We start from the raw sequence: 72,089 nt of genomic DNA, 5'->3' as shown, positions 1-72,089 counted from the left end.
ACAGACACGTTTGTCTGAACACACATGAATACACCACAAACACACACACACACACACACACACACACACACACACACACACACGCACACACACAGGCTAACCCTACAGAAACTTTCACATTACAGATTCATTGGCTCATTTGAGCAAATCTATGTTTAGTCCACCTACTGCTCTTGAAGGGTCAGTCTTATGAAACTATTGCGTATTTAATGAGGCTCTGCATACAACCAGCTCTGCGCACACACACACATAACACACACACACACACCAAATGCACACTGGGAGGCACTGCTCCCACTCAGCACGGTGTAAAAGATGCTGATGTATGAGTAACTGTTGATAAATACAGAAGATACATCCATCTCCCAGAAAAACAGAGCCAAAACTACCAATCATGATCAATTCTTTGAACTTCGGACCAATAGACACAAAGCCACACACACGCATTGCATGCATCAAATAATCTTTACTGCAACAGGGAAAAAAGGTCAGCCATTTGATATGTAATTATCATATTTCCAACATGCGCAGCTATCAGGGCAACGCTTCGTTTGCTTTCCTGAATCTAAATCAGGATGGGGGGTTCGGGGGCCATTACACTGCAGTGATCAGTGCTAATACATGGACATAATGTCCTGCAGGTTTACATGCCCGCAAAGGCACTCTGTCAATGCCTCTTTCTGCCACAACATCATCGCTCTGACACATTATGGGTTGAAGTGATCAATATTTTTTATTACCACCACTTTGTTCTACCTCTCTCACATAAGCTCCAGAATAATTGACATTTATGCAATTTTAGGGGCCACTGCCTTTCTTTTCTTCTCTAGTGAGTGTCTGTGTGTCTGTGCGTGTGTGTGTGTGTGTGTGTGTGTGCGTTCCTTCTTACAAGTTAGCGATAAAACAAACACAAAGCAATGAACATCTAGCAGCATCTGGCTCTTTGGCTAGGTATTAGACAGTAGTGTCCGACTGTACATCAGAGTTTGTGTAATGGTGTGCATGTGCCTGTGTGTGTGCGTGTGTGTGTGTGAGAGAGAGTGTGTGCGTGTGCACTTGTGTGTGGCTGCACGTTCGCCTGTGCTCGACATTGTGTGTATGTGCGTGCGTGCGCCTTTGTGCATGTAGGAACTTAGAGCAACAGAGTTCCACATAATGAGAAGCCCTTGGAGGTGAGGCTGGATCACAGGTAAAGGGCACCAGAACAAGAAGTGATGATGGTCGCCATGGAGCCGGCTTCCATGGTAGCCAATCACGGCCGAGAGCAGTGGAGCGCATGTAGCGACACAGAGATATACTGTACCCGTTTTATTTCGGTACCTCCGCAAGAACAGACCTGCCTACAGCGGAGACGGTGGAAAGAGCAAAATCACACTCAATATCAGTGTTGCCTACAACTGCCATTAATGGCTAATCAATAGAGCAGTGCCCCTATGGGAGACATGTTCCATTAAGTCTGCGAGTCAATGTGTTTGCCAGCAGATAGCACTGGTTTATTTTCCCTGACACCTTGTCCCCAGCCCTATACCCCACATGCTTGATTAGCTGCCCTGCTTGGCTCCATTGATGTGTATCACCCCCAGAGTCCTATCAGTCAGTGGCTCTCTGAAGACAGAGGGCGATCACATGCGACCCATGACCTCTGCCCCCCCGACCCCGGCTGACCCGCGGTTGATTAGGTGTGTATGTTTACCAAACAGCTGCTCCGCTTGCTTGCGCTGTTACTCAAAAACAGAAACACACACCCGGCATACATACACACACATGGTATTAGGGGGCTGTGCTGCAGAGGTGGAGGCTAAAATGATTGAGGATAACAGACAAAAACTACAGCAGCATATTTCAACTATCCGATGCCTTATAGGTTGGTATCAAAAAGCGGTGAAAAGGGATATATTGTCCTGCCCTTTAAATTTGTACATCTTGTCACTTAATTGACATTTCTTTTTTTGTCAGTAGCCATTCCATTTGTCATCACATCACTGTGCAGCAGGCAGAATGAGGGACAGACACACACACGCGACACATAAGAGTTGCTAATTAATGAAATGACCTCCTCTGCATGCTGCACCTGTAGTAGCCCCTCCCCTTGACAACCACACGCACGTGCACACACACACACACACACACACACACACACACGCTAGAACAGAACGCCCGCCTGTAGCTGCTGGAACCTGCCAATTACTCTGTACTTTACTGGACTCTCGCTGCATCGGAGGTGTGATTGGAATAACAACCATCCTCCGAACCACACGATTCTCCATTCTCTGTAGGTCTGCACAGAACCAGCGGGGGAAGGAGGAAGGGAGGGTGAGGGGAGGGTGGGGTGGGGTGGGGACGATGAGGAAGAGGATGGCGACGAGGAAGAGGAAGAGAGCAGGGAGCAAAAGCGAAAAGCCAAGGATTACACGATGAAGGAGAGGAAGGGCAAGGAAAAGACGAGGATCAGGAAAATGTGGCAGACACGGGGAAGGAGAGAAAGGGGAGGAGAGGGGAAAAGTGGAAGCAGGGGCTCCCTGGCAACATGTAGAGGCAGAGGCAGTGTGAGAGTGAGTGCTGTCTGAGTGACACTCACTCTCATATCCCCCCCTCTGGGGAAATAACCCCCTTAATCCAGCGTGCTCTTTCAGATAGACAAGATCCCCCTTCTTCTCCCAGCAAGGATATGAAACGCTCCCCCTTGTGATTCAAATACCAGGGAGGAGGGGTGGAAATCGAATAGACAACAATGTGACGCGGCATAGCTAGAGAGAGACATTAATGTCCCTGTCTCCTCCTCTCAGGCAGCTGACTGGCTGCCATGGAGGGAGGCAGAAAGTCATTGGTTAGCACTGAAGTGAGTGGCCTGCCATTGGCTAGTTTGGTGGGAGGTGGCATACCATTGGCTGGACTGAGGCTGCAAAATTGTGTCTAAGGTGCAATATCAGATCGGATCAGGTGCTCAACATCCACAGTTTCTCTCTGGTCATAAATTCAACAAATTAAACTTTTTTCCTGTAAAAACTTGCTTTTTACAAAAACATAAATATATTACATCAGAACAGCAGTGTTTTTCTGCGACCGTGGCATGTGTGGGTTTTTTGTGTCTAAAATCACTGGCCTTGATAGCTCCTTTGCCTTGGTTTTTCAAAATCACCTGCTATATCCTTCCTGCTGTTTTTAATGCCAAGTCGCTCTTGGTAATGTCCTTTTTCATAAGCACACACAATGTGACAAACACTCTGAGACAGAGTTAATTAACAGCACACAGCGTTGGACGGACCGTGGAATCAATGAAGTCAAGGCGGGCCCGGTCGCAGCAGGCCGAGCGGCAGGACCCGCCAACCACGCAGCCTTTTCAGTGTGAACCGAGGGAGGTCTTTTTCTCTCCATACTGGTAAATCACTCCACAGCCAGGCTGCTTGGTACACAGAGCGAACTGCAGAGCTAGGCCGACACAGTGTGATATTATATTAGCATTACAAAGGCTTTCCCACCATCTGTGACACACAGTGGAAAAAAAAAATTCACTTTTCTGTTTCCAAGCCCCGAGTGCTGACGTTTCCATAGGTTCTGTGAGGAGGACTGATGGGAGTGTGGCTGGGGATGACAAACATAACATAGCCCTGCATTCATAAGAGCCTTTCTGACATGTGCGATTCACCTACAGTGCAGCACATGCACTTAGAGGGTTCAAAGCCAGCCAGTTATTATAAGCATTTTAACTTCGGCTGAGGGCTAACAAATAGTTATTCACAACCATTATAAATAGATCATAAATCTGTTAAGGTTACAATACTGCACTCAGTGGCATTTTCAGTCTGATTCAAAAAGATCGGCTGTGTTTATGATCATTTCTAGCACAGCGTATGATAAAAAAATGTCATAAAGAGCTATGTTTGCCTCAGCGAGAGCAGAGAGTTCTGTGCTTCACTCGGCGGCCTAGGGGAATGAATAGACTTGGCTCGTCCACACAGCTCTCCTTGCTTCCCACTGTAGCCTGTTGTCACTAGCCCCTGGTCGTATGCCAGTCGCCTACTTGGCAGGGAGAGGTGCTGTACAAAGCAACTGGCAGGTCTGGTAAATAATGCTGATGGAGTGTGATAGAGAGAGAAGCATCTCCTTTATTCTACACAGCTACTCTATCTGTTTCAGTGAGGAGAGGGGAGAGACAAAGGCTGCCTTCCCTTTCCTATCTATTCAACTGGAGAAGGAGAAAAACCCAACCTACCTAGCTCTTCCTTGTGTTATCTTCCATGATGTTTGCCAGCTAAAGAAAAACCAACAGCCCTCAGCCAATGGCTTTCCACAACAACCAGGACTGCAGGAGCAGACAACCTGCCAACAGCCGGGATTTACAGTTGAAACTTCATGCATACAATTACACAGATGAAGGAGGGACAAGTGGACAATAGCAATGCAGCGCTGAGGAGAAACACTCATCCAGGCAATCACGAAAAGCCCTCTACTTAGTGAGTGAAACAGGAAAACAGAAAGACAGAGAGAGAGAGAGAGAGAGAGAGAGGCATGATTATCATACGCTGTATGACTGACTTCATAGTTACAGCTTCAGCATCAACGGAGCAACATGAGCACCCAGTCTCCTGCAACACAATGCCTGACGCATGAATGCTGTGTCTTCCTCAAGAATGCTGTCTGAATGAGGGGAGCACAAACGCGAAAGCAACCTCAAGTTCAGTCGGTTGAAAGCACACTATGAAAAGAGCACCGTGGTACATTTCCATGTGCCGCGTGATATCACACATGCAAATAGAGTTTGTCTATTATGTGGCCTTATGCACACTGAGGCTTTGGCTTGTGTTCCCACTAATGAGAGCTGAACGAAGACCAGGGATATCCCATTAACTTTGCTCATTCTCTCCCTGCGCTAAATACGCATCTTAGCATCACTGCCTACTGTTTGAAGACATGAAGGAGCTGCGCGGCTTACTGGGGGTTATATTTAATGGGAGAGAGCACGGCATAGAGTATGTGCACACATCCAGTGGCTTTAGGCAAGGGAAGTGTGAGCACTTATCAGTGGAAGGGAGAATCCTGCAAATGACAGCATCCCATATAGAGGCTCGGTGCCAACCTGTAATCCATATTTGAACGAATACATTATGTGTGCGGACTCCTGTCATCTGCTGTGGATATTAATGCTGGGATGTTATATATAGATAAAAAGCATATTTGCTTCAGCGGAGGTATATAATGTCACTCTCATCCCCGCGGGAGCAGAAAGGGTCAGCGAGGCTCCCCGCCCTCTGTAATATTCCTGTCACTGAGGCTCATTCTAAAAACACCTGTAGATGCAGTCTGTATATCGCTCTCCCTTTCACTAAGTGTAATTCACATTAGCATATGGCTCAGAATCTCCGGCTAGGTGAAGTAGTCGGAAAGACAGCCTGGCGAGAGCAGAGGTAGCGGGGTTAGCTCTCTTGTCACAACCAATATCCACCTCTTGAAGACTAGACTAGGGAGAAGGCAGCCAAAATCATCTGCATAAAGGAGAGGCACTAAAATCACCTCTCATAAAATACGACAGGAGAGCCAGCTCACACTGGTTAAAGCATGATGAAAGGAATGGAATCCAGCACAGCTCCCTGTCTGTGGATAATCAAACAACCCTGGCGCTAAAAGCATGGCATTCAAATTCAATTGTGAAAGCTGTTGCTGTCTGAGGAAAAAAAAAAAACCAGAGAAAAATACATTCCTGTTGTTTTGAACTCTGTGGGAGCTTAAAAGATATGTTTTATAATGCCTACCATTAGAGATAAATGCACAAATTCTAAAACTAGGAAGAATATTTAACAATACAATTTGGTCTAAATTGAAATGAAGATGTAACAAATGCAACGGTAATTGTGGCAAATTATGAGTGATCAGTAATGCAATGAAAACAATAAAGATTTATTAAAGTGCAGGCAGGCAGAGGTGTGATCTCATGACAGCATCTGCAACCCAGAGCCATGTCTAATCCCTAAGGAATCAGCACGTCATATTAACCAGCAGATGATGACAATACATCACCGGTGATAGGCATTATCACAACATGCCAAAGCACAAGACATCCTTTCATTTTACAAGCCGCCCACCTTATACAACAGTATCACAGAAAAGACAAAGGACAATTCAAAAGTAGACATGCACTTTAACTGCATGTGTTGTTGTTGTTTTTTTACTCTTAAAACCCCACAGGTTAATATGGGAGATGAAATAACATCACTGCACATCAAAAGCCTGCACAGACTCACTGACACAACAGCAGGTTTTTACACTTGGACTGCAACGTAGTGGTGCGGCAAAACAGCCAAGGCTACAGAGAGAGAGTCTGAATGCCTTATTACAGTGTGTGAAGTGGAGCTGGGAGCAGGGAGAGAGAGAGAGGAGAGAGGGGAGAGAGAGAGAGAGAGAGAGAGAGAGAGAGAGAGAGAGAGGGGAGCGAGGAGAGAGGGGAACGTCTCAGTGACAGAGGCAGAGGCTGATGAAAGCCCTGCGCAGAGCAGCCGAAAGCTCCGACACATGACACAGCTCATAACTGCTCACCATCCAGGACAGGATCGCATTCATGTAGCCCTCGCCTTCATGTATATTTAAACACTCCCAGCTCCACTTCAATTTCATCTAAAAACGTTAGCTTTTTCAACATATATATCACGGCGTGCCTCACACGGCCGCCAGCGGAAAAGAAGTAGCCAAGGATGACCCCAAAATGGAAAACTATGGGAGCAATGATTTTTTTTTTTTTTTCCTTTCTTTTTTTTTTTTTTTTTCTTGAAGCTCATTATTTTATTTTAATTAATAGAACGGGCTGTAGTGGCTCCGACACATTAAGACTGTGTGATCTTCACACATGGATGTATCTTCGAGGCCCTCGGTGTGTTTGTGTATGGGTGTCAATGTGAGAAAGTGTGTGGGTGTATTTGCTTGAATGTATCTTTGTGTAAGAGAAAAGGAGGAATGACGCGATGATGAGAGCGAGCGAGAGGAGGGAGAGAGGAGTGCGGGAGGGACGAGACAGAGAGAGGGCTGAGAGGAGAGAGAGAGAGAGAGAGAGAGAGAACACGGTGGTGGTAGTGGAGGGAGGGAGGGGGGTTACTCTGTGAGCCCAGGGGGTAGGTAAGATTACAGATGTACACACAATGTTCTGGAGCACAGGCCAAGGGCTGAATAACAGAGTGTTGCTGTTTCTCCACTATTGCTTGCTGCAGCTCACTCTGTGCCTTGTTCTGCTCAAAGCCCAGGGCAGCCATTCAGAGCCTCTCCCCTAGCAGCAACACACAGATGCACTCTCATACCCCCCAAATAACAGAGTCCCGTCGTCTGAGCAGCACTGATCCCTGACAACAAGATAGGGAAATTCAAAGAAAAAGGCTCGTTTTTCATCATCGCGTCTCTATTTTACATTAGCGATGCGCCTTTGCCGTTGCGTTTCCCGCTGGCTCCGCTGTTACAGTTTGGGATGGGTCCCCTTTAACTGAAAGACCACTTCTATCCTGCAGACCAGCCCGCTGCTGAGCGGTGGAGGGGGGGACCGTCATGCATTTTTCCCCAGCGAAAACTGACCTTTTGTGTGTAAGGTGCTAACTTAACCCCTCGTAATGTAGTCTAACCCAATTTTCTTATCTCAAACTTGATATAGTCTCAAATGAAAAAGCGCAGGTTAAATTTATTGTCCTCCTCCTGCAAATAATTAAAAAGCTCATTGTATTCAAATATGAATTGAACTGTTCTTAGTATTCAGAGTATTATTTAGTATTTGAGAGGATTCCCCAGGAATATTTTCACAAATTAAGACTGTCCAAAGTCTTTTTAATTTTCAAATGTAGGCCAATCGGTGCATCGCAGCATATGGTGTAATCACCCTTCCTTAGCCTTGTTCCCTTTGCATTTTCTTATTTTATTCTTTTTCTGCAGTTTGAATCTATTCCATAATAATAAGCATCACAGTACTGGTGGTGGTGGTAGTTATAGCAGTAGTAGTGGTATTAAAATATATCTTTTAGCAGTTTGCATATTGTATTGCACTTGTCATAACACTGGGTTCAGCTCTAGCTGTCCTGTCCTCAGGGAGCCTCCTGGCACTTCCTCATCAATAACTTGGCCTTCTGGCAGACTCAAAACAACAGCAACAGATGAAATTCTGACAGAGCTTGCATTTTAAAAAAGGCTATAATTTATACATAGGCTAACAAATGTTTTAACAGCACAGCACTAATGCATATCATATCATGTGCCTCAGCTCTGGCCAACTCCCTCTCTGCAGCTACCTGACTCAACATCATCATCATCAGCAGCAGCAGCAGCAGCCTCATCATCATCATCATCATCATCATCATCATCTTCTCGGACTGCTGGCTGTGAGTTTTTGTTTGCACAGAAAACATCTGCACACTTCAGATCCCACCTTTCTCTTTCCATTCTGTTCACAATCTGACCTATAAGGCTAATTATTCTATAACTTGTCATTAGGACATTAGTTGACCAATCACATTCTAAATCAAACGTGGGTTTGGGGCCGCTCCAGCCCCCCTACCGGCCACTAGGTGTATTAACTGTGTGGAGGTGGATCAATTGTGTTTTAGGAGGGGTGTGTCAGTAGCAGTGTGTGAGTGTGTGTGTGTGTGTGTGTGTGTGTGTGTGTGTGTGTGTGTGTGTGTGTGTGTGTGAGTGTATGCCATTGCCATGCCATATTACACAGAGAAAAGGAGCCTACCACACAAACTGTCACCAGTTGCTTCATGCAGCAAGTCATGCAGCATGATAAAAAAAACAAAAAAAAACAACACAAAATTACATCCTGACGCATCCAACCGGCCCACTGGGATTCTTCCCAGTTATCCTGATCAGCCACTGTGTGTCCTTACTGATAACATCACAGGTCAGTGCCAACTACAAAACAGCAAGCCGTTTGCTCCAAAGAGCTTTAAGGAAAGAGCTTTGACCAGCTAGCTTTTGCTGTAATGCCATTTCGATGCGTAGCAGTAAATCCTATTCTTTGTCCACGTATCACACTCTGAATCATCGAGAGTCAAGGTGTTCAGCCAAGTCACACCTCAAGAAAATGAACTGGCTCCAATTAATTCACTCTTGCTTGAGAACGCTCTTTAGACCTCAAAAACATAAATTCCAAACCTTTAATGAATCCATAAATAACAAACTTCTTCACTGCAATATTCAACAGTTTCAGTAAATGTTGTGCAGCAGTTTCTGAGAAAGACTGACAGACAACGATTGCAATTCTGTTTGTAGTTCAGACGTGTGTGACTGCACGTCAGGGTCCATGATATGTAAAGTCAGCAATGAATATTTATCATTTTCTCCATCCACTTGATGCTTAATCATGACTAGCACATTTTTCTCTGATGAGTGACTTGACAGAAGGACCTATCGCAACCCGCAGTGACCCATAGGCCCTCCCACTAGTCATGAATATTTATGAGAATACCAATGGAGAAAAGAGACTCATTAAAACATGGCGCAGACCTATAATGTGTCTCAATTTAGCATTCCGAAGTCAGAAATCTTGTCCCTCATCATTTCGGGTCAAAATGTTAATGTGTGTTCTGAAACGCTACCATGTCAATCTAACTTCCTCGGGTTGGTCTAAATAAACATAAGTGTAGCCTTCAATAATGAGCTCTACAAAACAGCAGTGAAATGATTCATGAGTATATTTCTTACAGTAGTTCGTCTTTTTTAACCTTTATTTATCATGGGTAAGTCAAATGAGCACGCATGCTCTTCTCCTACAACCTACACATTCACAGTTACACAGTTACAGTGGGAGCAGCCTAGTAAAACCACAGTCTACTACTGTTGGCCACTGAGCAGCTCCACTGGAGCCGCTGGGGATTAAGTGCCTTGCTCAAGGGCATCTCTATGGCTATAGAGAGCGAGGAGAGAGCAACACTCAATCACTTTCCCTAACCATATTTTCCCAGCTGGTCCGGAGGACTGAACCGGTAACTTTCCGGTTACAAGCCTTCTTCTTTAACCTCTAGGCTACCGCTGCCTCCCGTTTCTAAGTTCAGATGGTGCATTTTGAATTTTATTTGGCCAAATAATGAGTGACCAGGTAGGTATAGACTCACATTCTCACATAATTGAACATTTCTGAAACATGAACACCTCTTTGCTTCCTTGTTGACCATCCAGTTAGACGATGAGGATTACTTCACTGAAAATCCACTGTATAATCTTCAAGTCAGATTGAGTTGGCCCTTCAATACAATGGGTTCATGACCACCACCAGTCGAAAAAAAAAAAAAGTGTTAATCTGGGACAGTTACTTGATCATGTGACACAACTTTCAGACCTCAGAAGCTGCAGCTGAGAACTGGAACACAACCAAAAACGTGGGAGTCAAGCTTGCTAATGTAAACAATAGATGTAGAATAAAGTTTTGCAGCTTTCAACCGCAACACAAACTGTATTCTTCCTGCTGAGTACATCGATTGAAACGCGAACTCACTGCCACATATTAATGAAAAGAACAAAGATCCTCCTCAGTTTGCATTGATGCACAATGGCTGGAAATGAAAACGGATGTCTGTCAATGGGATATTTGATCCTGAATGTGAACCTATGTGAAGCAGTAGAGGGTTTAGTCACTTTGAATTATATCACTAAGGATTCACCAATACCATGCTGTATCAGCCAATACAGAGCAGCAATCTGATCGATTACTTTTACAGAATAGTACATACTGTACTTAGACCATTAGTTTGTGGTCTCCAGAAAAAAAATTATGATATATAATTCATTTTTAACAGTGGGGAGATTTATCATAATCATATGTGCGAACGATTGCAGTGATTTTTTTTTAGATTTCTTTATATTTTACACCTGACATTTGGTATCATTATTGAAGAAATATCAATACCCTATTTTAGTCAGGTATGAGGTTGAAAAATGATATAATTTGTCACCTGTGCATTCCCACATCTTATGATACACTGTATGCATGAAACACTTGAGGTAGATCCAGACAAATGACAGATATGAGAGAATAACACCAGAATTTTCTTTAAGCTGTACTAAAACATACAGAAATCTCATAATTGACATCTTGCCATGCTTTCCCTGATTCAAATCAAGGCTACAGTACAGTTTTGTCATTGGAACAGTACATCGACTTCGCCGCAGCGCCTCTCTGACCTTGTTACATGCCTTTTTTCTCCTCACAATTACAGCCCAGCATTAGGCTTTTGTCCTGTGCCATGCCGTGGTGGCCTTGCTGCCTGTATCCAGCTGCTCCTGGGTGAATGACAGCTGATAAAAGCCTTGGGCTTTTGCTGGCGTCACCGCCACTATGTAATTCCACTGCAGGGGAGTGTGCTTTTAGCTATGAAGCCCACTGCCTGAGAGCACTGAAGAAATAGGCACACACCCTTGCCAAATTGCCCCTAAGCTCCAGAGACATTTTATCTGACATTTTATTGACAGAAAGAGACAACTGTCACTATTCCAACCATGTGTTATTCATAGTATTGCATCAATAGTCCTGCGCACACCGTCACTGACACTGTAGCACAACAGCAAGAGATAAGGGTGGTAGCTGCTGCATCAAGAACAGCCACCCTAATTATGAGGGGCTGCATTAAAATTTCATAACAAAAAACAAGATGACAATAAAGCCGCTCAAGTCAATAAAGCACCAAGGCAACACAATAGAAAATTATTTTCAACAATCAATCCAGAAACCTTAAGTAAAACACTGAGTCCGGCTTATTTATGCTTGTGAATGTGTGTGTGTGTGTGTGTGTGTGTGTGTGTGTGTGCGCGTGAGAGAGAGGGAGAGAGAGAGGGAGACCCTGAGTGCAGTGGGAGGAGTAGATGCTGCAGCATTCAGGGAGGGAAAGCAAGGCTAACTGTGAGTCAGACTCTCTCTCTCTCTCTCTCTCTCTCTTTCTCTCTCTCTCTCAGCCCTTACCTCCCTCCTTCCACTTCCACTCTCTCTCTCTCTCTCTCTCCTCCCTCTCTCAGCACTTAAGCAGCTGCCTCCACTTATGCAGGGCACATTTTCAGATGACAGGAGGGGAGGGAGGGAGGAAAAGGGGAGGGAGGAGGGGACGGAGGGAGGGAGGGAGCGATGGAGGTGGGGGGTGCAGGAGGATTGGGGGGAGGGAAACAAAAGGTTGCACCCTGATTGCACAACGATTCAAAAGCTGCTGAAGGGGGACATTCCAACCTAGGTGAGGACCCTGCTGCCCCCCCCCCACGAACCCGCCCCACCTCCCCTCCTCCCACATACACACACACACACACACACCCGGCCCTCTAAAACCCCCCACCCCCCACACCGCTATACATCAAAGAGGAGAAGGTTAACCGCTAGACACAGTAACCTCTGTAATAGAACCGTTTTCTAATGACCATCAAAGAGTGTTTACTACCTCTGGGCCTGTGATTAATGGCTGTATGCACGGGCAACCCCCTATTTCACATCCTCTCTCCTCTCGCTCAACGCGCAGATGGTGAGAGAGATGTGGAAGAGATGACAGCTGGGGATGGAAGACTTTCGAGCATTTCGACTGTTACTGCAGGATCTGGTGCGCTGATAGGTGACAGGCGCATGATCTGCTCGCTCTCCCGGCCACCTCCGTGACCAATGAGCTAATAGCAAAAGACAGAGGGAAAGGGCGAGTTGAATATGTTACCATAACACCATCGGCATGCATTGGCAGCTTTAATGAATGGATGATGAGGGAAAGGGGCGGCAGCAATGGGACGGATCCAAAACACTACAGGTTGGTTTTGCATACATGAACTAAAAGTCACAATGATATGAAAAATAACTTTTCGCCTTGCTAGCAAATTTTCATAATATACACCTATTTAACAACACATCATTTTTATTTTCTTGTATTTTTATATCAAGATCCCATTGCATTTACTTTCAGGAAAACAGTGTATCTTTAATGATGACCTCATAATGTACCAGGAGGTGTAAATACAAATTCCTACCAATAAAACCATCACAGATTCTTGAACTGTCCCGCCCCTCTGCCCCTCCCATCAAATAAAACTGCCTTTCTCTCCCTGACTGATCCCCCATTGGTTTACACTTTTGACTGATCCCTCCTGACGTTATGCCCCGCCCCAATAATCAGTTTCAACAAGAGATTCATCAAAGTAAGGAAGTAAAACAGTCTCAAAATGCCAAGTAATAATCCCCAAATAATCCATATAAATAAAGGTCCGTCTTGATATTCTCTATCACAGACTGATAGCATATAACAGTGATTCAACCTATTGCCAGTTCATGAAAGAATGAACATTTCACATTTCATTTATGCATACTCCAGTTGCCCTTGTTAAAACACTGTTGTCTCAGTATTAGTATATTACTATTACACATATTTCATGGACTGAAGACATTTTCTCATGCTGAATTCATTGTGTGAGCTTATGATAGAAGGACTGACAGTTAAGTGATCGCTAAATATGAGCGTAACGTGTATTTTGAGGCTGGAAAAGGTTTGTTTACCTTTGTAACATTTGTAAACAATGTAGAACATACTAGAATGTTGTGTAATGATGGGTTTAAAAAGGACCAAAAACAAGGATGTGCATACGTTATAACCAAAGTTCAGATGGTCGAATAAATTCCAAATTGCATTGAATTTGCGAAACTGGTATTAGTTATTATACTGTAAGTCCTGTTTCCCTTGACTATAGTGTTGATGGGTGAGAATTAGACAGGTGTAAGAGAGATGGCAAACAGTGTGGTTCTAGCGTCTAGCGGAGAGCAAGCTGAGGTCATTACCCCCTCTGCCTCCACCTATCAACTCTGTGAAAGCCAGTGTCAGGGGGGAAGGAGGCTGGAGGAGTGATCCTGGACAGACTATTGGCCGGGCTTTCTGCCTGCTGCTGCAGCGATTACAGTCTCTCTCCGGTCCCCAGGCCTGTGGTACGTTGCACCATACATCCTAACTTTTTCTGATACGGATTTATGTGCAGTAAGTAAGATTTTGACTGTCCCATAGAACAAAACAACCATAATATCTGCGGGGGTTGATGGAATTGTTGATCAATACCAATGACTCAATGATTACTTCACCAGGTGCTGAGATTTCTGGCTTTCAAAACTCACTTTCCGACCCGTACGCTCTGTTTTGGAGAGTATTTTCATTTTCAACTGCTCACATTTTGTTCTCAAGCCAAAAGAGAAAATGTCACAGCAGTGTTATTATTACAGCATTTTGCATAGAGATGTATCACCTCTCCACTAGACGTTTCTGTTGGATCTCTGCTGTAATTAGCTAGCGTACTAATCTCTATTGTATAAATGTGACTTTAATATTTATGTCAATTACAGGCCACCGTACGCCGTGCCAGAGACCTGTAGATGTTATTGCAATTCCTTCTCGTCGCTGATAGAAGTGGATAAAAGTCATAGATTATTTAATGGCCCTTAAGGTTTTATTTTTCCTGTTCATTAAATAGGATTTGAGTTGCAACAAATGTTTCAGACTTAATCCAAAAAACTAAACCAAGCTGTAAATACCAAGGTATGAACATTCCACAATTGCAAAGGTAAAACAGCTAGCTGACCAAGTTAAGTCACAACAGCAAAAATGTCCAAAAAACATTAAGCTATTGCTCCAAGTCCTGTGCAAGTTTGTGAACCAAAGGACAGTTTGACTGTATAGTCTCAGCCACCGCTCGTCAGTTAGTGTCCATGAGGTTGTTCCTGAGTCATGAAACACTCTTCTTGGCACAACTTCATTCTCTTCAGTGGAAAACAACTCAGCCATTAACGTTAAGTAGGCTATCTCTTTATGGTTCCTTAAGTTTCTTCTACGTTTTTTTTGTTGCAAAGGATGACTGTGCAATGCTTGACCAATTTTAAGGAATTACTTAGGATTAAAAAACACAACACAAGGATGAAAACCTAAGTGTTTAAGGATAAATCCTAATTACAGGATGTGGTGAATATATGCAGCTCATTTTTTGTTTTTTTTCTAAGGAAATCTTCAGTGAATTTTTAAGGGAAATCTTAAAATGAGATGCTTCATGCAACCGGGCACCAGTCTGTATCTCGGCCAGTCTGGGCCTGACAGACTTCAGCTAGATACACAGTCACACTGGCCTGACCATGAGGCTGACGCAGCAGGCCAGAATAACAAGTCGCCACCATGCATGTAGCCTTTGGTGGAAAATAAAAGAAGTTTCAGCAGTACGGAGCCATTAGGAACCTGCCCAGCTCCAGACATCAAGGAATAAAAAATGTCTGCTGAGGAGACGGCCGGACAAGCAGCCCATTCAGCGGACAGGTCCACTACATCTTAGGCTTCCCAATTCCTCCTTTTCTCGCACAATAAATGTCCTGCTAATACGTCCACAGCCTCTTGAGCCGAGACAAAAGCGGCTCATTGATAACGGCTCGATAAATGAGCATGGAGGTCTGTCGAGGGCTTTTAGGAATTTTCAGTCAATAAGTGACCGTAATGGTTTGCACATGGTGCTTTTCAAAAGTGCCCAATGTCTGTTTTGTCATTGAAATTGCAGGAGCTGGAATTGGATGTCAACTTCCACAAACACACTAATCCCATCAAGATAAAATAAAGACGACGAAGATACAATAGAGTTATAAATAATAAGCAGTTGCTAAATTGTTAATGCAAGCTAGTGATTGTTTCATGTGATACAGTTCTCTCTTATTTTTTGTCTTTAAATGTAATAATCATGATACAGAGCAATGGATATATTTTATCCATCAAATATCACCAGCTTATTATATTTCTCTTTAAATCAAGGTTTTTTTTTCAGCCTTTTTTTTTTTTTTTTAAATGAGACTCTAAAATGAGGAGAGACTCATCCACATCACAAAATCCATTCCATTACTCTCACAATAAAGATTTCCCTTTGTTCTCAGAGCCACAAATTATTTCCCCGTTGCTTCAGAAGGCGACTCTTTTACTTGGCTTCAAAACCAAAGGACGGGGGGTGGGGGGTGGGGGGGGGGGGTTCGTCTAGAGGAGACAGAAGGAGAGGAGAGGAAGGAGATACAGAGAGAGAGAGAGAGAGAGAGAGAGAGAGAGAGATGGGCGAGGGAGGGACAGAGGAGAGAGGGAGAAAAGCCAGAGAGCTGGAGAGACAGACAGAAAAATAGAGAGAAGGGTGTAAGAGCAAAGGAGAGAGGGGCGGGGGTGAGGGGGGGCAGGAAATGGGGGTGTGCGGAGTGTGTGTGTGCGCGTGTGTGTGTGTGTGTGTGTGTGACTTCAGAGCGACAGTCCCTACTCTCTGCCCTTCAGACCATATACAAACTCAAATCTCAACACGCACCCACCGCCTCTCTTTTGCTAATATGCTGCCTTGCCTTTGATATTTGTTTTCCCCTTTTAAAGTCATTGATGTTATTAGTTTTTGAAACCCGGCTTAGAGGCTTATTGATAGGCTGTGCGGATGGAAATATAAATGGCCTTAGAATGCCTGATGAGAACCAGAAAGAACAACAATGCTCGTCTGTTGCTCCCTGACGGACGGCCCGTTGTGTAAAGCTATAACCGTGTCTGCAATTCTCAAACCGAGCCAGGAGGATTTTTCTGTTTCTGTATCAAGACAACAAGCATGTTGAATGTATTTGCATGTAGCAGTTAAGTCACAGTGCTTTCAGTGGCCTTTATGAAGCAAAAAAAATCCAAATAATAATAGTAATAATAATAAAAAATTCAGATTTCCTGTGAAACACTTAATCAGGCGGCGGAGAATCAGTGAGAGCGGTAAAAGGAGCACACTGTCACGGCTTTAATGTGTGTCTCTCTGTGTTCTGGGGGTGTTGGCCTCTCTGATGTGCCACAGCTGAAATTGGCAAGCTATCAGTCACAACCCTGTAACACAATGTACAGCATTTCTAAACAGTAAAAAGAGATATGACAGCCAGGAAGGCAGAGAGACAGATTGAGGGAGGGAGAGAGAAAGACGGAGACAGAGAGAGAGTGCAGGGGAGAGCAGGAGAGCGAGAGCGAGAGAATTACCATTTTTAGACGGCTGATGTGTAAGTCTAAATGTTTCCTTCACAACTGGGTCAGAACAGCACATTATTCTATACCGAGAAGAGCGGCGTTCGTCTTCTGACACGATGCCATTCTGTGTGATCCAAGTCTAGATGCAGCGGGTCATGTAAATAGAGGAGAAGCCAAGTTGCCATCATATCTTCGGGGGGGGGGGGGGGGGGGGGGGGGGGGGGGGGGGGGTAAGCTTCTCCGCGAACAAATGAGAACAAAGCCTGGTCTGCCTCCCCGTTGGTAATCAGACCTATTGATTAGTGGCTGTGTGGGTCTGTGAGGGGCTGCAGGAGCCTGGGAGCCGGTGGCTGTGTGCATATGCACTGGGGTATTAGCAGCGCTTATTCTCCCGGCCTGTGGGACAATGCAGCCTCTGAGCGAGGTGATTAAAAGGCCTCAGCTATTGAGCTCCTCCAATCAATGCCCTCCTGTGCTACTGGACAGAGCCGGAGGCCACTTCCTAAACAACAGCCCACTACACACACACACACACACACACACACACATACACACACATGCTCACATACTATCACTTGCCCCCCTTCCACTTTCCCCCAAATCTTCAACCGAAGCCAGCTTCGTTAAGTGTCAGGGCCAAAGGGGGCCAAATCCCACACTGCATTGCTGCCTCCCTCGCCCTGACCGCACCGCGCTGTAAAGGGACTTGCCATTTTCGGCACGGGCGACGGCCAATTAAACAAATCTAATACTGCGGAAGGGGGTGGGGGATAAAAGGAGGAGCTTTTCATTTAAATGGATAAGGTTAATGAGTTATTTGTATGGTTGACGTATTCCGATGGTTTAAAAGGTTAGGCGCATCTACACAGCTGCCCTTTGGAGTGATCTCCTCCGTTTCACGCTCTCCCAAGCAGTGGTAATGAGGGGTCACCGTGCACCGCGAGGGCCCTGGGAGCCCGCAGCCCCGGCCAGACGAGCGCAGCCCCCCGTCATATTACTATCTCCTCCAAAATAAACAGGCCAGAGAGGAACATGTCATGCGGCCCTTTCTCTTAAACTCGCTCTCGCTCTCTCTCTCTCTCTTTGTCTCTCTCTCTTTCAATATCCTGACAAGAGGTCTGCACTCAGCTCGCGGTGACCACAGAACACTCCTCACTCTTGTTTTTGGAACATTCACTTTCATATTTTCAATAACTGCAGAATCCTATTTTGGTTTCCTAAGGGAGCCTCTGTTTTTTTTTTTTTCCATCTCTAAATTCCATTTCCAAGAGAACCGGCCTGTCGTTTTTACATCCTCCATAATCAGATCGGCTATTTTCTGTAGTTGCGTGTCTCATCAACACCTCAGTTAATCCAGTCAAAAATATCACATATTGCTGACACATAATTAGTCATGGAAAATATAACTCTGTCACAGCACGACTAGCCAACATACAGCAACAGGCCACAAATACATAAAATAGCAACTGACCCTCTCCATATTGACTTACTACCAGAGCGCACTAACCTGTTCTAGGCATGAATTTGGAGAGAATCATGAGAAAAGGCCTTGCGTCACTTAATTCAGTATTATTGATTTGGTAATTATTTCATAAGCCAGTGTGTCTAAGCATTCGCAGGCACAGAAAAGCCCGTATCACAGGCGGCCAGGCGGCCCGGGGTGTGTTGCTGTCAGGTTTGCCAGTGTGAGCGGACAGAGGCGGTGGGCTCTGCTTAAGACAGAGTATTGGACAAACACAAACAAACGAGGCAGCGGCCACTGTGACTCAGTGCTCTAATGAACCAGCGTATTGACTTGCTGGCTTTCTCTTTCTCTCTGCCTCTATGTCTCTCTCTCTCTCTCCCTCTCTCCCTCTCCCTCTCTCTCCCTGTGTCTGCTGTGTTTGTGTGGATCCCAGCTGCCACTCGGAATACCAATTACTGTAGGCCCAGGAGTGGGGGAAGGAGAGAGATAGAGGGAGAGGGAGAGAATGAGAGAGAGGAGTGATAGGGAGAGGAAGAGGGAGAGAGAGAGAGGGAGGGAAAGGGATGAGGAAAAGGAGGGAGAGAGGGAAGGAAGGAGGGAAAGAGGAGAAGCGATGGAGAGGGGGAGGGACGGGGCTGGCTCACCGGCAGACAATCCAGGGCCAGGGGGCTGGTGCTCTCTCGGTGGCCAGGGGAAGCGGCTCCTCAGAGTTTGTGTGTGTGTGTGTGTGTGTGTGTGTGTGTGGTGGAGGGGTGGAAGTGTACTCTACATGGCACCATGTGAGACAGTTACATCCCCGATGCTATGACACCCTTGCAGCTGACGCACGAGGAGGGAAAATCAAAAACCGTCTCCATGTGAGACAGTTACATCCCCGATGCTGTGACACTCGCGCAGCTGACGCACAAGGAGGGGAAATCAAAGGGGACCTATTTGTGGTCTGCCAGCGAGGGGGGGGGTGGGGAGGGGGGTGGAGGGGTTGGGGGGGAGGGGGCGGTGTCAAGTGTTTCGCAGGTACAGTAATGGGGTTTTCCTTGCAAACTCTTGGGAAGAAGCTACACACTACAGCTCCCATTACAAGATATTTGTATTTGATAAAGGGATTTGGACCGTGGAGAGTTTTTTGGTTCCAACGACACTCTTCCTCTCCCTCGCTCCCTTTCTCCTCTCTTCTCCAACCACCGCAACAATTCTCATGACAACCATAATGAGCATGCTCACATTCTGCACGATACCACTAATTTGAGAAATTTCCAGCACAAAGACATAATTAGACAAACTAATTAGACGAAGACTTCGCTGCACAGAGATCCTCCGCAGTTCAACTCATCCGCCTACCTGCCGATGACTAAAATAGGAAGCAGCCGTCAAGCCCATCTATGCTAATTCCCCTCAGTTAGTGCAGTGAGATGTTTGTGAGATGGCGCATATGGGAGAATAACATGATCTCTCCCCAGGCTCCAGCCCCGCCTCAGCAGTAGCAACAGCACTATCTGCGCTGTGGCTTTAGTGTCACATAGGGCTAACAGGTCTTATGCACAGATTGTCTTCCTATTTATATCTAAGGCAGCAACATTGTCTAGATACTGAGGAAAACCTGGTCGACAACGATGTGCGCCGGCCTAAAGCTATACAGTACGCTATAAGACATATTAATAGACCAGAGAGAGGCACTCAAATGTGGCACGAACACTCAAAAATACGCCGAGTTCCGGGTGAGGTGCTGGTAGTGAGCTATAGGTGAAGTGGTGGGTTTTCTAATGAAGAATATGAGGAGAGTACTTAGAGAGAGTTGGAGAGGCGAGGGAGGTAGAAAGGTAATTGATTTTAAAAGTGATGGGAAAACCCACAGGTCTCAGGAGGGAGCAGCAAACCGTCTCGACGGATACAGCAGCCCCAGCTGCCTCCAAGAATAATGGAATTAATTCTTAGTCAGATTTAAGCACATTTTATAATGGGAACTTAAATTAACATTCCCTAAAGCCCCCAGAGACGGAGTCAAAGTGTTAAATCGTTACACAATTTTTATTTTTCTCCCGACAATGAAGCCTTTGTCCTCAGAATCAGCCGAAGCGTTCCTTGCACTCATTCAATCTGATCCAAAAAACAAACACTGTTCACTCATTATCACTGTTGTTCAAAGTAACACGAATTAAAAGATATAAATTCAATATTATTTAAATGCAGATTGACTCTCTCATACACAAACACAAACTTGCATGCAAACAGACAAGCTCAAGGGCACAAACGAGCATGTGCACATGTACACATTCACACATATACAGTATATACACATTCACTTTCTCAATCCTTTGGCTGGCTGTCAATGAAAAGACTCTTGAATCTTGAGTGTCAACAGTTGCAAGCAGATTTGTGATAAAGACTATATGTGTGTGTGTGTGTGTGTGTGTGTGCGTGCGTGTGTGTATGTGGGCACATGTACTTGTGTGCGCAAGTTCATGCCTGTGTGACAGAGAGAGAGAGAGAGAAACAGAAAGACAGAGAGAGAGAGAGAGAGCGAGAGGGAGAGAGAGAGAGAGAGAGAGAGAGAGAGAGAGAGAGAGAGAGAGAGAGAGAGAGAGAGAGAGAGGGAGAGAGAGAGAGAGAGCAGGTCCCTGTGTGTCTGTTTTTGCTAAATTGCTGTCAGACCACTAAATCTAGGTGGAGTTAGTGAACCCATGGACTACCAATCTGTACAGAGGGTTTCTCTAAGCACTGGTTGCCCCCTAACCCGGCAAATTCATATGCACACACTCACACACACACACACACACACAGACACCACCCCATGCTCTCCGGAGGCCTCATCACTGTAGCCAAACCACTGCAGCAGCACACATCTTTGATAGTGCGTTTTCAACCTATTCAATTCTCCGGGCTGAGGTATGCATGCAGACTGTACACTAAGGTCTCCCTTGACAAAAACAGTTTCTCTCAATGGGATTACCTGCATAAATAAACCATAAGCAAATCCCAAACAGTGCGCACAAAAGGCAATAGTGCACTTACACACAAGCGCGCGCACACACACACACACCTCAGAGGCGAATCTCAAAGGAGCAGGTTACGCAGAACGTCATTTGAATATAAAAGGAAAATACCCACTGTTTTGATGCTCCCAAAGTATTTAGCCCATGGTGGCAGAAACATCTCCGTATCAAACAGTTTTGCAATAGAAATAGGCTGGAAATACCCCTGAAGTCTCCAATTCATGCAAACAACTACAAGGGAAGGGCCTTTGAAGATTACTGTACACTATGGACAAGGGGCAAGCATTTTACTTCCTACTGTGTACACACACTCATCACATTAAGTAGAAGCCTGGAAAGTATTCAAGATCCACCGAATCCAGATCTCCTAAATCCCATTAGTATACCAAATATCCCAAAGAATCTCTGAGGCTGTGCGCGGATGAATGATGAATTAACTCCTGCTTTATACCACTGGCGGCTACTCCGAAGTGGATATTTGACTCTTTCCGCAGAACATTTTATTGGCTCGAATGCGATATATGTGGGCTGTATTTTGACAGTGTCGCTGAATGATGACTTGGGGAAATGGGTTACAAGGGCATCGGGGGATAGCGCGTTGAAAAATATCTATTTGCGTTCGGTATGTCAGCGAACGTCGCTGTCATGGCAAGCTCTAAATAAAATGCCAAGTAGGCATCCCGGCCCTTCATGTCTCTTTAAGCTACAATCAGCCACTTGTTTATGACAGCAGAGACTGGGTCACCGTCAAAATGTAAAATGTGAGTATGTGTGTGTACATGTGTGTGAGTGTGTGTGTGTGTGCATTGTGAGACATGACAGGAGACAGAAGAAAACCCAGAGCCAGCACAAATTCTTCCTGGTGTGTGCTGCAGCGAATACACCCAGGGCGACAAACACGTATACACACAGCTGTACATCCTACAAGTCAAGGAGGCACACTACTCACTTCATACACTCTTCTGTGATGCATCTGAAATGAGAAGTCCTAATTATTATTTCCATTGTGCCCCACTCCTGTGACAAGGACCACTAGCTGTGAATGATTATAATTATTACCCGTAGTAGAATAGCAGTCGTGCTGTTGTATCATCAGCAACATCATCCAACAGATCAGGGTCAAATCCAACTTGAAATTCATGTATGCAATTCAATTCACATTCTCTGTGTTAAGATATTCAAAAACATTTCTCATTTGATTTCTGCTTAGATGTGTGGAGCATGGATTATGTTTTGCCTCTGGCGTGCTGTGGTAAATGGAAAGTAAAGCACTGCTCACCAGCTGACTGTATCTGACACAGAGAGTAATGCATTTTGCTCAACAGGCGTTGTCATTCCGTTCCCTAAATCACGAGCGGTTGAACTACAACCTACGTTAAAATAGTGATTCTATTCAATTATCGCTAATGTTCGATTAGGGCACAAATTGGCGCAGTCTTCAAAAACAGCAGCACAATTAAATTGAAATGAATTGCAACGAATCTTAGACCGAACGCTGCAACACCGTGAATTTAAATGCTTCAAATCGAATGCTGTGAAAGATTTACAGGGGAATATAGCCTGTCTCTTATTTGTACATAAATTCACAACATCGTTTAGAGTAGCAAACAAGCCTGTCTTGAATGGCTGGTAATTATGTACAGCAGCAAATAAAGCGTGGTTCCTTTCTGAGGCACTGGTGGCTTGTTAAGTGGTGAACAGACAAAACAGCGTTTAGAAAATGAAAGGTGCAGGGAAACATCCAGGGCACAGCAAGCTTCTCTCCCATTAGAAACAACACTGTATGTCTCGCGACCATTTGTTTGTTCCAACTGGCTGTGCTGGGAGGACGCACCCTGAACCCCCACCACCAACAATAACTATGCCTCTCCCTTTTTTCTGTCCCCTTCCATCTCTGTACTCTGTGCCTCTGTCTGTCCATCCCTCTCTCAATCTCTCTTCCTCTAATCTTCCCTCTGTGTCCGTCCCCCTCTCTCCAGCAGCTCCTCTATTTTTACCTCTCTCACTGTAGATCCTATCCCTATGTTTTTGCTCCCTTTCTCATCATCAACCCCTTTTTTTCATCTCACCCCCTCCCCCCTTCCATCCACTGAATCAAAGATAAGGCTAACGAAGGTGTCTTATTATTCCGGTCTTCGGGACCCTGGCAGTATACACACCCAGCGTAACATGGCTACGCAGCTCCTCCGGCTCCACCAGGAGGAATTCAAAAAGAAACATGTTCAAATTAGACAAGGGGCGATGAATCTATTAGTGTTATTATATAACCAAAACCAGAGCTGTTATCGCCACTGTGTGCGCCATTACAAAGGGAACAATACATGGGAGCACACTGTGTGAAACCAATTAAAATCCAGCCCAGTCATATAGCTTCCTCTCTCCCGAGTCATGTTGTGAATATGCTGCTTTCACACCATTCATGTCAGTGCACCTGTGTCCACTGCATTAAATCTCCACCTCCTCCTGCTCCTTCTCAAATTTCCCAGCATCGGATCTCACTATCCGTTTCAAGAATCCCATGAGTTCAAATACAGGGGGCCCAGGAGAGCGAGAGCGGAGCAGGGGAAATTTCACATTATCTATCCATCTGCAATATAAGGGTCTGATGTGAAAGCAGGAAATGAGCTATGAATGTGAAGCCCGCATGCTCATGGTCCCAGTGGCCACCAGCCTACATATTGAGATCAAGTAGACAACGCTGAAAGTGGCTTAATAGACCACAGTTTAATTGGGACTTTTATTTGTTAATGGCAGAAATCCTGATGCGTTCCTTTAATTATCCTGGCTGAACTAATTCATGAACATGTTGGAAAAATATGGTTGGAGTTGGCATCCAGATTGCCTCCAATTGCCTGCCTCCCTCCATTTTTTTAATCTCCTATCCTCAGAGTGCTCTTGAATCCTCTGCTTCTCCCTTCCATGACAATCTCTCTGATAGGACTTGTAAGGCATGATAGTTTAAACCCTCTGTGTACTTTAACCAGCCAGCTGTCATGAATGAAACCAGAGAAAGAGAAGAGGAAAGGACTGAGGCCATTTTTTCCCCCCAAAGCGCTGGGGCCCACCCAGATCCTATATGTGATCTCATCCATGTTTGCCAGGCCCTTAGAGCGCAAAAGCAGCCCTTGCCGGTTTGGCTGCTGCTGGGGAGTGGGAAGCTCGGCGCCCCAGCCCCGCCGGAGCACAGCTCCCCCTGCAGAGCGCCGGTCCCAGCCAACCACAGGCAGCCTCTGCTCACATCCATACTCAGCCCAATCGCACATCAACCGCTCTGTCAATGCCGACCATCAGCCAATCGAGGGAGAGCTCCTTAATGTCTTTCTGATTGGGCTGTTTTTAATTCATTACATGACTGCGCTGTAACAGTTTTGCCTCGGTGCCTCACGCCTCGTACTGACACATATTTTCTAAAACGGGGCATTCTTTAAAGTAGATTAGCACAGTTTGCCTGTCGGCTACAGATGTAATTTTGCCTCTCTCGGCCACAACGTGTGCAAGTATGTACGTGTGCCAGCGTGTGTGTGCGCATGTGTATGTTTATGCGTGTGCATGCGTGTGTATACCAGCAACGTGCGAGTACAAATGTGTGTGTCTTCCTGGAACAGCTCCCGTCTGGGGGGCAGAGCAGGCTGCAAAGAGCTCAGCAGCGCCTCAGTCCCTCAGGACACGCTGCAGCTCTCTCCTCGCGGCCATGAAAAGCAATCAGAGCCCAGCCTTCTCCCCTGGACTTACCTCTGCCTTTAATTACAGAACTCAGCGGCAGCACAGAGAAAGACTGCCTCTGCTGGGCCGCAGCCAGCATGTCACAGCCCCTACACCGGGCTGAGGTCGACGCAGCAGGCTTCTGCATACAGCGGCCTGACATACACACAGTGTGCTTAAACATACAATGGGCCCAGAGAGGCTCAGCGTGCTTCTACATGGACTGGGACAGAGCCAAGGTGGCTCCATACTGTAGGGTTACACCGTGCAGAGACACTGCAGCGCTCGAGACAGAAAACACAGCATGGTTCCATATAGGCAAGGATGCCTCTCTATGTATGCTTAATGAGATATACGCAGGTGTCACCGCCTGTATTCTGCCATTTGAATAAGCACAGGGAAAAATCTGTTATAATATCTATCAAGCAATACCTAGTAACTGAAAACAATCAGTCATACATAATTAAGCTTTTGTGATACATAGCACATTAAAATAAAGGCAAAACATGCTAATAGTACTAACTGGCAGACTTAATGAGGAGAGGGACAGACGTATCCTAATTGTTGTTTCCGTTCTTTATCTATTCTCCTTTATCCGTAGTGATTACAGCGTACAAGGTGAGAAATGTTAATTAGAAACGTGATCCTCACTTATTATTGGCATGAAGGAGGGGTAAGGAAAAGGATGAGTGATGAGGATCAGTTCATTCTGGATAAGTGAGATGCTCTCCCATAAGGCAGACATGGTAGTAGAGGCCCAACACATGTGCCTAAGGCTGAAGCAGAGGAAAAGCCACAGAGCACACATGGGCAAGAGAAGATAAGAGACTATGTACACAAGCTGGTGGGTTTATTGCTGCAACATAACGCTCGAATAGCATTTTAAACACATTTTCGGAAAACCTGCCAACACTACCCTGGCTTCTGTGGAATAGAGCCATGATGTTGAAATGTTTCATTGGACGCAATTTCTCACCCAATTTAAACTGAACAGCGCATGGCACTTTCACAAAAACAAAGAGACTGACCAGGAGGAGACGTGAATGACAAATGCCGAGAAGACAAACCTCTACTGTGGGCTTAGTGGCACATCACAGAATGAAGATGCAGTTTGATATGATCGCTCCAGTCAGTTTCCGCATCTATGATCTCCAAACAAGGCCAGGCGGCCAGACCAAGGAGGCCCTCTCCCCTCCTCACGTCACGTAGCCTCAGGCCCAATGGCACACTGTGCCGTCACACATGATAATGACACCCACATCAACGTGTCAACTCAATTTGGCCCTCTTATGGGCTCTCTTTGACTCAATCAATGCATGGCCTTCCATCTGGTTTCCACTGCTGTCTTCACATTAGAGAAGGGAGAGAAGGAGGATTTGGAAAGGGAGATGACAGGCACTTGCTAGCTGCTCACCTAATGAGTTTAATATTAGATCTTAATATTTTCAACACTCTGATCTCTAATCAGTTACCAAATCCTCCAACAAGTAGCCAGTGCATGCTGGGAAAGAATGACAACATCCTCTCATCTAGGTAAAGGAAAATGCCAAAATATGAATCAAACCAAGTCACCTCAGGTCAAAATATAAATGTGTGCTGAGCAGTTTGTTATTATGGCAATAGATTCACAAGTTCTTACTTTAAAATCCCAGCTTATAAAGCATTGCAATAAACAGCCAGGCAAATTCCTTGCTCGTTAAATTCTAATCCAATTAAAATCCTATTTAAAACAAAGTTAACAACTAATTCTAACACCTCCACAAAACTGAGCACGAAGCCTATTATTATAGGCTGCAGCTCATTATTTTCTAGCATGGCTTGTCTGGCTGGCTGTGTGGCTGACTGGGACATCCAGTAAACATCTGTCATGAGGCATCCTTAAAGGGAGCAGAGACACAGTAAGCTACTGATCTAGTGACCCCACAGTGCAGACATTCACACATGCCTTGCTGCACCTGTGTGTGCTCTGCTATCGGCATGTTTAGGCCAATTTCACAAATTTGTGTTTATAAATCGTTTATGAATCATTTATTCGCCATATATCACAGTGGAGGGGCAGTGCGTTGGCCTAGCTGTAAGATGATGTGTTATCCCATTGGGTTTCAATAACCCATTCATGAATCATTGATTAGTTTTGGGCTATAGATTATTCTCCTTTATTCATCCCTTATTCATTTTTTGGGGCTGCACAGCTCGGGATGCATAACGTTGATTCAAAATGACGTCCACAGGCCACTGTTTGTCTTCAAAACATACAAATAGTGGAAGGTAATGGACCCTTAACTCGTTCCTATATGAACGACCACACGTGGCATCTGTATTTGTGTTGTATTTCTGGGCCTAAAGCGAATAGGTCAGAGCCTGTGCTTTGAATAAGTGGGGGTATTTTTCGCAGGGAAGAGGTAATCGATGGAGCAGAGACGAATGAATGTAGGCTACGACAGCTGTCCCAGGGAGGCAGGGCTGGCTGCTACTACACCGCATGCTTGGTGTGTTCTTCCTTTCAATAAAATGTCCGATCAAATAAAAAAAGAATAGCAGGGATTATGTATAAATCAAGCTGTCACGGGCATTCGGCTACCTAATAGAGATCGCTCCCTATTCAAATACACACGGCACGCTGAATAGCAGCGTAATAACGTTTCACTGCCTACCTCCAGAGCGTATGCACCCAAACTGCGTTTTTCCCCCGTCGCAATGGGATCCTTCTCGGTTGCCTTTGACAGTATCAGAGATGCGTCTTTCCCCCGAAATGCAAACACTTCCCCTGCATGTCCCCCCCTCCCCACCACCAGCAGCAGCAGCAGCCCGGGCCTCCAGTAATAGCAGGTGGACGCGCCTCTCAATGATGGAGACAGCGCGACTCTCCTCTCCCCCGCCGCTCCATTTTCAATTACGGAAGAATTCGTATTCCAGGAAACGCGCTATAGGGCAGCCAGCATGTCCTAATATCGCCGCTTTTCACAGGAGAAGCAGGGGCCGTCGCCGTTCAAACTCCCGAATCGTGGCGCCCCTTCGCCTGTTATCTACCTTTTACGAGATGCTTGATGTTGCCATTGTCACGGCGTATTTTTTTTCTTCCTTTTTTTTGCAGCTGGACCTCTCCCCCTCCTTGCGGCGCGCAGTCTCGTAGGCGCGCACTTTGCCTGCTCCCCCTCCGATTCTTCTCGGTCCGACCTATGAGCGCGCACAACCAGCCGACGCAGGGCCACGCATTGCTTGACGGACGCGCTGAGCAAATCAGGTAGCCCACTCCAAATAGGACTGTATCATAACAGGGCAACTGCAATGACATGAATAATGAATAGGCTACTCATGTATGCCTATGCTGGATGATAGGCCCACTCATACCACTTACCGGGATGGAAGCATTTTTGGACGGCTCAGACTTGAGGGTTTTTCTGTCTTTTTTTTTTTTTTTTTTTTTTTTTTTTTTTTTGACCTGCTTTCACACCCAAATTGTGAAAGAAATTAAATCAATGAATAATCAATGGAATGAAAAGAATTGTGTAGTATGAAGACATAGTACAATAGGATGTTTCCAGTCAAATAGATGAATATGTATTAGTTATTAGTCAATGGATCTTATTTGTCATATTCTCTGAACTTATGTCATATAAGTTCAGAGAATATGACAAATAAGATCCATATATTATATGCCATGTGACAACTCACAGTGTTTTACTCCAAGCTCTATAAAGTATAGCCTAAATGTGAAAAGTGGAGAGCAGGACCATGAACAGACAAGCAAAAACCGGCACTTCCATTGCTAAATATATTTTGGAAAGATGTATGATGCCCTTTATAATCTGAATTTTTCATTTATAAGCTGCCTTGTTAAAAGTCAAGATGAGTGTAAGCACAAATCTTAATGCAATATCATAAATCATAAAATATGATATATGTCTATCTGCCTATCAGACATCTTGAGGCTATTCATTTCCCATCACTCATCATAAGTGTGAACGCCTGTGTGAGCTAAATGTCTCATGAATGCCCAGCGAAGCCGACCCATTGAGCTAAAAAACAATTCATTTGCTGTTATAGCAGTACATGATTTAACTATAATAGCCTCCATCAAAACAGAGACTTCTGTCCATCTACTGCAGCTCTATGACAGATCTCATTATTACTATTACATTACTATCTTATATGTAAAAAGAAAGATTGATATTGTCTGTTGTTGTTGCTCCGGTCTGCCTGCAGCACACACATAACATGCACTCACACACTCACTCACACACACACACACACTCACGCACTCACACACACACACACACACACACACACACAGAGAGAGAGAGAGGGAGAACACACAAGAACACAGGCCTAACTTGGAAATAGATGAGTAGCACTTATTTTATTAGCAGTGTTTTCTCTTTTCACTTAAAGCACAAGGACTTAGGCTAATGATCTCCATAGTAACAGAAATTATAGCCACATTTCTTAAAATACCTTTCCAGCTCCAGTAATCATTACAGATGTTTTCAACAAGGTAGAGACAAATTGTCTTACAGCTTGGCTTAGCAGCGTAACCTGATAAATAAAAGTGCTTTCTAAACTGAGGAGAGCAGAACATTTTCTTGCCAGTATGATTATACTTTCTGTCTTCACATCTGTACAATAAACAGAAGTAATTTAACACATGTACTGTGTCTGAATGTGCATGTTCGATACAGTAATATCCTCGACAAAAACACATTTGCACTAAGGCATAGATGAGGAAAAAGTAGTTCTAATACTGAATAATATAGTGACTGCAAAATGAGTGTTCTTGCCTTGGGTTGAAAGGTTGAAAGTTTGAATGTTAAAATGCTCATCTACCGTATGAAGATGGTATAATGTCAGGCATTCATTATCTGGATGATATAAAGTGTTTTATATTAGTAAGTATAAATTAATAAATTAAGGACGATGTAATTATCATAAAGGTCATCATAATATTTGTTTCAACAGATGCTTACCCAATTAAGTGTCTTACTCAAGTCAGCTATGAGATGAATATTGCCACTCAAAACCCGTGGGGGAAAGTAAGTGCAGCTCCTGTTTCTTGTGAGATACAGCATTTGTGGTATATCATTTGCAGCATCACTTGTGTTCAGCTAGAATAGTGAAATTGCAAAGAAAATCCTTATGAAATGAATGGATGTGTTAAATGAACATTCCCTATCAAACTAAACTAAACTAAACTAAGGGTCTTTGTGTGTAGGAAATACAAAATAATGACTTTACTATACTGATGTAAACATTAATATAGCCTAAATATCCAACAAAAATATAAAAAATGTGTTAGTAATAGCTGTCCATGTTCTTGATAAGAATAATGTTCACTAAAGCCTCATTCTGACTTGAAACTGGAGTTTTAATAGATTTTATATATTTAAATTTTTAAATCAAGACTGTAGATTGAACTTCCAGCAAGTGGTGAATATAGTGAATGTCATGGCAAAGGTATGTAAACCGCTATAAACCTGTGTAGTGTGAGAAAAATAACTGACAGACTTGATTACAAAATGTTTTACTTTATAAATAAAAAAAGATGCGGGTTCTCTAGACTGAGCAATTGAAGAAAGCTATAAGAGGTGAATCTGGAATTCAAGCCTATAAGAAAATGTAAAGATTAAAGGCCGTGAGGAGTAAAGAGCTGTATGTGAATGTTGGGAGTTTATGGCTTTGACACTCTCACAAAGTCTGACAGGGAAATCTCCAATAAGACTGTGACAGTTATAATCTGCATGCATCTGTCTTTGTATTAACATGAGTGTGACTGGCCAATCCCTTTGAGAAAGTGCCATTTGGCCCCATTAGTTGGAGCGGCATGAAATTTGGTGAGCATGTTTCAAATAGATGTCCTATCCATTTGATGTCCTATCTATCTTGAGTTGAAAACAACTGACGTGACAAACTTATCATTCTGGCCAGTACCTGCACCCTAAGGCACATGCTCCAATTTCATAGCATTCTGTTCACCAGATTCAGAGAAATATTTTTGGTTTTTTTCTGGCACCCCCTATTGATAGAGTTTTAAATGCCTTTACACACCTAGCTTTTGCAGCCTACTGGAGTTTTACAATGACTTGGTTTGAAACTGTCATGAATTTATGACCGATTTTCTTATAGGCCAATCATTGTTTAATGTCAGCAATGTTGTTTTCAGACGGAATTGAATTGGACACCATTTGTGTAGCTCATGGTATGAATGAAGTCTGCAAATTCATCAAAAGGTTAGTTTTTTTAACAGTAATGTAGAAAACATTGATGTCCAAGTGAAAAGTTTGTAGATCAAGTTAAGCTGCATGTTTCATGACTATCGAGTAAATGAGCTTAACTTTGACCCTTAATTATAGCGCCCCATCTTACCAACTGCATACAGTATGAATATGAGAAGTGTCATTCGTTATCTCTGTGCAAAGTTGCCATTTGCATGTAGCATCTTACAGAAAATTACAGTTTGGGTAAAAAAGAATAAAGGAACAGAATTGTGTTTTTTGGTGTTTTCTAAGTAAGAACATAACCTTCAAAACCCACAGACCCATTCATTTTCAACAATGATGCATCGTAACCAAGTTAGCTCAGCATGATTTGTGAGATGTTGAAAAGATTCAGTTGCCTTCATTGCTTAAAAAGTGAAAGATACATTTTGCCTGTGTGCATGAAACACATTGTAAGTTGTAACGAGGCATGATATAAGATATTCATAAGTTTTCTATCTGCGGCAAACACACATTAGACCAGTGTTCTGTGGCCTGGATCATCCAGGCTCTGCTCAGGTTGCATCATCTGCAACATACTGTACATGTCTAGAGTTTGTAATACCATCATATCTGCACTTCCTGACTTTAAAGGATCAGTGGTGTGTGTGTGTGTGTGTGAGTGCATGCGTGAATATTCATTCCCATTTTGACCAGAAGCATTGATATAGTACACAGGGATTACACACATAAATTTACACTCCCACACAAAACGGTGGAAATAACTACATCTTCTCTGAGGCATCGATGCATATTTATCAAGGCGTAGACGCCCTTGGCCACATACTAGTTCCATTGTAGTGAGATGGGAGTGAGCTGACTGTCTGGTGCAGAGGGAGAGCCCTGGGTCTCAGCCTATTCTGCCTGTTATCATGATGAAAAAGAATGCTGCGGACCTCATCAACAGGCCATGGGAAGCTCATTGGGGATTTGATGTGTGTGGCTGAACCCCTCTTATCACCTGTCCACTTTGAATAGGCTCCATGGGACCATGAATAAAGCACCTTGAGCATGTTTAAAGGATCAGGTTCTACGTATTAAATCCATCGCTAAATTACCATGCAGAATAATACGACTATAACATAGCGTGGTATGGATAGATACAGCGCATCAGTGTGTGCAACAAGAAGAGATCATCCCATCGACGAATCAGCAGCGTATTCTTTGTGAGTCTCCTTTAAGGATGTAAGATCTGAAGGTCGTGGTTTGCATTAGGGGCTGACTCTCCTGCTGCGGTCCATATTAAGGATGTTATTAGAGGCCTTTGTGTGCCTGCCTGCCTTTGCGGCTGCATTATGCTGCATAGTAAACAGGGAGATGGCTTGCTCATTACCTCCTGAAGAAACGCAGACAAACAGCTCACAACAGCACTAATCACATGCACACCATACAAAACAATTTGGTCATTTAACAACTGATTTTGCCAGTCAGGGTGTATAACATAACTAGCCAGAAAAGAAAAAGAAAATCTGTCTGTGTGCAAAACTTAAGAGTGCCGCGTCTTTGACCATACCAACACACAGAAAGCTTGTTGTAGCCTCAGCAAAGAAGGGAAAATGCGAACATTCTGCTGTGTGTAATATCTAATGCTCTCTCTCAGAAACCGAGCGGATCATAGTGAATTATGTTCACTGAATAATTAGCGAATAACCTGTTAGAGGCAGCAGCTGAACATTGTTGGGAGTCGCTAATGAATAGGCTCATAATCTCTTCCTAGGTTAGATTAGAAGGACGCCATTAACATCAAGTCATCAGCCTGGACATCTGACGCATGAAAGGAGACCCCATCCAACCAGTAATCATCTGGTTGGTTTCCTTTTAAGCAGAGCTCTATCAAAGTCTACTTTCATCTATAATGTGTGACTTTCTCAGGAGGTGGTGGGGGCTACACTATGCGGCCCAGCAGCGCTCGGTCTGTCACTTTATATGCATGCTTTTGTTATTATCCGTTTCAATTATAATCCTGCAAAAGGCCTTACAAAAAGTGTGTTCAAATGCATTTGGTCCCAAAGTAGGATCCAGGGACCTCCAGGGGTCCTTGAGGGGGATCCATGGCATCCCCGGCAAAAAGGGGAGCAATTTAATTTCAATATAATTTTATCCACTATACAATGAGCCCAGTGAGAATGTGTGATGACTATTTTGTTCAAAGTACACACTGTACCCGCCCGTATCCCCCCCCGCCCCATCTATAGCACAGACAGTTTGGCATTTATATAAAAAAAATCACATTGGCAACAAAAATGTTCTCAGATGGTGTTCCTTGGGACAAAATCTCATCAAATGGGGCTCCATGGTTTAATGTCTTTCAGAGCCCCTTGTCCAATGTTTGACATTACAGATGAAAACCTTGGGTGCATTCGGTGTCGCAGTCCAGAACCTGGCAGATAAATGGATGTCATCGACAATGCTCGACTCCTGCTCTATGACAGAGCTTATCCACTTATGTTCAATGGATTTTTTCCAAAGACTGTTCACAAACCTGTCTACTATGAAATCTCAAACCAACGATTTCTTTGACTGCTCTCATGGCTTCAGCAGACTCAATTTCTACCCCATCACCCTGTGAATCAAGGAATACACTTATATAATATATACGGGATATGGACACATAATATGTATTTGAAAGCAACATAAATTGCTATTAAAAAAATAAAACAGAATTTAGTATTTACAATCAGAATTTACGGATGTACAGTAATTATGAACCAAAATGTCAACCTTACAGAGCAGAACAACATTTGGAAACCTTTGACTCATCTTTATTTAGACAAAAGCCAATGTTTATTATTCTGTCTGCAGTGTACTCACACAGTCCACATGGACCAGAATGCTGTGGAAGAGCTTTTACATTTTGTGCAGTACAAGATACCCCACTAATGATTCTCTTCATTTGCAGATACAATCCCATAGCGAGATTCCTAATAAAAATGTGCATGTGACAGCGAAATAAGCCCTCAAAAAATGAGGATATACAAATATTGTCAGTCTGTAAATATCAACATTTACACGTAACCTTCATGAAGAGGCCTATTCTGATCATACAATCCATAAAAAGCTGTCTTAGCAAAATTAACATGGCGTTAAAACCCCAAACATCATAACTTACCATTAGAAGAGCCCAGTAATATCAAGGCTAAATTATATAATGACTGTAGAATGTCCCCAAAGGATGCTTTCATACTGTTGCCTCATGTGGTTCTTACTGTGGCGGAAACCATTCATGATTTATTAGCGCCATTTCTTGGCATTGCTTCTCTAAGGGTTACGCTTGCATGAATGTGATTGTAACATATACGGTTAATTCACTTGGGGGCTATTTGTATCACTATAAATCCAAATATCCACACGTTGTGATGGATCTAGAAAAGGCTTTATGAATCTACTGCTTATCTGCCAAATTCAATATTTTTTAGAACATGCCGGGCATTGAAAAACATGACATGAACATTAGAAGAGTAAATGCGCATCATGACTGAACCACACTGAAATACTTGATTTGTGAAAAATGCCATTATTCAAAACAATTAAGTAACGTGCATTAATCTTTAATCCGAGGCTTTTCAATCATGATTTCAATCATGACATAATATGTACACATCCTTAGTACAAAAAACGCTACCTACAGGTTCAAATTACATTGAAAAATAATTTAAAAAGTAACTCAATCAACATAAGTTTTATATCAACATCAAGGCATATATGTCATTCATTACACTTGTACTCTCATCTGTCTCCAATGCAATGAAGGATGTCAATGAACCTGATGTCAAAAGGGGGCCGGGGGGCGAATACCATGTTGACTAACAGATCTTTTACACACTCACGTATGTGATATACAAGGTCTCCTATGCTTGGCTTCAGCTGAGGCAACTGGCGTAGAAGCACCATCTCTGGATATCAGCCAGTGGTAAACACACTTGCTCCCTGTTCTGCTCCTCCTCTTTCCTTTGGCGAGCGATGGCCTTTATCCGAAGGAGGAGTGGGAGGGGCAGTCACACGGGCGGGGGGGCTTGGCTGGAACGGGACTGGGTGGTGGGGACGTACCCCCAGCGCCCCACAGGCCGGGGATTCCAGTGCAGGCCATCTGTGAGGGATGAAGAGGAAAAAGGACACGGAGGTGGCAGCTTCTCAACAGGAGCAGTTTCCGCAGCCCTTGACACTGTTGAGGATCTCCTCCTGCAGTTTCCTCCTCTCCTCCTCCTTCGGGGACAGGCGCTCGGCCACCGGCTCGGGCCTGCTGTTGCTGCTGAGGATTTTGCTGTTCTGGGTGTTCCACAGGTCTGCGTACAAGCTGCCCGGAATACTGAGGAGGGCGTGGTGGCTTCCCCGCTCCGCCACTTTACCCTGGTAGAGAAAGAGAGAATTCAAATTTCAAAAGGCCTTTATTATCACCATTTAAAAGCATACACTATTCCACAGAAAGACCTTCCATTTGAACCACACACTTAAAAACCTTTCAATTCCAGCTAGAAATAAAGAATAAAAAAAAATATAGACAGAAAACCCTGCAACAATTACATGTTAGTCATACTTAAAATTTCAACATCAATTCTCCATCCTCTTCAACAGAACATAGGACCCCACTCACCCCCCACAATGCCACAAAGAAAAGAGAGAAAGACAAGGAAAAGAGAATAGAGGAGATAAAGAGAGATTAGCCTCAGCTGAGCTGAACCCCAAGTTTACAAAAATGGCTGCAACACAAATGGAGTTAAAATGGAACGGGCCGTGAATACCAAGTCCTACAGTTAGCGTCTCTTCCTGACCACAAAACCCTGAACACACTCTCTGCGGAGAGTCAGCTCCCCTAGAATCCCTGCCGCCTCCCCAACAACTGTTGCCTTCCCGTCGCAAAAACATGGACACACAGACACAGACACACATCCGCATACATGCACACACACACAAAAAACACACATCCCTCCCACACAGTCAAACACAAATAAAGGCACCCCCTTCCCCCACCTCCCACGAGCGCATGCAGAGGTGTTGGCATCATCTTTAGCGCGCACAAGATGAGCATGTGACTGCTTCCACTCGTTATTTTAATGAGCACCCCCAGGCAGTCCTCTGCTGATGACACCAGCGAACGCCATGGCGACATCACACGCAAACATGCCTCCTCGCCACGACCCTCTGATCCCTGCCATCTGACGCTGGAAACATGGGCGTCTCAGAGCAGAGCTTGCTCTCTGCAGTTCAAAGGAACCAACACTCCTCACTTTATCGCATCTGACTCTGGCACTGATGGATAATGTCACTTCACCTGTGTTGCATTTCACATTAACTGTTGCTTTCCAGATCTCAACAGACCTTACTCTGTGCAGATGTCTTCAATCGTAACACATAAACCGTTCTGTCCTCCAGCATTTTTCTGTCATCCTTGTAAACGGGTGGGGCTGGCATCATGGGTGTTTCTCTCATGTACAATGCAATGAAGATTCACTCTTTCCATGTCTTCCATTTTAACCCCATCTGTCTCTCTATGGCACCTTTAAGCCTGGCTTTGGCACATTTGGCCAAAACCTGTATAACCATTTGAATGGCAATCTCCATTGAAAGACATTTTTAGCCCTGGATAAGGCCTCATCAGTGTCTGGGAAGCTGGCCCATACAGTATTAGTCATTGAGACAAACAAGACTGTCCTTCCATCATGCCATCTGACCAAAACAGCCAGTCGAGTCTGACTGCTTTAATGAGCCCTTATGGAGAAAATAATACATTCACTTCTACCAACAGTGTCCTGTTGTTGTCGGACTTAATGAGAACAGCTAAACAAAGTGTGTTTTCATCACGTACGTGGAAGAAAGGTAACTGAAAATAAATAAGTGGCAAATATGGAGCCTACTTGCTAAGTTCCTGTTCCTGGCCATTAGAGTGTACTGAAGGTCGCGCAGTGTGCAGGTCATCATTGTTCCCATCAGTACACAATCATCTAATTGGACTGGTAATTAACAGAGCGCACGTTTACACTGGAAAAACCTGAACCGGCATATAATTGGCTTTTTTATCAAACTACCATTACAACTGGAATATTTAATCAGAAAACAAGGTTGGAGGTAGAAGAAGCCAGCCTATATGGTACAAGATCAAATAAAAGAAGTAAATGGAGTTCTTACCTGATTGAGTACTATAATCTCATCTGCATCTACGATTGTGGAAAGCCTGTGGGCGATGAACACTGATGTCCTGTCCTTCACCATCTCCTTCATTGAACTCAGAATGTTCTGGAAGCACACAAAGGCAAATAACAATATTATCAGACTGGTAAGCTTTACAAGAGTATCGCCTAAACCAAAGAAAAATATAAAGTAATATCACAGGTTTGCAATTACAGTGGTCGGCAAAAATGAGATGCAAAAAATGAGTGACAGGATATATATGAAATGTACTCCCAAAAATTAACTTTAAGGTAATGCTAAGTCAACAGAATGCTGCTCAGCAACATCTACCTTCATACGCTCGCGAAGGTGATTGTTCTTCTTTCCAGTGTTTACATATGATAATATGAAAAAAAAGCTAGCGCAATAGGAAGCGATATGAAAATCTCAAATCTTGCAAATGAACTACTAATTATAGCGAACTACTACAACTAATGCCCCACTCCTTTCCCGAAGTTCAGGGAGGGCATGCTGAACTTTCTCATTAAGTTTAACATTTACAAAGACTGTAGGCTTTAGACTGAGCTGGAGATTAAGTAGGGGAAAACAGTGGCAGGTGGCAAGGGAGAACATGGGGGTGGTGTGTGCGGGGTGTGTATGCCACAGCAGGGATATGACGCAGGAGTGAGCTGAATTATTGTGTACCTACAGTAGGTGACCGAGTGGGTGTTTGTATTGCTGAGTGTGTAAGCAGGCATAGTGAGGTGTCAACCTGTACGTGCAGCACAGAAAGGGTGTTTGTCGGTGTGTAATGCATGCCAGTCTTGTCGGTGCATACGTGTTTATGCACCATCATGCTCACCTCTTCTGTGATAGAATCAAGGGAGGATGTTGCTTCGTCATACAGGAGGATAGGTGGATTCTTCAGTATTGCCCGAGCGATGGCGACGCGCTGCTTCTCCCCTCCTGAAACAAACCAACAGACCGGCCGAGGCGAAAAGGTTCACAAAAGGATTTCTGAAGCTATATGTGTGAGGATACAGCAGGTTCCTCTCTGGCCCTTCTCATAAGATAATTACCTCAAAACGGAGGGCAAACACTAGAGGCTTCAGAGTGGTAAAAACAGACTTTCACTTAATTGTGAACAAAAATCAGCGGGGAACAAAGATTTCTCCCACTGTGTCCGACTCGGCCTTTATTACATGTGAGCCGTGTGTGGCCTCTTGAAAGCAACTGGTGTTCAGCAGATATAAATACTGCCAGCAGCGGAGAGCAGCACATGAGGTTAGGAGCCTCACAGCCCTGACTGCCCCCCCCTCACACACACACACACACACACACACACACACACTCACTGGCAGCTGTCACGTACAGCCGCAGTGAAATTAATGAGAAGTTAGTCATCTCTTTATTTTACCCTTTCTCTCACTCACTCAGTCACTCCAAATAAAGAAAATTGTGCTGCCAGTAATTGCGTCTTGAATGTTGAGTGAAAGTGCTCACAGTGGTATGTTTATGTGGGCTAAATGACTTATGGAGTGATGCTTGCAGCCAAATACTACTCAGTCTTGCGTTATCAGTTCAGATCAAATGAGGATCACTTTTACTGCCAGGCAACATGTTGGCAAGAATATATGTCTATATGCCAAACAGCAGATGACAATAAAACACCAACAATGCAGCAAAAAAATGGAATACAATCATTCATCAGCATGTATTCATGTTCACAAATAAAGGTTGGATTGTCACATGCCATAAAATAATAATTTTGGAGTGAGTAATAAGTCATATAGTGCACTTACCCTGCTTAATGTGTTTAACTATTCCTGACTTTTACAAGACAGTTGCTCATAATTATAGTTATGAAAATTATTTCTAACTGTCATATTTACAGTAATTCTAATACTTGAAAATTATTTCTAACTGTCACATTTACAGTCATTTTAATACTTGAATTGATATTTTGGAATAAAATTCTCAGCAGGTATTTACTGAGATCACTTCCTGGTTTGCCTTGTTTTCAATTCAATATGACGCTCAGGGGAATACAGCCAATGTACGGCAGCGAAGAGCATATTTAAACCAACAACAATAGCTCTAGTGGTGCAGCGTACCTGACAGCTTGAGGCCCCGCTCCCCAACCTGGGTGTCATAGCCATGGGGCATCTTGAGGATGGCATCATGGATGCCTGCTAGACGCGCTACCTGGTAAACCTCCTCTGTTGTAGCGTTGATGTTCCCATACTGGAGGTTGTAGAAGATGGTATTGTGGAACAGAACGGCGTCCTGACAACAGCACAGTAAGAGACAAAAATGAGGCTTCAGAGAATATTTTTACTGCAGCAGAGACAGAAAAAGAGGACTGCAGATAAAAAAGAGAAGGGTAGGAGGGAGAAAGAGAAAGAACGCAAATGACAAATACTGTTCATGTACCATCTGTTCAGATCAGATTGTAAGCTTACCGCAATGAAAGCTTAACTGAATTCAGCTTATTTCTAATTCTGTTGTGCTTACTAATTTTACACTGTTCTATGCTGCCCCCTTGTTGTATATAATTACTTCAAGTATCTCAGTGAATTACAATTACCTTTGGATAGATAGACGTAAATGGAAATCTGGAAATATGCACATTTGACATTCATGGTAAAGAAGGTCCCAGCATAGAATAAACAAATAAATTAATTGCCATCTTATTGGTGAAATTCCTTAATGTTCCGTATATAGTTTTTTTTCCCTTGTTATGTTTTCTGTTGTTGTGTCAGACCTGTGGTATGACCCCCACAGCCTTCCTCAGACTGTCAAGGCTGACGTCTCGGATGTTCTGCCCCGCTATGTAGATGTTCCCCTGCTGGGGCTCGTAGAAGCGGAACAACAACCGCACGATGGTGCTCTTCCTGCAACCAGACGTGGAACCAATCGTCAGCATCATCCTGTCTGTTGGCTGCACCCCCACCGTCTACTGATGTTACCGGGTGATAAAACTAGCTGCACATACAAATGAGATGACACATACTGGGCTAGAGCTTTGATGGCACGTATGCCAACAGGCGTCTGCGTTGCCACCAAAGCCGAGTTCCCCAATACCTACCCAGACCCGCTGCCGCCGACTATAGCCACCTTCTTCCCAGCAGGCACGTCGAAGGACACTCCGTTCAGGACTTTGTGGCCCTCCAGGTATTCAAAGCAGACATCCTCGAAGCGGATGGTGGCATCCTGCGGTGCGACGGCTAGTACCGGGGCAAGATCCCTCTCCTACAGCAAACCAGCAGAGTGGAGTTAGGGAAACGGATACAGAAGAGCCACTGGCAGTCTAGGCCCAGTATGATGCAACATCACTCCAACACCTTGTAAAAAACACTGGGGACAGTACTGGAATAAACAGCCCACACCCTCTGTAGAAAGCAGATACATTTGCAGCAATTTTAACAGGTAATTTCAAAAGACTGGCTCATTCTTCAGACTGTCCTTCATGGTCGTACAGGGATCAATAGTCGTGAAAACTTTTTGTACATAATGAGTTTTCCATTGTGCTGGGTTTGAGCCAAGGTCAGCAGTGAATAAAGCAGTGCCCTTACCTCCAAAAGTAAAAGCCTGCTCTGCTCTGCTTCTATACTACCTAATAGCAACATAATCACCCGCAGTCCACCGCAGCCAGTGAATAGTGATGATAACATGCAATCCATTAGTATAAACAGATGCTAATTTCACACACCCCAAAATGGAAAAAAGACAACAGAGCCAAAATAAAATTAAAATTTTGTGGAGCAGTTATAAGTGAGGGGGAGTTTAGAATGATTTTACATCTACATAATAGGCCGATGTGTTCCAAAAAAAAAAAGAAAGAATAAAAAAAAAAAAAAAAAAAAAAAAAAAGAAGAACGACTGTTCAGGCAGTAATGGGCTGCTGGGCAGTGCCATCCCACAGGGAAACACAATGGAGAGGAGCATTACTGATGAGTGAAAATAACTGGACAGATTCATTTCTCCTACTGTAATTACAGGCTGGAGACAGGAATGGCATTCGTATTGTTAAGCAGCAGGCACACATTTGCACTTAAGTGTACTCATGTGACGCAAGATGGGCTGTCGAGTCTTGTAAAAAAAAAAAAAAAGTGCAGAGAAATGTCTCACTTAAAAATACAACTGATAGTTAGTGCATTATAGGCCTACATGTTTAAAATCCGAATTGTATTGGCAAAAATATTTAGCAAAGCTGAAGGATCTAGTTTTAGATAGGATTTATTAATGTTTGTAGGGGACGAGATAGGGACGAGACTCCACCTTTGTAGCATTAATGAATTTCTGACCTCAGCCTCTGGGAAAGTTGCTACAAATCAACAGATCAAACTGCCCGATCAAACACTGCCAGATCTGGAAAGTCGTCATATGCATGTCGTAAAAAGTACGAGCCAATTTGCATCAGTTAGCAGAACGTTAGTAGCGTAGGCATGTCAGTCACCCATGTGGCAATTTTCACAATATCTGATACAGATCACCCTATTGCAGTATGTAATGTCATGCGCTACAGGTGGCATCAAGTGAGTAAGCACCTGAGTCATCAAGCACACACTAACACATAATTACTATGTTTGGATAAAAGCTATTATTTATTTACACATGCAGCCATAAGAACAACCTGTTGAACACAATGTTGTATTGGAATTTTACTATTTATGCTTTCTGTGCAATTTTACATGATGCGCTGTTGCTGGGTAAATGCATCATTTCTAACAGTGATCGGATCAGTGATCAGCCAATCGCACTGAAAAAATGTAAATGAATTTAAAATAAAAAAAATCAGCAACTGTATACAGCCCCACAAAACCTGATCGGTGCATCCGTACTAGAAATAAAAGACGTAGGTTTGTTTCTGACTTTATTTTTGCTTTTGGTTTGTATATTGAACTTTTAATTCACATTCTATTGTGACAAAGCTCAGCCCTACATTTCCATTTTGTTACTGGGGGAAAAAAAAGAAAACACACATTTTGTGATTCAGTTTCTCTGCTAGAATGTAGTGTAATGAAGTGCCGGTCGGGCTGACAAGTTACCTTGATCTTGGTGTCTACGCTGAGCAGGGTAAAGAGGGTGTTCATGTCTATTAGGGCCTGCCTGGTCTCTCTGTATACTGTGCCCAGGAAGTTGAGAGGAAGGGAGAGCTGGAAGAGCAGGCCGTTCACCATCACCAGGTCTCCCACTGTCATAGAGCCTGCACAACAGCAACAAACAAATCACAGTCCACACACCGTCTGTCAGAGTGGAAATTAATCAAGCTTTCTTGATTCAATATCTTTAGTATCTAGGGATACGAGATTAAAAAAAAAAAAAAAAAAAAACTAACATACAACCCAGTTCTACTGTGAACTTGTGAAAGCATTCAAAGCATGAAACAGTTTGAATCCATCTCCAACCCTATGATTTCATTTTCTGCATCAGGGCTATTTTATTTCCCTTTCATGTCACCTTTTCATCCTTGCTGTGCTTTGTGCTCATTTAGTTTCTGTTATCCAGTTCAGCTGCGTCTTTGCTTGTCATTCTCATTTGTTCATTTGATTTTGTTTTGAGATGTTTTTGACGATAACATTGTTTTTTTGTTTTTTTTATTTCAACTGAAAAAAAATAGTTTCCCCACTGTGCTGTCGCCACGGTATTAAGGTGCAAATTCAGGTCAGTCTGCCCAGGGTGGGAAACTTCACACTTCTATACCTGGATGATATCAAACTTTTCTAGCACTTAAGAGAATCTTTTTCCACAAATCATGTTGTTTGTTAAGCAGTACGCACTTAATAAAAGGAAGTAAAAGTTCTATTACTGAGGAAATTTTACCTTAGCTCTAACCTTAACACCATAACAATTCACCATCACAACTCCCACAATCCTCTTCTGGAATTCATAAAGAACTACTCCGTCTACTCTGTCTTTGACTATTCAAGACAACATGAGGAAATTTCATAATCACCAATTCACAACACTGACTGACATGAATTATATGACGTGAGATGGCCAATACTTGCACTTCTACAATGTATTCTGAAAGCTAGCTAGCTAACTAGCGTCTAAAACTACAAATTTGCCATGGGACTGTACAGAGTCTGTATTTGTTTTCTCTTCTTTCTACATCTCAATATTGCAAATGCAAATGCAAATAAACTAAACTATTTTCTGATTCTATCTCTCATTGATCCATTCCAACCCGCCTTCCCCCCTGCACTCACCTGCCATGATGCCCTTGCTGGCCAGCACCATGATGGCGGTGAGGCCGACACTGAAGATGACACTCTGGCCAAAGTTGAGCATGGCCAGTGTGGACGTGGTTTTCAGAGAGGATGACTCGTAGGTCTTCAGGTATCCATCATACTTTTCAGCTTCGTACTTCTCGTTGTTGAAGTACTAGAGCCGAGAAAAGAGACATGAACAGCGGGAGGAGAGAGGGGAGGAGGGGGCGAGAGAGAGAGGGGAAGGACATACAACAGGAAGGGAAGTGTTAGCGGAGAGAGAAAAACAGAGAGACACAGAATATGGTTAAGGTTAAAGGTTAAGGAATCATGGAGTGTAGTGTCAGACAGACACTTTAGAGCAGCCTGCCTCCAGGCTGCATTTGTTCTCAGTGACCAGTCTGAGTGTTGTCTGGGTCTCGGTTGGCCTCTAAAGCTCTTTTTCATGTCTCTGTATCTTCATCTCCTCACCACTGATCTAAAAGGACCTGGTGGGCGATAGCACAAAATCCAGAGCCTGCTCTGCAAAGGAAACTATGGAAGAAGAGAGTGATCATGGCAAAGGCAAGGTATGGCGAATGGTAATGTTAGGCGCGATGCCAAACAAATAATATTCCTTAAAATGTTTCATACTTCATTTTCTTTAAATAAAATGTTCTTGTTATTGAGACAGAAGAATTGTGCGTCACAATATCCCAAAATCACCATATCATCATGATATGATTCCACTGAAAGACGATAAACAATAGTATTGAATTATCACCCGGCCCTAGACATGGGCATTTAGGCAAGCAAAACATTAGGCTAAGATATATAATGATAAACAAGGCCTAAACGCCATCGGTAAGCTGAACAAACAAGGGATCAGCACAGTTGCCTCTATCCAACACAGGAATTACTTACTCAGCCTCTGGATGAGTAGGGATGGCTCACGAGAATTGTGCCACACAAGTACAGCTTCACTAATTCTGATATCTAGACTTGCAGCTTTCATTTAGTAAAAAAAAAAACAAGGGTGAGTGTGAGCCTAGAGAGCCTGCCCCTCATCTAAAATTCAGTCTAAATGCCCTGACTAGCTGAAAATGCGTCCTGAGTAAAATCTGCTGCCAGTGACTAGGGTGGGACCAACGCCCCCCCCCAAAAAAAAAAAACAACAACAACATCAGGCCTCATGAATCAGCCAAAAGCACATCCCAGTTAAACTCTGCCAGTACACAACCTACACCGCAATCAAAACAACAACACTCCTAAACTCTGCTGCCTATTACCTAATAGCGCTGTTTGTTTAGTTTGCACTATTGTTTCTCTGCTCTTGTTAAGTGGGCGATTTGCTTCTCTAGCCAACGGCAGTGGTGCTGCTGCTACTGACGTGCCATTGATTTGCATACCGGGAAATGCAGGGAATAAGAGAGAGAAAAGTAGCACATGGAGGACAGACTGAAGCAGTGCAAGGCACCGTGCTCAGGTTCTCATCCAGCCCTTTGTGAAAGTGGAACGGATTTCTGAGTGGGCGGAGATCTAATTACATATGCACACTCACAGCTCACAGTGATGCTAAATCCAGCCGCATTGACACAGATGACACAAAATAACACAGAACAAAACGTTAAGAAAAACAGGACGCAAAATAATACAGCATAGAAAATAACACGGGTACCAAAATATATCTGGAACAGCCAACAAAGCATCCGAAGCTGGATGGTGATTATGTTTGTATGTGTACTGTGTTCAACCAGGTTACCTAGAAAGAGGCTTAAAACAGGAAAGGATAAAAACACAGGCTAATCATGCCACTGAGGAGAGTATAAAGGTAATGTTTATATTCACACATCTCACAACAGTGAGATGCCTGTGAGAACATGTTCCCCCACAAACCATCCTGATCCTCATCAGACATTTCTATTCAAAGTTAAACTGCCAATGACAGACATTTTCAGTCCAAAACTATAATTGAGACACAACTTGTGTCTTTGAGTAAACCAGGAAATGAGTCCTGAGTGTCCAGTGATAAGTGTCTCATTGTTTGTAGCAAATGAAATTACATTTAGAAAAAAAAAGTGGACCGTTTCATACAGAGAGAGAAACAGAGAGAGAGGGACTTTTCTTTAATTAAAAGGCAAATTCTGACAGTGGTAATCATGCTAATGAAACACATTATCACAGGAGAGTAAATATTTGTTCACATCAAATGTGCCTGGCTTAGATGGAGAGAGGAGAAAGACTAGAAAGGGAGAGATGAGGGGGAAGGAGTGATGAGGGAGGAGGAGCTGAAAGAAGGGGGGAGGGAGGAATTTTAGGTAAGATGAGGAGCAAGTTGCAGAGGAGGAGTGTGTGTGCAGGGAGGTTACAGAAGGGGGTGGGGGTGGGTAAAAGGGGAAGGATCTCACCTTAACGGTCTCATAGTTGAGGAGGGAGTCAATGGCTGCGTTGCCTGCCTCATTGTCAGCTTTGTTCATCTCTATCCGGAAACGAGTCCTGTGTGCAAAATGGACATGCAGAGACTTAAGCACAGCCTGAAGTAGTTCAGTCTGTGACTAAACATTGTTACTGACAGCACAGAGAGCCAGAGAGAAACTGAGTGAATCATGGTGAATTGAGAACGAATATTAACAATCAATGGTGAGGCAGTCCTTACACAGAACTACAGACAGAAGTGTTTTTACCTCCACTGAGTGACTAGAATGGTGAAAGCGGTGTATGCTGATAGGGTCCCCACGGTCACTGCCGCAAACTGTCCACCGCACTTGTAATACTGTGGAGAAGGAGAAAAGCCTGGTCAAGACAAAGCATCTTTTATGTATACTGTGACTCAAGAGCTTTGTGGTAAAAAGTCAAGCAACCAAATCTGACTGCTGCGCTCCAATACTGGCGTCACAAGGTATTATAAGAGTGCACTCTTTTTGGCCATTCCACTATGAAATTGAGTGTTACAAATGGAGGGGAAAATACAAGAACTAATCGTGCTAATGCTTTAGCTATTTGGGCAATGGAGTCTGCCCTCATTACAGACAAGCTGACATTATGGTCCAGAGTGGGATAATAACATGAAACTATAGAGGAGCCATTCTTTTAGTGCCGGCCAAGGAGGGGGGCATCTGTTCAGGGCATACTCCACAGGAGGACATTAAGCGGCTACAAAGCTTTGGGATTCATCATTGACACTAATAGGCTCCATGTTGCCACCAAAAGTTCATGGGAATTCATATTCCATTTAGAATGCAAATGAGACAATATCCCCAAACTCATTTCCAGACAATCTGCTGTGAAAAGCATCAAGGTGATGGAAGGTCCTGAGCTGACATGAGGGACTGAAACAGAATAGCCTGCTTGTATTAAACACTTATCTGAAGAAGCAACTCACCTGAAACAGCAACAAGAAAACAAATTAAGAGCCAGGAAAGTCAGAGGTTTCTAGTAGTATGCTACAAAAACCCAACCGCCAAGCCAGTCATTACAGATTACAGACTAACGACTACAATCTTCAGTATCTGTGCTTCTGGACTTCACCCTGGGACTCTGCTCACCAGGATGGCACTGACGAGGCTCATCTCGAAGACCGTGGGTCCTAGATTGAAGACGAGCGCGCTGAGGATGAAGGAGATGCCCCGTGTGCCACGGTCGATGGCCTTGGACAGCGCTCCTGTCTGGCGGCTGAGGTGGAAGCCCAGGTCCAGGTTGTGCAAGTGGAGGAAGACGTTCTTGGCGATGCGGCGGATGGAGCTCTGGGCCACCTTGCCAAACACAGCGTTCCTCATCTCATTGAAGAGGGCTGCACACGCCCGTGACGCACCATCTGGGATCGTGGAGAGGAGAGAGAGAGAGTTTAGCACATCTGCTGTGAAAAGCAGAGAGGTTCAAACAGCAGGGCTGGGTGCTACCAAGTGAGAATAACTGTGACTAAATCTATCCTCACCTTAAAAGCTAAAGACAGTTATGTAGCTCTAAGGGGGATGAGGCAGCAAAACAAGAACCTGACCCATACGGTTCTTGTCCTTTAAGAAGTAACAGAGTATCAAGGGAGTAGAGACAAGACAGGGTTGCGGCTAGTCAACCGCTCTTAATTGAAGGCTTGTAAGAGGCGGCAGGGCAGGTCTTTCACATCATCCCTGGTCTGCAAGCCCTGCAGTGCTAGAGCTGCAGCCTCCCCAAGCCTCTGTAATTACAGAGCAGGATGCTGTCTGAAGCCTCGCTACTATGGCAGGCTAGCACACTGCAAACAGAGGGAAGGGAAGGAGGGCATTTGAGTGTACGTATATGAGTGTGAGTGTGTGTGTGGTGGGGAGGGGCTACATGTGTGAGCAGAATACCAGAAGAGGGGGAGGAGGTTTTAATAAGAGTGGCGGGGAAAGAAATTACTATACTTGTCAATGAGCAAGCTTAATTTCACCGCTGCCTAGGCCTAGACCTTCTCTCACTGATCTGGACAGAGAGGATGGATGCAAGCAACACAGCCTCTCTTCACTTTATTTTCTTAATTGGATAATTTGAGACTTTTAAAATTAAGTCGCTTGATCAGCAGCAAAACCAAAGTAGTTCCATTAGAGTTTCTGCTCCACGTAATACAAATTAGATCTAACTCTAAGAACATCAATTCTTTGATCCAGTAAACTTGTTATTATGAACTGTTATACAAGCAGATGGCTTGCATGACTGTCACAAATTAATATTAGTCTGTGTTTGAATGACACGTGGCCTTCCTGTGGCGATTCTACCGAGTTGTGTGAATACATGACTTGTCTGATGAAACCAGAGGCAGGGTAATAATAGCTCCGTCTGCCGGTCTTCATGGGCTGTAATGTGGCGTTAAATAGGAATGCTCATCTAATGAACAATGTGTCCACATCTGACAAGGTAGGATGAACACTGAGCAACCTTTTCAGCCAAATTACACCCGCCACCACAGGCTCCAAGTGTCGGGCCACAAGCATCGCAAATAGGGAACAAAGAACACAACTCCATTCTCTAAGAACATCCCTTTCATTCTTACTCCTCATCCTAATTCTCCCCGTCTGGAGTTCTGTTCTTGTGCTCCAATTATTCCACAGGCAGCATTAGCGTGCAGGACCTAAGTGGGCTCATTAAAATAAGTAGCTACAGGGCTAAGTGTACAGTGCATCCAAGCTGATCTCACTCAAGGCCAGAGTGACTTGCACCGAGTGCCAGGTTCATATTTATTTGATTTTTTTTTTCTTTTCTTTTCATCAGCTCCTCAGAGGAAATACTCAGGAAGGAAGGAAGGAACTTCACATTCACACTACAACTAATCCTTGACCCTTTTTGCATTCACAGGGCCCACTTGGACAAGGAGGAGAGAAAAGGCAAGAACATAAATAAAATAAAAAAAACCCATCTAAAACTAATAACCATCCCAGTCATTTCAAAGGACATTAACAAACTCCCACTGCGCCCCACTGCTTTACAGATGTATCCAGCTCTGTCTGCACACATACTGGAACCTCATCAGCACTCACGAGAGGGCCGTCTGGATTAACAGATGTGTACTCAGACGCAGAAGGAAGGACATAATGTAAATAATGGGATGGAAAACGGAGGTTGCAGAGTGGCATTGATATGAATGTGTTGGGAAAGGTCAGCCTGTAGATAATAGGCAGTCCCACAGTCCCCTCTGATGAGCTCGGCACCTGCCAGCGGAACACAAGTCTGGGACTCACAGCCAATCAGCACGGCCGTTGCTATGGTAGCCACGGTGCTTGGCGCGTCACTCAGGTTCAGCATGTGTCCCGACATCTGGTTGAGCTCGTCCACCGCATACTTAAACATGAAGGGCACCATCACATTGGTCATCTGGGAAGGAGAAAGCATTCGGAGAGGAGGAGAAAAAAAAAAAAGAGGGGAAATAGGTTCAATAGCCCGTTTAGGCCACAATTTAAAAATAACCCAGTCCTGTTTTACTGCTCCTATATAGGGCCGGTCGACCTATGTAGGGCCCTTTGTGTGTGTGCACTCCAAAAGCTTGGAGAAGTGGATTTCCACTGTTGTTAGGCTGTAAATCCAATGTTAGGTATTCAGGTGCATTCAGGGGTATATTTGTATGTATGTATGTGATGCTGTGTGTGTGTGTGTGTGTGTGTGTGTGTGTGTGTGTGTGTGTGTGTGTGTGTGTGTGTGTGTGTGTGTTCTCCTCAGCTGGCTGCGCTGGTGCTAGTGAGGTGGCTGATGCTTCCTGCTAATGGAATTGAGATGGTTATTAGGGCTAATTAAAAGCACAGGGACAGTTGTGTGACTCAGACTAGGCAGACCACAGCGCATTAGGACAGCCAGAGAGCACAGCAGCACAAAGCATTTTCATTTGGGGCCCATTTCATTTGAACCTCTCAACCCCTAACACAGCGGAGATCATATTTTTTTTGTTTTTTAACTTCTCTTTTTGTTCCTTTCCTTCTGTCAAATTCAGCAAGATACACTTTTGATAAAAATGATGCATTAAATAGGGTAAAAAAATAAATCCATTTCAATCCTGCTCAAGTAAAGACGCCTAATAGTGCACCATTTATACTGCAAAAGCTACATCTCCAGGGTTCTTACTTCATACCCTTGAGCATTATATTCAGACAATAGAAGTCCTCTGAGTCCCTCAAGGCAAAACAATATCAGCCACTTTGCTACCAAGACAACAGAACATGACACAAAAATAGCCTGAGCCTATTATCACCTGGCCAAAACATGTCCTCAATTCTGCCACTAATACATGATAAGGTTGGATGTGTGCCTTTTATCCATTTACGACCAACACCAGAGATTATCTATACCCCATGTCAATCTGTACCTGGAGATATGACATCTCGTAATAGAGATATTGTGTTAAGTATAGTGAAGGAGAGCCTTCAGGCTATCAGGAATAGCCTATCCTTACAGTGTGATACTTAGATACACGGACTGGCGGTAGACAAGGCTGCTGGTCAATCCCAGGCAGAGAGCACTTCATTTGAGACCAACAAAAACAAGGAGATCATTATTATCAATGATATAAAATGAAAATGTCACTGATAATGTGGAGTGCAGAGGGGTGATGCATTGTAACAGCATAATTATTCAGCTGATTTAACAATTGTCTCTACACAGTTGGTGGTTTCAGTTCAAACAGACAAACCGAAGAAATCTAGGCTAACTCCAGCCAAGCAGGAAAATAGGAGGAGACGATTGGCTTGTATGTGTGTGTTCTCTCCTCCTTGGTACACACTAGAGGGAGCCATGCTGAGTGGCAGCAGGATATGCTTATCTAGGAGCTGTGAATCTGTGATTGTTTTCCAGGGTGTAAATTAGAGACCATCAACAAAGGAAGAGGAAATACATCACACACTGATTGATGTTTGCAATCAATTGTTTAAAAAAAAAAAGAAAAAAAAGAAAGGTTATCTGTTTAAAATGCATACCGTTTCAGCTTACTTTTACACAGGATCTAGGCTGTGCAATAACCTATGTGAGCTTGGATGTCAGAGGAAAGGGCATCAGTGCAGTGAATCATTTGGGTTATCAAGTAGGTATTTCCAATCACATAGGCTAAGTTTTGTCAGATTACTTCAGTAACACCTCCAAGAGGCTCACCAATTAGTTCTGGCATCCCAAAACCAGCCCTATCCATGTGTTCTCTTGGCACTGATCAGAACACAGTCTCTGTTACAACACTGCTACTACACTGCACCAAGACACAGGCTTACACTTAGCCCACAACAAGTCATTTTCAAAATCAACATCATCTATCTCACATCAGTAAGCTAACCTAAGCAGTTCACAAACCAATCTGAGGCTACGTGATGGCTGACCCCTCTAGACAGAATAGCCAGCAGTTCAGAACCCATACTGTGCCGACAATAACAACAAGCTAATGAAATGACTGAACTTGCCGTTTTGAAACAGCCTGTTAAGCAGTTCAGAAGCCACCAAAGGTTAATGGGAAAGTTGACCATACTGGGTCGCAACGGCGCACTCAGCAGGCCATAAACTGCATTGTATTGGCAAACAATAGATTTAACTATCCATGTAAAAAAAATTACCAGCAGCTGTGAACAATGTACGACTACCCAATCATGCAATAAAACTCAGGCATCTACCTTACTTATGATATATATATATATGATATGATATATTTCTCAACTGGGATCCTTTCTCTTAAGCTAGAACCACTAGTCACTTGCTTCTGATGCTGTCTTTTTGACCTCATATAAGCCGTAATCATAAATCCCTATAACTATCTGAATAAATTGTAAGTTGATGTGGCTAGAAATCAATAGGAGCCAACTTCCACTTGGCATATCCTGGCTTTTCAGCCTTGGCTGCTAGTTTGGTCTATCCAGGTTTCTGCCTCTCATATGTTTGCCACATGTACTGTATCTTCCCATGACACAGTGAGCTCTACAAAATAGACAGCATGCTGGTTGTTGGATCACAGTGCCAGGTCAGGCCTTAGGTTGCTGATGTTCTTCTCAGGCTGGACATTGGGTAAGTCACTGGCATATATCTGATCGTATTTCCCAATATTTCTGATTTGTTCTCCTTCATGTGTTAAGTTAATTTTCATCTTGTTCCTGACAGAACGGGAAACTGCTTTAGAACATTGTCCTGCTTCATCCTGGTGATGCATTTGTTCCTTAATAATAATAATTTCCTTTTCTTTAAAGTTGTTTCCATACAGGTTTGTTTGCGCCAAGAGCAAAGCCTCCTCAACCCTGATGCACTTGCCCTATGTGCCTATGTCTAAGTGCCAATTGTGTTCAAATAATTGCTGCAATTGGCATCCATCTCCACTCAGTTGTCTGAAAGGGTTCTACACTTGTTATTATTGTGCTTTTATTGTGTAATTATATACTTATCTTATGAAATAAATGGCATTGTTTGCCTAGCTACAATCAAACTGATCAAATTTATTTCCACAGTAACACAAAACAACAAACAAGTATAATAAATAGACCCTCTTTAAAGCCAGTTGCAGTGTCTCTCAGCCTACCTTGGCTCCAACAAGCAGGCCCAGAGAGATGGCAACACGCGCCCGCAGGTCTGGCCTGTCCTTTGGCCACACGTAGGAAAGCATTGCAGACAGGATTGTGGATGAATTCACCTCCTTCAGCTGTAGATAAGAAAACAACAAAAGCCAAGGCTCTCTTTAGACCATAGCACATCTTGCTTCATCCACGAGTCCAAAAAAATCTGTCTTGTAAGTACAGGTCAGATGGGTAAAACAGAAAAATATTTACCACAACGTGAACTTTCGGACCTATATCGGTCTGCCAATATTGGCAGCTAACTTTGCATTTTGCATTCAATGTGACAATCACAGTAGCCAAGGCAGGGCTCCTTGGGCATACACATGAAACATCAAATGTCAAGGGGAGTCCCTTGGGAGGTCTGGGAGCAGCAACAACAGCAGAGTCTCCAGGTGGACCTGAGGATCCAGCCTGACACTACAAGTCCCAAGAGACACCTGGGCTGTCATCCCAGCTGAGGTTGAGAGTCCACTGGTGCCAACATGGCTGTTTACCCACGCTCCACCACACACCTGCCACAGGGACTCTCCAAGGGCTGAAGAATATGCAGTAATTCCTCTAATCCACTCAATATGGTGGCACCATGTTATGATGCTGCTGCATGGCAGCGCCACCAAGCAAATTAAAGTGAAATTGTGCCCAACACCTGCTTTTAATCAAATGCAATCAGGCAATAACTGACACCGACCAAGAGAGTTAGGATTAACATTAACCGTTGGATGCACTAGTGAAGGTCCATGTACCATGTGGAGCGCTCCAGTCAATGTATCAAAAAAACAGAAGTCTATTGGTCTATCTTAATTACAATTTCTGTTTATATCCACAATATGACTGTTAGCATTTAGTGACTTTGTTACTCAGATGTAATTAGAGTTATTTAATAGTTTGAGTAGTCTTTAATAGTTAAACTCCATTATACTGTATGTATAGGAAAATTGTATTGATTGGCAAATTGATAGACTAAACATATTTACATTGGAGATTTGTTTTACATATCACAGTTAGCAAAAAAGGTTTTTGTACAATCTACATCCGTTTTAGTGTGCAAAAAAAAAATCATGTCGCATAGACTCATTAAGTGTTGACAAAAAATTGCCCACTGCAGTTTCTGTATTCACATCTGCCTGAGCTTGCATCAGCTATTCTGATGCAGTCTTGCCCTTATGTTTCATGAGCTTATCCAAAGTTGATCCCAAAAAAAACAGAGCATAAAAAGTTACAACAAGCAAAGAATATGATAAGATAAAGTACTCACCACATTTTTTGGATCTGCATTTAGTCGTCCTCCCGCATTTCCGTGCCAACATGTTCGTTTGTCTGTCACCTGCAAATGCTGTGAAAACAACACGCTTAGAAAAAGACACAATTGGTGACAAATCACCATGATACATTTATTCTTAACACATGGTTAACACACTAAAGCCGCCTTTACACTTGAGCATTTATACCGGTGTAGCCAATATATTAAAGGCTTTTTAACCTTTTCAACAAAGAAGTGTTCCTTCTTAACCAAAAACAATGAGCTTCATTCTGTCTTTTGCCCTTTGATATGTAAACCTCGACTCCAAAGAGCATATTCTTTGATACCTGGTAAGCAAAGCAGCGCTCCTCAGCCTCATTCTATTCATACCAGGTTATTGGTGGATCTGACCGAGGGTTGATTTCTGCGTAAAGATGTCAAGCCGGGGAAAGGGGGGTGGTTAAAAATAACCCGGCTCTGACCCAAATCACGGCCTAGGTTAAAAGCAGGAAAAAAGCTAGACCTGACTCGGTATTTGTTCTGTGGAAAGTAAAGCTGTAGAAAGCCTGTGCGAATGCCATAGTAACCATCTCGCACCAGAACAAGCGTTGGGCTAGCAGCGGGAAACTGTGGCAGTCAGGAGAACCGCAAAAATCAAAGCTAATGGTTAATGGAGACTTTGTTTCAATTCAAGCAGTTTAGCTAGCAAAACTACAAATATTAACGAAACACCTTGAATCTACCGGACGTATAAATAGCCTAGTTTTAAAACAATCACACAATAATCATCCACAAGATAAAATGTATTGCTGGTCTGGTCTATTTTTTTTATGTAGCCCTTTATCACAATCAAGTCTCAAAGGGCTTTACACCATCCTGTATTGCTGTATAAGATACAGTGGTTCCCACAGATCCCCCCCACCTTCCCATCCTTCTATCCTGGTTCTGCTACGGCATTTTTAGCGGGGTCAGCTGTGTAAAGACCACTGTAGATGCAGAGGAATTTAGTTATATACGTCATTATTTTGTGTTAATATTTGATTTTGATAACCGACACTGGTTTGTAAGTGTTTCTGACATAGTCTGAGGTTTGCGAGACCTTTCCTTGAGGAACCATTTGCAGTGTCTTTCTGCCATACTTACTTTTGCTGCCTCCAAAATCCGACGACTGTTTTCGCTCCTGTTGACACTCCATGTTGCTGTTCTTGGGTGTGGAGTGGAAGACAACTGAAACATATGAGATGGATTATTTTTTACTGATATTTCTAATTTCTGCTTACTCATGTTTTAACATCATAATCCCCAGGTTTGGGGTAAAGTAAGTGTAGGCTAAGTCAAATCCAACTATATCCATTTGCAATAAAAAAACAAGCACAAAATATTTTGTTCATTGTGTTTGTTCAACAAAATGCTCCAATGCTTTAGGTCAAAGTTTAAAGGTTATTCCTATGTTGAGCGTTATAGCTGTAGTGCTGAGCTAAGAAAAGAGCAAGAAGACAAAACTATCTTGTTTCTTACAGTCACACTGAAATGAAACATTTTCACCTTTTCAACTGATTCTAATAATATACACCTATTTGACAATTTATACCAAAACATAACAAAAATGTGTTATGTCCCGCCCCAACATCCTGTTTGAACAGGAAATACATCACACTAAGGAAGCAAGATGCTCTCAAAATGCTGTTTCATTGTGACTTTACTATATATTGCAGTTAAAATGTTCAGAAATTTAAAAAGTGACCAACCAGATGTGCAATATCATATTTATGGAACTTTAAGAACTACACCACCTGCTGTGTATAAATAGTACATTATTCAATACAAAGTGACTTGTGATTGTCTATAAGAGACAACCTGGACTACGTCCAGATGAGCACTTACACTTTGATGAATACAGGGATCACCTTGTCTACATACATTCGTCCACATAAACTGTGACCTTTAAACGGTGCTTATCATTAGGCAAATATCTACCAATGTAAATAAAAATAAACAATTCATGCTTAAAATACAGTAACTTTATAGAACTAACATCAGTTTGATACTATTTAAAATAGATGTATACTATGACTTTATCACCTATGACTTCAGATAAAAACAGTAGAAAAGTAAAGTTGACTAGCAGCCCAGCGAGCTAGACCTCCCATCCAGCTGTAGCTTTGAGTCAAAGAGTTACAGTCTGATTAGGACAAGACAAATTGACAGTACACATGCCAGCGATTTAAAAAACAAACAAAAAAACAGTAAGAAGCCGGCTGCTAACACACGTGATAACAATTACATCAGCAGGTTCACGGGGTGGGAGCAAGGAGGTTTTATGGTGGGAGAGACAGTGGTCTTATCTAACGCCAAGGGACATTACGTTACTGTCAGTCGGCACTTGCAACACGTGACTGGGGCCACTGACAGACACTACAAGCTGATAAAGCGTTAACATTAATCGCTAAGCACACAGACTTCTGCAACTTTACATATTAATAAATCTAAGAAGAATACAAGATTTTTCTGACGTTATTTCATTGTACAACCTATAAGGGGAGAGTGGCTGAGCTAGCTAACAAACTCATACATAATCTAGTTAGCTAAAACGTTATGTAGCATGCTAGTTAACTAGCATTAAGTTACATGACAGCGACTGCGCTTGAAAGCAAATGAGACAAAAAGACCAAACAAACAAACTCAACTGTTCTAACCTAACTTAGGTAACGCTGAAACTAGTTGGAAATAATTAACATCTCTGTCCTTGCGTAGTGACTGTCACACCAAAAACACTGTGTCCTTTCCAACTATTCAACTTATCACTGACCAGATATGTACTTTGGCGTTTATGCTCCGTCCCATTTTGACTGCCACTTTTGTTCCAAACGTGATACGAACTCGTCTGTCGAAGTAGTAGTGCTAATTTTCGTCTTTGAAAGTGAAACCCACATTTCAGCGGGACCAACATCGGCGCCATGTTGACGAAGGAAGGCAGTTAGTCAACAAACCGGCTTCGTCATTTCCGGTTTCAGCAGCGCTGTCAGTGTCACAGCTAGCTAACGAGCTACTGCTGGATACATTCCTGTAAGATACCAGTCTCTTGTTTGATATTGACCGGGCGTGATTGGGTATATTTTAGTTTGTGAAGGTGACCCTAATTTATTATTTACACGTGGTAGCTGTGTGACTGGGAAATTGCACTCGACTTCGAAACGGGAATCAAAGCTAAGGAAGAACACGTTGCCTGGCTGGTCCTCTTTGTCAGACAGCAGGTCAGTGGGCGTACGACGAAGATATAACGTTAGCTTTTCACTTTTACACACTTTTCAAAGACAAGCGTTGATTGTTTTGTGTTACTGCCACAGTGTACTCAGGATGCCATGCCACAATCAACAACTGAACAATGTCAACAGTGGCCAAGAGCACCCCATGAAGCAAGTTCGGTTTGCAAACAGCAGCAGCAGCAGTAGCAGCAGTGTCGCTGCAGTGGTGTCCAACTCTGAAGCAGCTGATGTCAGCATACAGTCCGTAAACCAAGATGTTTTGGGACCTCAGCTTAAACTGCTCCCTCTGAACGACCAGATTCGTGAATTACAGACTATAATCAGAGACAAGTGAGTCCCTAGTCCGTCATCTGTACACATGTCATACTTGCTGCTGGCTGTGCTTTGACTGAGCCGTGTGTCTGTTGATGTCCTGCTGGATACAATTAAGCATTATCCATAGGGTAAATAAAGTGCATTATAAACTAGCAAATCAAATCTCGATAATCCCAAGTTTTTATTCCCATTTTCAGGACCACCAGCAGAGGAGATTTTGTGTTTTGTGCTGACCGGCTGGTAAGATCATGACTTAATCACTGCACACACACACTGTGTGTCTGTTTTTGAGCTATGTAGTGCTTCATTGTCTCTCCATCAACAGATCAGGCTAGTGGTTGAAGAGGGTTTGAATCAGCTCCCCTACTCAGAGTGCACTGTGACCACACCAACAGGTGAGGATCTCTTCCTCTAGTAACAAAGTCAGTGTTGGGGTTTAAAAGGACAGGGTGGACACTGAGGAGGATCTGAGCTCCAGCATGTGAGATTGAACAAATTAATTACAATGACTACTATGCAAAAATAAGAGCAGGGCTTTCTCCAATATTTTACAGCCAACATTTATGACTGAGTGGGATTGTTCAGAAGAGCTACATTTTGACTGTTCCCACTTCATTTTTACCCCCAGGGTACAAGTATGAAGGTGTCAAGTTTGAAAGAGGCAACTGTGGAGTCAGCATTATGAGGAGTGGTAAGTCAAAGGATAAGGGGAACCTGTCATAGCACACCTACCAAATTAGAGTCTCTCCTTTGTAAGAGCATGTATTATGTCTTCCAGGCATATGCGCTTTGTGCAGACTGTGCACTCCTACATACATTCTGCTCTGCCCTTATTCACAAGGCCAGGCCATTGTGTGCGCTGGATCATACCCTTTCTGCCAGCAGTCAGTCCCTTTTCTCTCAGTGAAATTGATTGATCTTTTGAATACTAAGCGGTACAGTAAGAACCTGTCACATGGCGCAATTGAGACAGATACATTTCATACTTTTACATGTTCTCTGAAAGCATCTCAGTAGGTTGAAGTGCTGGTTTTCCTTTCTTGTCCTCTTGCTCAGATTTAATGAGACATTACTTAATGTTATTGTAGTTGTATTAATGCAGTTATTGCAAAACTCGTTCTACCTTTTGTGACAGTTATGTTAGGGAAGAGAAGTCAAGAAAGTAGGCCTGTTGGACACACAATATACCTCAAACACTCTATCCAGGCCAGTGGGAAGGCAGTAGTTGAAACAGGATATTGGGGTGGGACATAACGTGTGGAGGGATCATTCAAAAGTGTAAACCAATGGGATATCAGTTAGGGTACGCCTCCTGGTACACGATGAAGTCACCACTAAAGATTTTCCTTTTTCAATGAAGTGAAAGTAATGAGATTTTGATATAGAAATGCAATAAAATAATTTTCTTGTCATGTTTTTTTGGCATAAATTGTCAAATAGGTGTATGGTATAATAGTTGGAATGAGCAAAAAAGCCATTTTTCATTTCAGAGTGACTTTAAGGATCATAAGGGAAGAAAGCCCAGTTTTAGTTGTTTAGGGTTTAGACGCAGCCTGCTGTGTGTCTCCCCACAGGTGAGGCCATGGAGCAGGGTCTCAGGGACTGCTGCCGGTCCATCCGCATCGGCAAGATCCTCATCCAAAGTGACGAGGAGACACAGAAAGCCAAAGTCTACTATGCCAAGTTCCCCCCGGACGTGTACAGGAGAAAAGTGCTGCTCATGTACCCCATCCTCAGTAAGTGACGGACTCCACAGTGAGCACACTGCCCCGTGCCGGAGCTCAGCCCACTGATGATTCAAAACAGTTTACCTCCTCCAGCAGCACATAAATGACACGAGTTGTACATTTTCTTCTGCAGATGTAAAAATGGGTTTGTTTTTGTATTTTTTTGTATTTTTTTTTTTTAAATTTCCTTTTAGTTGACCTTCTCCACCAGCTCTACATTTCCACATCATACAGGCCCATTCACTCTCTTCTGATAATTATAGCTCTCAAGGGGAAATTATACACTGCCTGCGAGATGGCCACCAAGCTGCTGAATAGCATAATGAGGGTCTACAGAAATAGTTTCCTAATAGCCATGGCGTCCCCATGTCACAAAGCAGCAGCATTTTTTTCTGCTCCCAATCAAAAAAAAACAAAAAAATATGGTAATGAAACCTGGTTGAAGGAATGTTTTATCATGTCAGAGTGATAGGACGTGGTTACAATGATACACGTTAACAGGGTCCGAAATTAACACCTGCCAAGCACCGAATGCTGGTAAAATTTGTCTTTGGTGGATAAATCAGTAAGGGTCACCCACCACACTGGTCGGTAACTTTTTGAGATGATAACATTTTAATGCCTTGGTTATATATGGTCAAATAACAATGCTCGTAATTTCAATTCTGTTGCGTTTCCTGATGATTTATAAACCTGATCCATAAGTGAGCAAGTTTTAACTTCAATACCTTAACTCATGGTTCCCGATTTTATGCATGAAATGGCACTGGAAACAGACATGGTGAGATATTTTTATGAAAAAAGTATATTCTGGTAAAAATTATTCTTGGCAGGTAAAGTTTTCTAGTTTACCAGGCCTTGGCAGGTTGGGCAAAAAGTTAATTTCGGACACTGCGACACTAATGTGATGCCTTTTGACTTTGATGGCTTTACTTTGACGTTGAAATGTTGGTAGATTACTGATTGATGCTTGTCAGGTCTGTAAAACAGGAGATGTGTTCTTAATGGACTGAGAGAGTTTCAGCAGAATCTGACCAGCGGGATGTGAAGTGAAACGTCTAATCACGTGCTTTCTGTGCGTCTGTCGTAGGTACCGGGAACACTGTGATCGAGGCAGTGAGGGTGCTGATCGAGCACGGTGTCCAGCCCAGACACATTATCCTCCTCAGCCTCTTCTCCACACCTCATGGTATACTGCCAGCTCCCTGCAACTGCAACTCATCACCAATTTAGTCTCCAATCTCCTCCCCCCATCCTGTACCCAGTGTGTTATTGTCTTCATACCGCTGGCAACCACATGGCCATGCTGCTATTCGATGAGCTGAGCTAGTTGATTGGTAGCTGTAACGCCAATTGTGTTGTACAATAGGCAAGAAATATAGCAATGCTAGTACAAAGCTACTGATGGGCACTCTCACTCAATAGTTCAACAAGAGTGCATCTTTTCCATGGTGACAAATGAGTAAACAAAGCAGCTATTGTTAAAATCATTTGAAATTTCTCCTGATCAGAGAAAATTAGTAGACGTGAATGCGCAGTTCGCTTTCAACCACTCCTTTAACTAATCCCTTTCTCACCCATCAGAATCAGTAGTCTAATCAGTAGGCTTTTAGGACACCATAAGAACTCCATTCAATATGTAATAGCATTTATTTTTCTCCTAGGAGCCAAATCTATCATCCAGGAGTTCCCAGACATCACCATCCTGACCACAGAGGTGCATCCAGTGGCCCCAACACATTTTGGACAGAGGTACTTTGGCACAGACTAAACCGAGGACAACTTGAGGAACATGATACAGGAACTGTCTTAAGTTTATTGTCACCTTTATTTAAATGTATCTCATGTTGTCCTTGTTGTGCCAAATAACTGCTACTTGATCTCCAAAGGCTCCTAAACTGATACAAAACGATTAATCTGATCGAACGTTTTTATTTTTTTGCTGTGTATACTTATGCTATAGAAACAAAACGATGCTGAACCACATGTAGAATTCGACTTGGATAATTTTATTTTGCATGTTACATCCACTGATGGATCAATAAAGAATTCATATTTGTCAACAGACAGAACAGCAAGTGAAACAGTATCAGTATTTTTGATGGTCCAGAGGTATTGAAAAAGGGAGACCCACAATCACATACTCCGACAAAGACCATTTAAAAGGGATCATCATGTGTAATCTAACAATATTGTACTCCAGTATGCAAACTTCTCATGTACAACACAGGGATTGGGTGTGATTTGTCCATTACCCATGTTAAATAAATGTCCAAATATTTGATAAGTCCAGGTTGTTTCAATAGTTATTTTAAGTGTCACTTGATGATGATAATGGAGCAAAATATACTGACAAATCAGTAAACTCAGTACACAGAAAAAAGCTGAACAGCATATTAATAAATAGACACAAGACCACATGAAACACTCAACATCTTTCTTCATTTCTCTACACATGCTTTCAAACACTGAATCATACGTCACAGATAAAATGAACATAAAAATGTAATTAATAAAGGATATGAAGTATTTTTCGGACATGAGGAGCATTTGATTTGGCTTGCCCAACATAGTGGAAAAACAGATCTAATGAAGCAAAAGTGTCAAGTAGATCAAACACCGCCATAAAGGTTTTGATATAGGCCTAACTTTCCCCTCGTAGTGAACAGATGGGTCTATTGAATTACAGTGTAGTAGGCTGGTCTTCAACAAAGTACATTGGCTGAAACCCTATGAGTAAATACTCTTGTAACCAAACAATCTCAATGAGAATTCATTTCATTGGTTTTAAAAATCTTTACAATACATAAACACAGGTAGAAAAAAAAAATCTAAACACCATATTGCAGAAGAACATTGACCTCTACCAACCAGTGGATGAGGATCAGTCATCAATACCTTATATATATATACCTCTTTGAACTACCTAATCTGTAGAAAACAGGAATGGTCAAAGCATGTATGTCCACAAAGACTTTAAGAGATTTACGGAGACGAGACCAGCGTGATTCTCTAAGTTCCAGGTAGCTTTTCAGAGAAAGATGCCCTCTCTCTGAAGTGTGATTTTGTGCCTATGACCAATTTAAGCTTCTCTTCGCCTGTCCCGTCACTTCACACCCACACGGCCGTATGTCGTCTCAACCAAACATGCTGGAACATTACACTGCGTGAGATTTCAGGTTAATTTTCAAAACGTAATTAGCTGTAGCTGTGAACTGAAAGCTACAAATTTATTATTATTGTTATTATTATTATTATTGTTGTTGCCGCCAGTCTGATCGCACATTGGCAATGAAATTCTTACTCTAACATCACTGCTGAGACAGACTATCATCAAAGCCTGTGATAGGATCTTTTGAAAATAGGTGCCCAAAATGTTGGCACAGACAGGGCGCAGTGTGGGGCGCTGGATACATTCTTTTGGAAATAAGATTCCCAAAACACAGGAACAGATAAGGCGCAGGTTTAGTCAGGTATTCCAATATGCTTGTGTTCTTTATAAAAAAAAATAAAAAAAATCCTCTGTTAATGTGCTGTGAGACTGGTAGAGCCCAGTCTCCCGCATCGCTACAGGAGACCTCGTTATGGGTGTTAACTGAAATTAGATAGCCCACCCTGCACAGACCAAACTCTGAGGTGCAACATTGTAAACTCACAGCCCAACACTGGAACAGATATATATATATATATATATATATATATATATATATATATATATATATATATATATATATATATAGATATAGATATAGATATAGATATAAATATATAAAGAGCACAGTGCCAGACAGAAGCTTCCCAATTAAAAATCATTTATATAGTCCCACCGAGGCCAACGCCTTGAGATGAACAACCAGAGGGAAGTGTAAGACCCATAGTAAACAACACTTGTCTCTTGAGTATGTGAGCTGATGTTTGACAGGCTTTTGTTTTTTTCCTTTTTTCCAAATCAAAGTGATACTGTCGTTTATCCGTCCGTGCAGGAGGGCCGATGCTGTCGGTGGTCCGTCTGGTTCCTTCTCTCCATGATTAACTAAAACACCGGGGTAAAAGTGGCAATGACAAACAACTGCAGGTTTTTCATCCAGACGTTTGGCTTCCTTTTCAATTCTTTCAGCGTCTCTGAACATCCACAAGACTCGGAATGCATTTGCCTCATGGTACAGAGTGTGTGCCACATGAATCTACACTCTCTGTACCAGTGTAAATTGTTCCATAGATTGAGCACGCCCCTCCTCTATTCCTCCAACTCTATGGTAACAGAGGGGTCTCGGTCATCAACTGGAATGAAAAACACAAAAAAACACTGAACATTGAGCATACAAATGACTCACTCAAGTTTTTGTTGTAACTGACACAGTTCACACAGCGGTTATGTTGCAGACGACCACCAGATGGTAGTAGAGGACTATGGTTGGAACAACTCCACAAACAGTATTTTATACGGTGAGATTTGTGCCATCTGACAACTGACTTTGAATTATGTGTTCTGATTTGTATGTGATCTCTGCAACTGAATGTTGGCATTTGAATCTGAATTTTTGTGGGACATTATGTTGTCATGGTGGCGTCTGTGTCTGTCTGTGTGTAGACACATTCTTGTGAACACAATAACTCAACAACAATACATGATAGAAACTAAATACTCACACCAGAGGTATTCCCGAAAGAGGTGGTGATCTGATGAGATTTAGGAGCAACTTGCTGCATAAAGTTGCATATTAATGAGGAAAACTGATTTTCTTGAAATCACTTTAACTCCTTAAAGGATAACACCGATGTAATTTTAGTTTTTTCCTATCACCATTATTGCCAATGTAAAGTAAACCATAGGCCCTTTTCACGTCGTCATGGTAACAGCTAAACCGGTGCATTCCAACTTCCCGTGGCAAGTTTCTTTTTGCGGCTTATTGACAAACCAATCCAACCAAAGCAACAAAACTGTAATGGTTACTAGCACTAGATACATAATGTAACAAATAAAACATTTTGGGCAGGTTGTGGAGTGATTTAGTGAAGGCCATAGCTGGCAACAGGAAGTTGTAATGCACCGGTTTCTCAATGCAGAAGCATTGAGACACAGAATGTGAAAAGGGCCAATGCCACAGTCAGAAGCTGCTACTGTCTGTCCTGCTGCAGGCTTACCTGACCTCCCGTTAGTCATAGGCTCCCATTGTTTTAAAAAAAAAATACATTAAAAACAGCTCACTGAGACATACTGCTGCCTTGACTAACGTAGTACATAATTTTAAACAACACATGTATTGTATTTTGTTCCTAACATGAATTTATAAAGCCACAATCATTGGAGCTGTAACAAAAGTAGTTACATTCTGCCAGAATTTCATGTGAAGAGATCATTGTGCATATCTGCCTCCCTCTCTGCCTTAAGTTTTGTTTTGCCTCTTCACTGCTGGCAGAGGTAACAGTGCGCGTTAGGTGCGAAGTAACGGTGCCATTAAACACGATAATTAGCTGCATGATAAAGCCATGTTAGGAAAAACTGCAATACATGTGCTGTTCAACATGATGTACTACATTAGTCAATGCAGCAGTTTGTCTCTGCAAGCTGTTTATAATGCATCTTTGAAAACAACAGGAGCCCATGACTTCTGGGAGGAAAGGCAAAGCTGCAGCAGAAGTAGCTTCTGCTTTTCATGGGCAATAATGGCGATAGGAAAAACTAAAATTACACCAACGCTATCCTTTAATGCTTAAAGATACAGAGTTCATATTAATACCACTCATATGTTATGTGAAGACAAGTATATTGACACAGAAATATTTTCTTATTAATGCATTAATTATCTTAATGACCTCATCAGCATAACTGGTTATGTTTAATATATGGTGATTATGGCGGGACATTAGGCAGCTTAAGTGCCACTTGTTAAAATTTGAACTTGTATTCAGTTCAGTATTTCATTATTGAACAGTTCAACAGTTTCAAAATTTTGTTAAGCAGTTGCTTGCAGACAGAACTACAGAAGCCCCAAGAGGCAAGAGAAGAAAAAAAGAAAAAGAAATGTAAAATTTTGTAAAAAAAAGTAATATTTCATTCAATTTCGCTGATCACATACAAATTCAGAACACATAATTCAAATTCAGTTGTCTGGTGGCACAAATCTCACCGCCTAGTATTTTATCAAAAGTTTCTGATATTGAAAAGTCATTCGTATTCTGGGAACCACAAAAAGCAAGTGGAAAACACTCTGAATGCTGTAAGTGTGCATGTGACAAAACTAAAGTGACTCACCCAAGCTGCCTTCCTCAGAGCAATCATCTGACTCCTCCCACATCTCCTCATTAGCTAATAGGGGATTCTGGGATTCACTCAGGTTCTTCAGGGGGAAGTAGTGGCCGTTCCCTTGGCTGAGAAATACATCGCACAAAAGAAGGAAGCTAGTTAAGGAACAAAGACTTTCCAAGTCCCAACCATTTATTCAGTTCCTCCTATTTTTCATTCCCAACTTGCGGTGAACTTTAGCTCCAATACAATAATTTAGTATTTTGCACTAATGATCAACTTTTTATTAATTAACTATTGGCTCCCTGTCTCATGTTATCAGCCGATGTTTGTCCATATCGTATATGTTTTTAAATGTGCTTTTATTGTGTTTTTGTTATGTTTTATTGTGTTTTAGTTGTATGTGTCTATTCTGTGTTTCTATTGTAAAACCTTTCTGCAAAACAAATTTCCTTTACGGGACATAAAGTCTGAATTGAAATTGAAGTAAGTAAATCTTTATTTATATAGCACTTTTTTAAACACAGCATTGCAAAGCGCTTCAAAGTAGAAACAATAAGAATACATACAAATATGCATACGAACATACACACAAATATACAAGCATGCAATAGATGCATTCAAACATAAATACAGCTCAGTCATGTATGCCTGAAGCCAGGCAATTAAATACTTCACTGGCAGCCAGTGCAAGGAGGCAACAACAGGCGTTATATGGGACTGACGACTAGACTTAAGAGTCTGGCTGCTGCATTCTGCATTCTGTACCCGAGCCAAAGCAGCTTGGTTGAGGCATGTGATCAGGGCATTACAGTAGTCTAGTCTTGAAAACAGGAACAGGTGCTTTTAAAAATATCAAGTTAGCAGTCACCAATGAAGAATGAATAAGATCAGGAGGAGGAGGAGGAGGAGGAAAACCAGGGTAATTATGTGTATTATTTGCTGTCCCTTGACTGCAAACTCACCTTGTGAAGACAGGGATGAACCACAGCCTCCTGTCCTCTCCAAATACCTGCTGCAGGTTTCTGCGAACGCCAACATTGAAGCCATTTCTGTCCGGACCACCGACAAAAACTGGAGCTGAGAAGGCCTCTGAGAGAGGAAGAACACAAATCTGGGTCAGAATATGTTATTTTACTTTCATTCTCCACACAGATATATTTTTACAAAGGACCTAAATTCATGACATAAAGCAACTCCTGTAGATGCTTCCCCCGGCACTTGGTACCGCCACTGTTTAAGCAGCAAGAGAGAGAGGAGTCTGAGTGAAATTTGATGAGAGGAATCTAACGGGTATTCCGATAAATATGTAAACCCTTACCTAAAGTGGACCTGTTCTTGGCCACCAACCAGCAGTGGTAGCCAAAGAGGAACATGAGACTGACAAAGAACATGAGCGCCACAAACATGAGGAAGAGGACATGGAACTTCGCAGGCCCATTTGGCAAGTCCCCCTGGGAGAGAGAAACAGGAGAACCAGAAACCTGAGAAATGATGATGGGCTTGAAAACAGCATAATCTATGACAGAGGTCTAAGTTCACCCATACTGCTGAATACACAAATCTCAAACTTGTGATACTGAATCACAAGACCTCAAACGTGTGTGATGATGCAGACTAGTGACACTCACCACCCAGAACTTGAGAAAATACTGAAAGACTGTGGCTGCAATGAATACGCAGTACAGCATGGAGTAGGAGAGGAAAAGCAGGAAAAACTTGTAGTTGGAAAAGCCCACGCAGTTGTTCACCCTAAAAGAAGAAGAAATGTCAGAACAAAACTAATATACATGTATTCCTTATAAAAGGAAAATACAAGTAAAACAAACACACACTTACCATGGACAGTGATGGTCCATCTTCAAGACACATCTGAAAAATGACAGAGGTATCAGACCAAAATAAAACTTCAAATACTTGTTTTATTATACATACCCTTATGTCACAAAATATTCCTTTGTGTCTAAATTGAAAGTATACAATGTTGACAGTATAATTAGCTGGTTTTTACACATAAAAAACCTTAACATTTTGATACTAAAGACATCATAAAACACCTACTGCACTTTGTCAGTCATTTGTTTTTCAGTCTAACTTTCAGTACAACCGTCTTTATATGCAGTCTGACGGCAGCCTGCTGATGCCTCTTGGTACAAGTTACACCGCTGCTCTGATTGAACATCATTAAGCCTTTCCGTCTAACAGATTGTGTGCCTACTAAGCAACACCTTCTAATTATCACAACAGTCTCCGGCCAACAAATATCTTCTTGCCTGGGGCAATCTCTCTAGATGAATGGATTGGAGAGGAAAGGCTGACTTACGTTTCACAAACAGAGCAGTGGTGACAGCGGTCAGGCTTCAGTACCTGGCAGCGGTCGCAGAACCTGATAGCTAGAGACAAGAGGATGACCAGTTGAGAGAACAGACATTTGAGCCGAGCTTACCCTTCACTCACTTCCTGCAGCCTAGAACTTAGCCTGAGCTATCAGCGCTAATGAAACAGATACAGTGACTGATTACTCTGGATGGGGATGCTCAGGAGCGCACACACACACGGCTAATTGCCCTAGCTTCTTCGTTTTCAACACACACAGATTATGTGCAAGATGATGAACTGTGGCTGAGGCCTGGCTTATACACCTCACTGGTTTTCAGATATGGCAGGCAAGTGAGCAGTGCTGTAGCAAACTGCAAAATTAGACTTAATCTTATTCCCGCAGGGCAAAACAATAGGTTACAGAAAAAAGCAGTGCTTTACCTCCAGATTGAGCTCGAGAGAAGATGGGCAGTTTCTTTGCAATCTCAACCAGGATTTGTTTCTGAGCATCCGGCCTCTCTTCCATCTCATACCTCTCCTTGTCCGAGTATGACAGCTGAAACTGGGGCAGCAAGCATGCGTCATGATCAACACAACAGACTTCTTATAGACTACAGACACACTTTGTAATTCACTGTATCATACTAGTTTACAATACAACATCATTATGTTCAAACCTCAGCCTGTGACTCATGTTAAAGGGCATGGGCTACCTTTTTGCACGGTGATGCAGGTGGGGTGAAGATGGACTTCCAGTAGGTCCAGGAGAACATCACAAAGCAAACATGAAACACCAGTAGATAGGCCACTGCAAGCACAGAATAACATCAGTCACACTGCTTTACATGACGCCCATGAAGTAAACTTAATGTGCTGTTTAGCAGCGAACAAATACATGCAGTACAAATATGAGAGGAGAGCTCACCTTTTTCCAATGTGTTGGTGAGTGTAACTGTAAAAACAAGAATACAGCATGATAACATAACAGGCCTGATGCCAGGGAGTAGCCACAGTACGGTAATGTTGTATCTAACTGTTGACGTTATAGCTAACATTAATGTTAGATTAAAAGAGGAACCGGCTAACCTAGCACTACTAAGTGACTGACAGGTTATAAGAGACACAACAATGGCCACTGTCTTTGTATTAAGTAACGTTACATAGTTTACGTTATGACATGTATATGACAAGGAAAATTACAATTCTATGTCACTTCAAAAAAAAAGATAATTGTAACGTTCCCTAAATAAAAGCTCACAGCCTAAAACACTTCCGCCCAGTTTGCTAACTGCTAGCTTCTGTGCTGTCTGTAACGTTAACGATATTTTTGTCAACACTGCTTGCGGCAGTCTGCGATGTCGACAGACGATCAAAATCAAAATCAAAACACAGCTTCTCATACTTACACAAACATAGCTCAAATACGTAGGCGTAGTATGACCACAGCACCACGGAGGTTATTATAAGCACAGGTATCCAAGAGAAAACCCTTTGACAGCATCTCAAACCTCTGGAGAGAGCCATATTCCATCTAACCCCGATCCTCATCTGCGCTCGACTACCATTCCTGGGATTTATCCATCCCTGTCATCTGGGAGCGATTAACCACACTTTCAGGAGGCTAGAAACTTGGCTTTGGCCATCAATCCCGATGTCGTATTACAGGTTAGAGCTGGCCTTTGATCGGCTAACGTGACAATAAAGTTGATTACACAACAGTATGAATAAAAAGATGCTTACTGAAATAATCAGACTTGGCCTACAAAGAGGTTGAATTGTGGGAAAGTCAACAGGAGCTACTGCTCTGCTCTGAGCCAAGCAACATCTATCAATCCCATAAAATTCAGTGTTTAGACAAGAACAGGGTTCCCGCAGGCAGGTGTTCCTATATAACCCCTGGAAATGCTACTCAGATGTGTGATAGAGCTGAGGTTATTGGATTTAACTCATTATTGTCTGATTCCATAATTGTTTTGTTTTGTGCACTAGTTTGCCCATGTAAATGCCTGCTTCCTTGGTAGGTTGCACAACCAACTGGATTTCAATCAAATCCCTGCAGGCCACACACATACAAAAATCTCCTAATTGCTTTGGCCTCCCAAGTGCAAAATATGATCAGCATGCCTTGAGTCAGCCCTGAATGCTGTTAAATTTTGTTTGCTTTGAACATAAACTATAAGGTTCACCTTTAACACAAATATAAATGAGCTCAGTGAATTGCAGCTTTGTGGCTTGTTTCTCATTTGTGTGCTACTTTTCCACAGGATTCCTTCCATCCCTGCCCTCCCCTATTTACACAGCCAGCCTGCTCAACATTTAGATTTGATTAGATTAGATGGAACTTTAATGATTGTTGTGGGGGAACTGGCCTATTGCAGCAAGTAATAGGATACATCAAAGAAAAAAAATGAATGTAAGTAAGAATAGAACAAGAGGGGTTATATAAACATACACAACTGACAATTCCAACACTGATGTAGGCTATTAAGTAGTAATGTGTGAATTAAAATCTCCCAAAAAAAGTATGGATTCCAGTATTACAGTAACAGTAGTAGTAGCATTGGTAGCAGAACTTACTGAGAAATACAATGTGAAATTTGTGCATTATGAAAAAGGTGAAGAAGATCTCTCCCTCTCTCTCTCTCTCTCTCTCTTTCTCTCTCTCTCTCTCTCTCTCTCTCTCCTATGTATATGTGCTATATAACAGTAAAAGGGAAATTACAGGATGTGCAAAAATGTGCTCATATTCACATTAACAGGGTCACAGCAGGCCATACATATGTAAAAAAAAAAATAAAAAAAAAATAAATAAAACAAAAGTGTCCAGGCATGTAGAGTCGCATTGAGAGGAATACCTTCCAGATATTCTCACTTTACAGATGTAGTTAATATTAGAAATGACTGTATTAAAGTGCAGATTTGGGTATGTGCATTACTAGATGAAAGAACCCTATGTATAGAAAAAGTGACAATGTAAGGCACATATAAATTGAACACTCATAATCAGAGCATGTTATATAGACACTGAAGAGATATGAGCTGTGCAAGCAATGTCACACAGATGAGTCCAGAGCAGCAACAGTCTGCTCTCCATCTCCACCTCCTCACCCCTGGGTGGTGACGGGTGTCAGTGGCTTCCACTACCAACTCCTTCATCTCACTGAAGTTGAGCTGCAGATGGTTCTCCTTGCATTAAAGCTCACCACCAGACTCCTGTACTCCTCCTCATTACCCTCACTGATGCACCCCACAATAGAGGAGTCATCCGAAAACCTCTGGAGGCGTGACTCAGAGTGGAGTGGAGAGGTGACAGTGCTGTTCCCTGGGGAACGACACACTGTTCTGGAGCCAGACCAACTGCCTGTCCGTGAGGTAGTGTGTAATCTAGGAAACAACGGCTGCATCGCTCTGAGCTTCTCCCCGAGCAGGAGGGGCTGGACGGTTTTGAAAGCAGACCGGGAGGGCAAGGTTGGGGTGGAGGGACGAGTTAGGGAGGAGGGCCGGGGCTGTGGTGTCGACCCCTGTGTGGTGGATGTGATGTATAACCTAGATAGGCTGGGGTGGAGGTGCGGGTGGGGGGTCTCACTAGGTTCCCCTGCAGAGCTGTGGGGTGGGAGTAACTGGCTTGGGGTCCCCATGTCAAACCTGTTAAAAAAAAAACCTCCATCACAGTGTTTTGTTGCAGACTGTCTTCAGTCCTCTCCCAGTAGGCGACTATTAGACCTAGAAATAGTTGTTTTAGATTATGAATTGAAAGGGCATAAAGCATCTTCAATATTGTGCCATTGCTGAGGATCTGTTAGTTCTCCATTTTAACCATTAGGCGCTTTGTAGTTCCCCTGCACTGTTATGGGCTACTTAATGTATGGTGAAATAATTCAATAAGAATCACATAATATAGTGACAAATTAAGAATCTGTTTTCAGTGTGTTGGACAAGGTCTTTTTTCATACACTGTTTATGGGTAAAAAATTGATTTCTCTCCTTCACTCAAACTTGCTTTGACTACATTGCATCACCTTTTTTTGTGTTCACGTAAAATGACAGGCTCAAGTTGAACACATTTCTGGGGAAAAACGCAATCAACACCATTTGTAGGTATTGCTTAAGTCACCAGTGGGAGGCACTGTGAGACCATTCTAAAACCATAGACCATCTTACAACACACCTTTAACTAATCGCTGTTTCAAGGGACTCATATTTGAATATGATTACGCTTATGATTGAATTTCATTATTTTTAATGTGAAATGCAATGTTAGTTGTTCTTCCCACTCTGCAAGTTTTG

General features: G+C 42.9%; 3 protein-coding genes across 4 annotated transcripts; 1 reads left to right on the top strand and 2 right to left on the bottom strand.

Moving 5' to 3' along the window:
- Positions 1 to 34,127: 34,127 nt before the first annotated feature.
- On the bottom strand, positions 34,128 to 56,925 carry abcb7 (ATP-binding cassette, sub-family B (MDR/TAP), member 7). The gene is made up of 16 exons (XM_071916921.2): positions 56,738 to 56,925; positions 55,072 to 55,155; positions 53,944 to 54,021; positions 52,652 to 52,771; positions 49,359 to 49,491; positions 47,211 to 47,479; positions 46,350 to 46,438; positions 46,074 to 46,161; positions 43,687 to 43,861; positions 42,523 to 42,680; positions 40,560 to 40,723; positions 40,236 to 40,365; positions 39,586 to 39,757; positions 38,334 to 38,437; positions 37,490 to 37,597; positions 34,128 to 35,713 (listed from the first exon to the last, which is right to left on the bottom strand). Exons 1-16 carry the CDS (start codon positions 56,885 to 56,887, stop codon positions 35,498 to 35,500), a joined length of 2,238 nt encoding a protein of 745 aa, XP_071773022.1. The 5' UTR covers positions 56,888 to 56,925; the 3' UTR covers positions 34,128 to 35,497.
- A 20-nt stretch (positions 56,926 to 56,945) lies between these two features.
- On the top strand, positions 56,946 to 61,282 carry uprt (uracil phosphoribosyltransferase (FUR1) homolog (S. cerevisiae)). 2 transcript variants are annotated; one of them, XM_071916924.2, is made up of 8 exons: positions 56,946 to 57,182; positions 57,324 to 57,524; positions 57,707 to 57,749; positions 57,835 to 57,904; positions 58,138 to 58,200; positions 59,084 to 59,245; positions 60,327 to 60,425; positions 60,901 to 61,282. In XM_071916924.2, exons 2-8 carry the CDS (start codon positions 57,340 to 57,342, stop codon positions 61,005 to 61,007), a joined length of 729 nt encoding a protein of 242 aa, XP_071773025.1. In that variant the 5' UTR covers positions 56,946 to 57,182; positions 57,324 to 57,339; the 3' UTR covers positions 61,008 to 61,282. The 2 variants fall into 2 exon arrangements, with proteins under 2 accessions (XP_071773025.1, XP_071773024.1); XM_071916923.2 differs by having other exon boundaries at positions 57,276 to 57,524.
- Positions 61,225 to 69,350, bottom strand: zdhhc15b (zDHHC palmitoyltransferase 15b). The gene is made up of 11 exons (XM_071916960.2): positions 69,209 to 69,350; positions 68,728 to 68,754; positions 68,516 to 68,610; positions 68,244 to 68,364; positions 67,807 to 67,876; positions 67,323 to 67,355; positions 67,115 to 67,235; positions 66,805 to 66,937; positions 66,449 to 66,575; positions 65,493 to 65,608; positions 61,225 to 63,517 (listed from the first exon to the last, which is right to left on the bottom strand). Exons 1-11 carry the CDS (start codon positions 69,348 to 69,350, stop codon positions 63,474 to 63,476), a joined length of 1,029 nt encoding a protein of 342 aa, XP_071773061.1. The 3' UTR covers positions 61,225 to 63,473.
- Between the last annotated feature and the right edge of the window lie 2,739 nt (positions 69,351 to 72,089).

This window comes from Centroberyx gerrardi, chromosome 16 (assembly GCF_048128805.1).
Source record: "Centroberyx gerrardi isolate f3 chromosome 16, fCenGer3.hap1.cur.20231027, whole genome shotgun sequence".
Lineage (NCBI taxonomy): Eukaryota > Metazoa > Chordata > Actinopteri > Beryciformes > Berycidae > Centroberyx > Centroberyx gerrardi.
Note: the sequence above shows the minus strand (reverse complement) of the source record. Positions and strands in the feature narration are given on the sequence as shown.

Excerpts from the sequence above, each read along its gene's own strand:
- abcb7 (XM_071916921.2), bottom strand. The coding sequence starts at position 56,887 with ATGGCGCCGATGTTGGTCCCGCTGAAATGTGGGTTTCACTTTCAAAGA. Across the intron at positions 52,772-53,943 it reads ATGCAGATCCAAAAAATGTG|CTGAAGGAGGTGAATTCATC; the intron begins GTGAGTACTTTA and ends TCTTATCTACAG. Across the intron at positions 43,862-46,073 it reads TCAACTATGAGACCGTTAAG|TACTTCAACAACGAGAAGTA; the intron begins GTGAGATCCTTC and ends TCTCGGCTCTAG.
- uprt (XM_071916923.2), top strand. The coding sequence starts at position 57,286 with ATGCCATGCCACAATCAACAACTGAACAATGTCAACAGTGGCCAAGAG. Across the intron at positions 57,750-57,834 it reads TGTTTTGTGCTGACCGGCTG|ATCAGGCTAGTGGTTGAAGA; the intron begins GTAAGATCATGA and ends CTCCATCAACAG. Across the intron at positions 60,426-60,900 it reads CCTCTTCTCCACACCTCATG|GAGCCAAATCTATCATCCAG; the intron begins GTATACTGCCAG and ends TTTTTCTCCTAG.
- zdhhc15b (XM_071916960.2), bottom strand. The coding sequence starts at position 69,350 with ATGAGGATCGGGGTTAGATGGAATATGGCTCTCTCCAGAGGTTTGAGA. Across the intron at positions 68,755-69,208 it reads CGTATTTGAGCTATGTTTGT|TTACACTCACCAACACATTG; the intron begins GTAAGTATGAGA and ends TTGTTTTTACAG. Across the intron at positions 68,365-68,515 it reads CTGCATCACCGTGCAAAAAG|TTTCAGCTGTCATACTCGGA; the intron begins GTAGCCCATGCC and ends TTGCTGCCCCAG.